The following is a 72,089-nucleotide window of genomic DNA, read 5'->3' on the forward strand; positions in this document are numbered from 1 at the left end:
GGAATGGTGACCCAGACACCGGTTGAGCTGATAGTTTTTCATCCGCCTCCTTTCGCTTCTGCAGAGGATAGGCGGCTGCACTGTCTCTGCCCAGTGAGGGCGTTGAAGCTCTACTGCCAGAGGACGGCGGTCGGCCGGTCGTCGTCGCAACTTTTTGTCTCCTTCGGCCCAGATGGTCGGAGGAAGGCAGTGACTAAGGCGACGCTTTCTAGATGGAGTTTGGATGCCATTAGGCTGGCCTACGTCAGTAGTGGCGCTCCAGTTCCAGAAGGACTGAAGGCTACTTCCTGGGCCCTCTCCAGGGAAATGTCGGTCCAGGAGGTGTGCGCGGCCGCAAACTGGTCGTCTCCATCGACTTTTGCGGCCTTCTACAGCCTGGATGTGGCAGCGGCGTCAGTGGCGCACGCTGTACTGGACATAGCGGCTGTCTCTAGTTAGGGTAGGGGAGGTTAGGCAGGTCTTTTGTGTAACCCGCCTTTTTTCCCTTCTCTACCTTCCTTCTCTTGAGTCCCCTCGGAACCACCGTTGGTAGGTTTCCAGGGGAGGAGGCCCTGTTTCCTTGTTTTCACTTATGGGTCAGACTTGTGTCTGTTCATTAGATGAATAGGCAGACTTGGTCTGTCAGGGTCCTTTTTCTTTCAATTATATACCGCACCCCGGCCCGGAGGGCTGGGGCGCCCGTGAGGCCGAAGGTCACGTCCATGGGGACGGGGCCTTATGGCTAGGGGGCGTGCGGACCTGAGAGGGTTTTCGGTATGGCTATAAGCCCCAGGGGGGTTTATGTATCCCATAGTGAGTATGTTACGGAGAATTAGACAAGAAACTCAGGGTTACGGATGTAACCCCGGTTTCTTTAGAATTCGGAGTAACATACTCACCTAACACCCCTGTTTGTGTGCATCTGCATGCAGAGAGCGTGTTAAAGAGGATGAGCCACGTCACGCAAGAGGTTTTATACCTCTTCCGGTCTACCGGACACGTGACATACCCTTCTCAGCCAATGAATGGCCCGGGAGTTTATGGTATGTAGCTCTGCATCAACGCCAGGGGGCGCTGATATCCCGTAGTGAGTATGTTACTCCGAATTCTAAAGAAACCGGGGTTACATCCGTAACCCTGAGATTTTTTGCAGGGTGATTAGCATATTATGGTTATTAGTGATGGACAATAATTGGCCTGCTAGATATTTCACTGGGATCTCATTAGCTCTCTGTGTCCAACATACAGCCGCTCTGTTCTGCTAGGGAATGATGTTCCACTGATCAGGGCTTACAGCTACGTTAACAAGGCATCATTATATTTATATATATTTATTTCACTGACGAAGGCTTACAGGACTTTAACTCATTGAAACAGGATTCAAATTCAAAGACAGCAAAAGTTGCATTGACAAGCCCAAGCTTGTGGATCTGCTACTTTTGAGTGACGCTGTAGTATGGTCAAGTACTGTAGGTGTTAATTTACGAAAAAAACACAAGAAGTACAAAATATGGAGATAAAAGGTTTCTGCCCGACAGCTGCGACATAAGTGTTTCAGAAAACTGTTAGGATTTAGAATCGGCCTTAGGTCTCATCGCCATGGACGACTTATGACGAGACATCGTCCAAACGCCCACACTGTCAAGGATGACTTAGGATGACTTTTAGTTTTTTAATCGTTTTTATAAAAGATCTGCCACCCGAGTGATCAGGTTCACTTTCCACTCACCCGGATCCGGAAATAAAGTCATCCGAAGATTTCCGCCTCCGTCCACTTCCTGTTTAACTTTTTCATTAAAACAGCTCTATCTTGAGTTGACTTTTTGTGTCCGCCAGGCCGAAAGGCATGGCGAGAGAGTATGTTTTACCCCCTGTCCGTCCGTCCGTGTGTGTGTCCGTGTGTCCGTGTGTCCGTGTGTCCGTGTGTCCTGTCCGTGTGTTAGCAGCTAATCTCCGGCACCGTTGGCCCGGTCGCTGCAAAACTGTGAACACACACTCCCTGGATACCTATTCAGAACCTCTGCCCCAAATTTTTCACATGGGCCTGTTATAGCGCCACCAGGAGGCTGATTTGTGCAAAACCCACATTTTTACATTACTCCTACAGATTTTACCCAAACGTCATGCAAATCAGTGCACAGTATCTCTATAGTCATGTGATCAACACGGATCTGTCAGATTTCCCATATTCCATCCTGATTGGCTAAGGTTGGCTTCCAAAGTTTGCAGGATTGGTCCGTTTTGAACAAAATGCCTCAAACTATGCACGCAGCTTGCGATTTCCGTGAAATTTCACACGCACATTCCCACTAGGCCGAGGAAGAAATGCCACCCTTTTCACATTGGCCTGTTATAGCGCCACCAGCAGGTCTAATTTAGCACAACACATTTTTGGAACAAAATGCATCAAATCATGAATGCAGTGTTCGATTGCCGTGAAAGGCCTAAGAATAAATGGCACCCTTTTCACATTGGCCTATTATAGCACCACCAGGAGGCCACAATAACGTACCTGACCTGGCGGAGACCTGTGCTCCGAGGAGCACTTTTTCTAATTTTCCCCTGTATTTTGCGAGACATCCTATTTTCAACATGCTGCTGTAAGAGAAGGGGCTTACCCGATTGGAATATTTTTCTCTGGGCGACGCACACACGTACCGTACAAACAGTCGGACAAGCGATCATAATGAATATAAATTGTATGTGACCAGTTGAAAGGAAAAAAAATAATCCAAAATGCTGGCAGTGGGTAAACGCAGCCAGAAATAAGTCTGGCAGTGAAATAGTTAATGGGTTAACAAGGAATAAGAGACATCTATTCCAACCCTGGCTGTATCCATATCAATACATAACAGAAACCGTGTTGGATGTGACGGTGACTCCATTCATAATTTAACTTGCATAATGTTGGGTTTGGTGCTGCGTTGGGTTTGCTTTTTCGGTAGCATCCATCATAAAGAAATATTTTTCTTGTATTATAATTGATAAAGTTGCTGACTAATAAAAATGCAATATGTATTTATTATGGTTGATAAAGTTGCCGACTAATGCAGTTTGTTCAGATCAATAGCTGCTTAACAAATAATGCTGGATAACACATTACCCACAATGCAGTACTGGAGGTGACTTTATCCAAGGACTTGCTGCTACACAAGTGTGCAGAGCCATTAACGTAACTAAGTATATTTACTCTTTACTTTATTCAAGGACTTGCATGAAGATATTTAGAGGACAAAAGGGATGGTCATTTTACACTGACCGTACCAGTGGTTACAAGGGCGGGGCCAGTAATCTTGAAAAGTAATCTTGCCACTAGTGGGGCCAGTAATCTTGAAAAGTAACATTGCAGGTATTTTCCACCCCTGCAAGTGGTTGAAGGTGACTAAAGATGAAGCCAGACTGTTGTCAGACTAAAGATGAAGCCAGACTATTGAAGCCAGCTACCGTAGCGAACATCATTTGTTTTTTTCCCCCCAGGGTATAGAGCCATTATGTGAATGAATAATAGAGGCGGCCTCCATCACCCCCCACCACAGCAGTGGTGGAAAAAGTACTCAGATATTTTACTTAAGTAAAAGTTTCAATACTGCAATATAGACATACTCCGTTAAGGCACGGCCCCACCGCACTTTTATTTTACCTCTGGGGCGGAATCTGCCAATGCTTTGTCAATGCAAATGCGTGGATTCTTGGCAAGACCAAGAATCCACGCATTTGCATTGACAAAGCATTGGCAGATTCCGCCCCAAAGGTAAAATAAAAGTGCGGTAGGAGCGCACCCTTACAAGTAAAAGTCCAGAATTCAAAATGTACTTGAGTAAAAGTACAAAAGTATTGTTATCAAAATGTACTTAAAGTACCAAAAGTAAAACTACTGAAATGTTTGAAAATAGCAGATCTACAAGCTCACAATGTGTCGCGATGCGACCCGTTGTGAGCTTGCAGAACGGCTATTTTCAAATAGCCCTAGGTATAAAATAGGGCTAAAGTGGTTAATGTATGTTTCTTAATATAATAATTGATAAAACTAGTAACTAAAGTTTTCAAATAATTGTAGTGGAGTAAAAGTACAATATTTGCCTCTTACTGTAGATGTAGTGGAGTAGAAGTAAAAGTAAAAGTACAACAAATTGGAAATACTCCAGTAAAGTAAAAAATACCTCAACATTGTACTAAAGTACAGTACTTGAGTACATGTACTTAGTTACTTTACACCACTGGCGCACAGCTATATATCAGCTCCAAGCCTTCACGCTCCCACAACATGCATATTTACCCTGGTAAATGGTACCCCTTCCTTCTCAGTAAAGACTCCTGTTTTTCATATAAACGTCTGCATACTGTATACAGAAACAGACAGTCGATCTGTCTAGCCGTGCGTTCCATGTAATTACTTGTTGGAGGATTTTTCCGGAAGCCACCCAGCGGTGTAAAACAACGAGCAGTAGTTCCTGAGGGAAGATGTTTAGGAGCCCATGCAGGGGACCCTTTTTTCTTCCCGCTTTTTGATTATACCGTAGTTCACCCTCATTAAGCGCCCAGCGTTTGAGTTGCAAGAATCCATCAAGTCAGTTGGAATTATCTCAAGGTCTTAATTAGGGGGAAAAAAGCAGGAAGGGCTTGTCATGATTGCACTGTTGGCAGATTTTGCCAGTGGTGGAAAAAGTTTTTTACTTAAGTGAAAGTATTGCAGTAATACTGCAATGTAGAAATACTCTGTTAGGGCGCGGTCCCACCGCACTTCCATGTACTGTTGTTCTCATGTCTTACTAAATAAAGTACATCAATTAAACTCTTATTTTACCTCTGGGGCGGAATCTGCCAATGCTTTGTCAATGCAAATGCGTGGATTCATGGTCTTGCGCATCTTTTCCAAGAATCCACGCATTTGCATTGACAAAGCATTGGCAGATGCCGCCCCAGAGATAAAATAAAAGTGCGTTGGGACCGTGCCCTTACTAGTAAAAGTCTGGAATTCAAAATGTACTTGAGTAAAAGTACAAAAGTAAATGTACTTAAAGTACCAAAAGTAGAAAGTACTCATATACGCAGAATGTCCCATTTCACATGTTTTCTAATGAATAAAATGTATAAATATCTTCTTGAAAATAGCAGATCTACAAGCTCACAATCCGTCGCATCGCGACACATTGTGAGCTTGTAGATCGGACAAATATATCAATTTGGGGGCGTCCTTGACATGAAAATGTTGGAGAACCACTGGTTTAAACAACATTAGGAAACAACCCAAAATAAGCAACTACACTTTAGAAGCCCCAAAAAACCACAACTACCAATATCTACAAGCAACTTGTAAACAAGCCCAAAGTCACTTATAACAAGCGGACATGGCAACACTGGCAGAGAGTGGACATAAAAAGCTAATGGGAAAGATGGCAGAGATAGAGACATGTGTTTACCCATTAATTAAACTAATGGTCTTATATCTCTATTCTCTGTGTAATGAGGGCCTGGTACACAGTCATTGTGTATAGCCTACTCTTACTGATGATGTGTATGGTCGCTGTCGAGCTAGAAACCTTGTATGTCCAAAACCATTACTTTTCAGGAATTGGATAAAACAATCGGTGTTCCAATCAGTGGTGGAAACAGTATTCGCATGTTTTACTTAAGTAAAAGTATCAATACTGCAATGTAGAAATACTCTGTTACAAGTAAAAGTCCAGAAATCTAAATTTACTTGAGTGAAAGTACAAGTATTAACATCAAAATTAAAGTACCAAAAATAAAAGTACTCATACCTCAGAATGTCCTATTTCACAAGTTCAAAATCGAGTAAAAAAATAGAAGATGGGCAAGCTCACAATGTGTCACATCGCGATGCATTGTGAGCTTGTAGATCTGCTATTTTCAAACGGTTAAAATATATGTATGGCTGAAGTGGTTAGTGTGTTTTGTAATAATAATCAAAATCTACAAAGTAACTAGTAACTAATGGATCTAACTGGATCTAGTTATTATTTAGTCACAAGGCAAATTTGTTCATAGTTTTCATTGGTTAATTGTTTATAAAACACTGTAACCACTGTTAACCTGACATCCCTATTTTGGACATGTCATTATAGTCATGAAAATATTTCAAATTTTTTAATTTTAATTTCTATTTTCGGTAGCGCTGTCGCCTCACAGCTAGAAGGTCCTGGGTTCGATTCCCGCAGGGGACGCTGTGGGTGCTGCGGGCGTGTTCTCTCCTCCGCGTCATCAGTGCCCATACCCTAGGTGGGGTTGGCGAAAGGGCCTTTCTGTGTGGAGTTTGCATGTTCTCCCCGTGTTCCCTAGGGTAGGTACCCTCACAAAAAACATGCAGTAATCCTGGTCACTATACTGCCTCCCCCTGGCCAGCCGGGGCGCCTGATGGAGGGGAAAGGAACTGGTTGGAATAACGTGTTCCTTCCACGCGCTACGTCCAACCAGGGAAACTCTCCCCTGTCAGGTGACAAGAAGGTCAGTTGGCTCTCATGCATTGAAGGAGGCATGAGCTCGGCCCTGGCCTCCCTAGGTTGGCAGAGGGAAGGTAGTGCCCAGGATTACATAGACAATTGGCACTGGGTGTAAAAAATAGGGTTACAAAATCGTGGGATACAAATTTATGGGGTACAAAAAATATATATATTTATATATATATATATATATATATATAAATAGCAACACATAAAACACATTAAAACATTATTATCTTTTGTTATTTAACCTTCATTTAACCAGTATAAAACCACATTGAGACTAAATAAAGTGTAAAATAGGGTATTTATTAATATATATATATTTAAAAAAACGTAATAAGATGAAAAATATTATATCCAAGATTTCTTCCCAACAGTGACAATAGTATTCTTGAATATTAATGTGTGTGACTGTGTGTGTGTGTGTGTGTGTGCGCGCGCGCGTGTGTGTGTGTGTGTGTGTGCGTGCGTGCGTGCGTGCGTGTGTGCGTGCGTGCGTGCGTGCTTGAGTGCGCGTGGGCTTTAGTTTTTTGCGTTATTCAAAAATAGCAGATCTGCAAGCTTGTACATCTGCTATTTCTTTTTACTTAAAAAAAAAATCTTGGAAGTGTGAGAACTACTGATTTAGGAGCCTGGGTAGAATGGGTCTCAGGTCTTAATGGGTTAAATCGCAGTGAGGGAATGATACCTGGATTGGATTGGAGAATGGGATTGATCTCACAGTCCACTGGTGCAGTTACAGTTTGGGAAACAGGCTGGATGTTATTGAATTTTAATTCAGTAGATCTGTGATGCGTGCCATACAGAACTAATGGAAACGGGAAGAAAGGCCTTCTGGGCATCAAAAGACACTTTTCCCATTCTGAAAAAAGATGTCAAATGATATTACCAATCACACACACTCACTCACACACACACACACATGCGCGCACTCACGCATGCATGCGCGCTCGCGCGCACACACACACACACACACACACACACACACACACACACACACACACACACACACACACACACACACACACACACACACACACACACACACACACACACACACACACACACACACAGCAAACACCTGGGATATGAATCACGATTACAAATAATTGTCACACAAATAATTGCGATTAACAATTTAATTGGGTTTTTGGCCATTGAACATTGGAACATACGAAGACAACTTTTATTTTATTGTTTTAGGCTTCATAATCACAAATTGCACAGGGCAGATATGGCAAATAACTTACATACAAATAAATTACTGACGCATTTAATTATATATTTTCAAGAAAATACGTGAGTGACATATTGTAAGCTTGTAGATCAGCTATTTCATCTATTTTTTGGAAAACATTTGATAGTGTATACTATTAAAGATGGAGTGCCATGATATTTTTCAACCCTAAAACCTGATCATAAGGTATTATTATTATGTAAGGATTTTTTTCAACAAAAAAAAAGTGTACAGTAAGTGTTAAAATGTTGTTTTTATGTAGACACACCCACCAGTGCATTAAGTATACCTGGTTCTCACCTTAGCACCTCCTCCACCACCTTAGCACCACCCACCTGTCCTAGTCCCTCCTCCTCCTCATGCCCACACCTGTTGTGTTATGATAATGAGGGGGAGGGTGTGGGCTTTGTGATGTCACTAAAGCACTGTTTCTCTATTGGCACGTTTGACCCTCAAGGTTTCAGCCTCCAGGAAGAAACTCCAAATAGTCAGAGAAGACATAAAACACCATAAAAACACCACCGGGGGGCTTAATGAAGTTATATCAACCTCATAGACACATGAAAAACAGAAAAAGTGCAAAAACATGGCACCACCTCTTTAACATTTTTCAACATAGAAACGGTTATGACGATTATGTAAAATAATTGTGATTATCTCAAATAATTGTGATTAGGCGATTATGTAATAAGTGTGTAATATATATATTTTTTAATACATTCTCTCATTGGATAACCATCTAGCTGGTGACATTATAGTGAACCTTGGCGTCCAGAATTTACGCATCAAGGCACATTGTGAGCTTGTAGATCGGCTATTTTTGAAATAGGGCTTAAGTGGCTAAACTGTTCCTCATTTTGCCGTCCGTCAAGGACCCCTGGGCGTCTTTAAGAACCACTGGTGTAGATGGTGGTGGATGGTGTGTATCCAGTGTGAAATGTGCTCGGGGCCATGCAGGGTGTGATGGAAGATATTGGTCTGATGCCAGAGCCAGCTCGTCAGCACAGGGTCTGACGCAGTGGTGGAAAAAAAGTATTCAAATGTTTTACTTAAGTAAAAGTATCAATACTGCAATGTAAAACATACTCTGTTACAAGTGAAAGTCCGGAATTCAACATTTACTTGAGTAAAAGTACAAAAGCGTTAGTATCAAAATGTACCTAAAGTACCAAAATTAGAAAGTAGTCATTATGCAGAATGTCCCATTTCAAGTTTTCAAATGTATAGAAATCTTTTGAAAATAGCAGATCTACAAGCTCACAATGTGTCGCATCGCGACACATTGTGAGCTTGTAGATCTGCTATATTCAAATGGCTGAATTGTATAGGGCTGAAGTGGTTAATGTAGGCTTTGTAATAATAATCAAAATCTACGAAGTAACTAGTAACTAAAGTTTTCAAATGATTGTATTGGAGTAAAAGTACAATCTCTGAGATGTAGTGGAATAGAAGTAAAAGTACTGAACATTGGAAATACTACAGTTAAGTAAAAAACACCTCAAAATTGTACTTAAGTACATGCTTTATCTGGCATATAGGATAAGTCTCCACAAATCCAAAAACTGCCTGCAATGTAAAACCCATATCTTTCTTTTCTGTCAGTCAAGAGTTGAAAATATACTGTATCTGACAGAGAGTCAATCTATGCTGTCAGTCAACAAGTTGCCCAATGTTTGGTGTCAGTCACAACTGGAAATCGTTGCTACTTAATTACCTTAGCCAGGAGACAATCTGGGTTTCGGTGAGATTTGTGGTGATGTCATCTGAAGACGGTGACGTTTCTGTGGGAGGACCATTGTCTGTTGTTTTTACTCTGTTCTTTGATTTGATTCATCTGTGTGTATGTATGGTATACGTATGCATGTATGTATGCACGTACATGTATGTATTTGTGTTTGTATGTATGTATGTATATATGTTGTATGCATGATGTATATGTATATAGTAAGCGTATGTGTAGGAATGTAATATATGTTTAAATATCACATATAACAGAAGTATTTACAGTGGAACTTGTTGTGATTTATTCATTATTGATGGTGAAGGGGTGGGAGCAATAAGTTATGCTTCTTCTCACTCCTTTTCGAATATGCATTTTTTTATTTAACTGTTTTACTGGTGTTTACCCATTAACAACTCTTTAACTGCCAGAGTATTATACTACTAAATAAGGCCCAGACTGCCAATCTTCGGATCGCGTTATCTCCTGGTTCTGTGATTTTTTTTTTTTTTTAAGGACCCCCAAAATGATATGTATTTGGCAGCGGACCCCCATCTGAAAATGTCCCAGAAGTGAAGATTTGTGTTAAAACAAATGGACAAGTGGACAAATACTATTCATTTGGGGGTCCTTGCCATGAAAATGTTTGAGAACGACTGGTTTAAACAACATTTAGGAAACAAGCCAAAATAAGCAACTACACTTTATAGAAACAAGCCCAAAAACCCCCCCGCAAAACCGCTTACCTAGAGAGAGAGAGAGGCTGAGTGAGATCTAATGAATAGCAAATCAGCTCCTTTACAAAACTCCTGCCCTCACGGTTCCATCACACTTCCACCAGATTGGCAATTTTCCTCTCAAGACACAATTGAGCACAGAGACCCATGATAACCCTGGCCTGAGTTCTCATGGAGAGAGAGAGAGAGAGAGAGAGAGAGAGAGAGAGAGAGAGAGAGAGAGAGAGAGAGAGAGAGAGAGAGAGAGAGACTTGGCAGTAGCAGCAGTAACAGTTCATACAACAGGAGGTACACAGCTGTGTGTTGCTCTTTGACATGTTTTTGTTTCATTTATGTTCCCTATTTTCTGTGATTTGTCATGTAATGAGCCTACGCACGCACGCACGCACGCACGCACGCACGCACGCACGCACGCACGCACGCACACACACACACACACACACACACACACACACACACACACACAAACTGTGATATGTGAACCTGCATGTTCAAAGACTTCCTGTCTCCATTGGGAGTTGCAAATGTCGGACATGAACCCCCAAACTAATTGTAACCATTTAATGACTCTAAAACGGCTATCTGTTGAACATTCAAATTGCGTTCATATGGCTAAAAACAAACAAAACTAGAAAAAGTGCTCCTCGGAGCACAGGTCTCCGCCAGGTCTGGCACGTTATTGTGGCCTCCTGGTGGCGCTATAATAGGCCAATGTGAAAAGGGTGCCATTTCTTCTTAGGCCTTTCACGGCAATCGGACACTGCATTCATGATTTGTTCCAAAAATGTGTTTTGATAAATTAGACCTGCTGGTGGCGCTATAACAGGCCGATGTGAAAAGGGTGTCATTTCTTCCTCAGCCTAGTGGGAATGTGCGTGTGAAATTTCAGGGAAATCGCAAGCTGCTTTCATAATTTTAGGCATTTTGTTCAAAACGGACCAATCCTGCAAACTTTGGAAGCCAAACTTAGCCAATGAGGATGAAATCTGGAAAATTGGACAGATCCGGATTGATCACATGAGTATAGAGATACTGTGTACCGATTTGCATGACGGTTGGATAAAATCTGTAGGAGTAATATAAAAAAAATGGGTTTTGCACAAATCGGCCTCCTGGTGGCGCTATAACAGGCCCATGTGAAAACTTTGGGGCAAAGGTTCTGAATTGGCATCCAGGGAGTGTGTGTGCACAGTTTCGCAGTGATCGGGCCAACGGTGCCGGAGATTAGCTGGTCGCACACGGACAGGACACACCGACAGACACATGGACGGACACACCGACGGACGGACAGGGGGTAAAACATACTCTCGCCATGCCTTTTGGCCTGGCGGAGACAACAAACTGTACCAAACCACAGTACTGGGACACATTTGCATCACCGAAACAAACATAAATAGTGTCTGCACACTGGAATAAAGTCCTTGTTCAATTGTTTATTGGAGCATTCTGCACAATGATTACTTTTACTTTTAGTACTTTAAGTACATTGTGATGCCAACACTTTTGCTCTTTTACTCAAGTACATTTGTATTGTACTTGAGTAAAAACAAAAAAAACGTACATTGCGGTATTAATACTTTTAGTAAAACATGTGAGTACTTCTTCCATCACTGGTGAGACTAAGGAAGTGTCAGTAATGTATGTGACCTTCATCAAAGTAAGGACACTGACATCCCCTGTGTTAAGAGTTATTACCACAAATAATAATGTAATCTCTTACATGAATGTAATCCCTCATAATCCATAGGCTGACCAATCCATGGGGACATGGGGGATTGTTTTTGTATGAAAAGGTTGATCGTTCAGCATGTCAACTGAAATTGAAATAGAAAATTGCTCATTAAAACGTGATTGTGAGAGGAACACTAATTTGGTCCGGCACTTGGTCACGGCTGCTCGAGCGTTTACCTTATTAATTTACACTCCTTCAAAGTGTGGGGTTACATCAAAGAGCAGGAGAATCTTAATTGGCTCAATAAATTGTGATGAAGTGGGGCACGTGAACACGCACGCACGTGCACGGACACGCACACGTGCACGCGTGTGCGCACACACACACACACACACACACACACACACACACACACACACACACACACACACACACACACACACACACACACACACACATACACATAACATACACATACACATACACATACACATATACATACTGTACACACACACACACACACCAGCTTTCATTAATACATTAGGTCTGGGCAATATGGACATAATAAAAAATCACAATATTTTTGACCAATTACAGTACATCAATATCGATATTGGTTCGATAATAATTGTGCTATCCTTTTTTCTTTTTATGACAGCCAAAATAACCAATCTATAAGCTCACAATGTGTTGCAATGTGACCGGTTTTGGTTATTTTTGAAGATTTCTGACTATTTTTTAAGTACAAAGAAGGACAAGACAACACTTACAGTATACCATATCACAATATTGCGATGTCCAAGTCCAGACAATATCCAGTATAATAATTATTGATACATTGCCCAGCCCTAGCTAACAGGTACTGTAACTGTACCTCCCTTCTTGCCACCTTTTTATTTGTATTTATTTATCTATTTTCCCGATTGATGCCTAGTTTGAGTCTAGTATGCAGATATATTGTATCTTGGCCATTTGTTCTTATGTTTTTAGCTTTGTAGATGTGTTTTTCTCAACCAACACATGCTAAGAATGTTATTTAGATATTGTTCAGACGGATGCTAGGATCAATGTTTATCTGGTGTCCTAGTTTCTTTGAGGCTCTGCATTGATCTTTCTGCACTATTTACAGTGTGTGACTATTTACCTTGTTGTTTATTGACTACAGAGTTCTTGCTTGCTCTGCTTATTCCGATCTGGCTCTTATAAGTCTCTCTGGATAAGAGCATCTGCTAGATGCATAAATATTCAATTGTAATCCACACACTGTACACAGTCTCACCTACTTTTATTTTGGTATTGATTGAATACTTAATTAGTCAGAAGTGTAAACAGCACAAGGTACAGTCAGACATTAAAGGACGATTGGTTGAAAATGGGTGAAGTCGTCCTTTAACCCATTCAAACCGGGAACACATCTGTGTCATTTTAGATATCTTTGGCTATTCAAAAATAGCAGATCTACAAGCTCATAGTGCGGCACGATTTTAAATCGTGAACACTTTGGCAAATCTTTATATATATATATTTTTTTTTAAAGCAAACATTTGTAACTCAAATATTTGCTGGAACAACATATTTTACAAAGCTTCACAAATGTATATTTAAAGATTTGCGCACATTTTCAAGATACATTAGGGATATACAAGCTCATAGCACGGCACAGAGTGCACTCTGTGGCACGCTATGAGCTTGTATATCTGCTATTTTTTGAATAGCCAAAGAAATCTAAAATGACACAGATGTGTTACCGGATTGGATGGCTTGAGTAGCGCGTGGAAGGAACACGTTATTCCAAACAGTTCCCTTCCCCTCCATCAGGCGCCCCGGCTGTCATGGGGGAGGCGGTATAGCGACCAGGATTACTACATGTTTTTGTCAGGGTATTAACTACCCTAGGAGACACGGGGAGAACATGCAAACTCCACACATGAACCTCCTTTCTGTGGGAAATTGCATTTACCTCCCCATTATGTGGTCTCCTGATAGATGAAAGAAACCGGTGATTCACATATTTTAAGCAGTGGTGGAAAAAGTACTGCATTTTTTTACTTAAATAAAAGTATTAATACCACAATGTAGAAGTACTCTGTTACATGTAAAAGGCCTGTGTTCGAAATGTTACTTGAGTACCAAAAGCAAAAGTACTAAATGCGACGCGATGCGACTTGTTGTGAGCTTGTAGATCGGCTATTATCAAATAGTAAAAGTACTAAATTGTTTGAAAATAGCCGATCTACAAGCTCACAACGTGTTGCGATGTGACACATTGTGAGCTTGTAGATCTGCTATTTTCAAATAGCCTAGGTATACAATAGGGCTACAATAGGGTATACAATAGGGCTAAAGTATTTTCAAAAAGTAAAAGTACTAAATTGTTTGAAAATAGCCTAGGTATACAATGGGGATAAAGTGGTTAATGTGTGTTTTATAATATAATAATTTATATCTGCAAAGTAACTAGTAACTAAAGTTTTCAAATAATTGTAGTGGAGTAAAAATACTATATTTGCCTCCGAGATGTAGTGGAGTAGAAGTAAAAGTAGGCCTATTGACAATTGGAAATACTCCAGTAAAGTAAAAGTACCTCAAAAAATGCAGGGTGCCAAGCGTTGGGAACAGCTCTCAGAAGAGGGAGAGGTCATTACTGTGCCCAGTGGTGGAGTTTGGTCCAGATGGTGTGTTGGCAGAGAGATGCACACAAACCTGCTGTGAGGGTTAGACAGCTCATAACCTCACTGCTGGCTCTCACAACATCAAAGCAACCCCAGTGATGGAAGAAATATACTTCAAACTACATTGTTTACTTGAGTAAAAGTATCAACACCCTATTGTAGACACACTCTTGTTACAGTTTAAGTACAAGTCCGGTGTTAAAAATGTAAACGTAAACGTACAAAAGTATTGGCACCAATACGTACTTAAAGTACCAAAAGTAAAAGTACTCAAAAATAATTTCCCATGTCACAAGATCAAAATGTATAAACATCTTTTGAAAATAGCAGAGCTGCTAGCTCACAATGTGTCGCTCTGTGACACATTGTGAGCTTGTAGATCTTGTAGATCGGCTTTGAAAATAACTGACCTACAAGCTCACAACGTTGTGAGCTTGTAGATCTGCTATTTTCAAACATTTTAGTACTTTTACTTTTGGTGTTTTAACTACATTTTGTTACTTTTGTAATTTTACAAAAGTATTTTTTTTTATTCCAGACTTTTACTTGTAACAGAGTACTTATAAATTGCAGTATTGATACTTTTACTTAAGTGTAGTACTTTTTCCACCACTGCATTACATTATGAATCATTAAAGAGGTGGCGCCATGGTTTTGCACTTTTTCTGTTTTTCATGTGTCTATGAGGTTGATAGAACTTCATTAAGCCCCTTGGTGGTGTTTTTATGGTGTTTTATGTCTTCTCTGACTATTTTGAGTTTCTTCCTGGAGGCTGAAACCTTGAGGGTCAAACGTGCCAATAGAAAAACAGCACATGAATGACACAGTAAAATTATACCCTCCCCCTCATTATTATAACACAACAGGTGTGGGCATGAGGAGGAGGAGGGACTAGGACAGGTGGGTGGTGCTAAGGTGGTGGAGGAGGTGCTAAGGTGAGAACCAGGTATACTTAATGAACTGGAGGCGTGTCCACATAAAACATAATTTTAACACTTTCTGTACACTTTTTTTGAAAAAGATCTTCCTCCTAGTATAACCATAATACCTGATCATTATGTTTTAGGGGGGGGGTCACTGAAAATCACGGCACCCTGTCTTTAACATTACAATACATTATATATTATCTGAGGTTGAGTCACCTCCCCGCTTCTTACAATAGCCTACTGTATGTGTTTTACCCTGATCTCATATCATATCATATCATATCATATCATATCATATCATATCATATCATATCATATCATATCATAAGAGAGTGTACGGTACACTCTCATCTATTGCACACATGCAAGCTGATGCTAAGCTTTCTTCCAGCCTTAAAAAGGATCCCTGGCTAATAATTATAAAAATATATGCCTTAATCATTATAATTGCCCTATATAGCTAAACTAAAAAAATTAAAACACCTTCAATATTGTATTTATTTTAGAAATAGTTTTCTTTCACTCAATAGGTACAAAATCAACTTGCGATTCCCGTCGCAAGTTGATGATGTCATTTGTCCATGTGTGGTCCAGCCCTATGGAATGCATGTGCGGAATAAAAACCAACGTAATACTTCCGAAGGTTAATATGAGCATCAAAGCAATATTTTAAATACTTTTATACTAGCACATGCATTCCATGCATTCCATAGGGCTGGACCACACATGGACAAATGACATCATCAACTTGTGACGGGAGCAGTCCCTATTGAGTCAAAGACAAACTATTTCTAAAATAAATAAAATATGTAAGGTGTTTTTCATTTCTAATTGTAGTTATATAGGGTAATTATAATGTATTAAGGCATAAAAGGCTTATTAGCCAGGGATCCTTTTAAGGTTTAAACTTAACATGCAATGCTGTGATCAGTTTATATAGCCAGAGGCTCAGCTTGAATTTTCTTTTGATTTGTTTTTCATCTTGGATTTGTTTGGGCCCTAAAAAACATGATATTAATAAATAGCAAGTTAAGTGTGTTGGAACAAATTAATTTTCAAATAAGTTTTCTAATTACTTTGCATTTGTAATATATCTGGAACCAAAAATCTATTATTGAATACTTCATCACATGGGTATTCAACCATGAACTGCCTAATTTAAACTGTACCAGGGATATTACTTAGATGTAAAGCCATTTGCAATACAATCAAATATTAGTTCTCTAGTTCTCAACCTGTGGGTTGGGACCCCCAGAGGGGTCCCCACATGATTTTGAGGGGGTCCCCAGATGACAGTGAAGTGACAATTTAGGGGCTTTTAAGACCTTTTTAATACCTAAAAAAGATAAATGAAGAAATAAAGTAATCGACAAACTATACTATAAAAACTGGTCAAACATTGGCCAAATTGTCAAATTATATAAGAAAGAGGCAAACATTGTGAAAATAGTAGATCTACAAGCAGATCCGTTCGAGTTATGCCATAATCGTAACTCATATTCCCCAAAAGTCAACATGTGACTTATTTGCCTTCAAGTCACGGTTTGCTGTTTGGTCACATTTGTCCCAAGAAGTCATAATATGACTTTTGGGAGTGAGTCAGCGTTGTCAGAGTGCACCACTGCTATTGTGTGCCTTCGTCTGATAATGCACATGGGTGTGATTCATTGGTATAATCTGATCAGTTAGTGTGAAACCTCAGAATAAGCTTTCCTTCACATTACAATCACAAGGAAGAAATGAATAAAACAGCGAGAAAGAGAGGAGACGGAAACTGTGGCAGTTCTCTCCTGTGAGCGTACAATGACAGCAAGGCAGCATCTGGCTGTCCTGTTGGCTCGGCGGTTCGTAAGTATTGTACGTTTGTTTATAATTTAGTTAATTTGTGGCAACAGGCTGCATGGGGTCCATGGTGATGTGTATGTGGTTATAGCTTAGTATTGTAAATATTGTACATCTTTATATAATTCAGTTCATTTGTAGCAACGGGCTGCATGCGACCCATGATGTTGTGTATGTAGTTGGAATACTGGTGATAGCTTTGGCATTCTGCTGGACTGTGAGAGTGTACTATTGGAACCATATGGACCCTTTATGGGTTTGTAACTCTGAGAGCATACAAATGTAATCAGATAGACCTCTCTGGTTCTCTGTGTATGCTCTCAGAGTTAAATAAACACTGAGGATTTGACAGTGTGATTGGCGTCCGAGAGATAAAACAGCCTATCAGACGGGGGTCTGTGGCCTAATGCATCAAATCGGTGGTCCATGAAATGAAGAGAGGTTGAGAATCACATTTCTGTTCCTTGCCTCTCGTGGAACTAGGGCTTTGCGCTCTCTCTCTCTCTCTCTCTCTCTCTCTCTCTCTCTCTCTCTCTCTCTCTCTCTCTCTCTCTCTCTCTCTCTCTCTCTCTCTCTCTCTCTCTCTCTCTCTCTCTCTCTCTCTCTCTCTCTCTCTCTCTCTCATTGATGTATTGACCACATGTTTTGGACACATGCAGTCGGCCTCTTTTCTTCTATCAGTGGACTCCATATGGAGACAGATGGACCCGGTGGGAGTTCCGTTCTATCCCATCAGCCTTGCTGTCACACAGTGGCAGCACATCACACGGTCCCATCCTGACACTGTTCTCTTCATCCATTAGCAATGACATGATTATATGTTCATTCGCCATAGCCTCACATTTGCATCGGACATACATTTTCATAATGATCATCCGGGGGTTCATATTATATGCAGCAACCCATTAAAACCGGGAAAGCATCCATGTCATTTTAGATTTTGGCAATGTTTTAACCACTTTAACCATTATTTTATACTTTGGATTTTACAAAATAGCAGATATACCAGCTCATAGCATGTCACTTTGTGCCACGCAATGAGCTTGTAGATCTGCAATTTTTAGTGAAAATTGGCGCACATCGTTGAATCCAATCCAATCCATTTTATTTATAGAGCACATTTAAAACAACAGTGTTGAACTTAAAGTGCTGTACGACACAATGCCTAGTGGAAACAGCAACTCTCAATCAGAATTTTTGAACGCCAAGTAGTACAAGTGAGTTTTCAATCGTGATTTAATCACAGGCAGGGTTTGAGACGCTCTAACATGGGGTGAAAGCTCGCTCCACAGTTTGGGCGCTACGGCGGAAAATGATGAATATGTATATATTTTCAAAGCGGAATTTTTTTACAAAAATATTTGTTCTTGGGGTCCCTGGAACAAAATGTTTTGAGATGGGGTCCGCAGCTAAATACATATACTTTTGGGGGTCCTTGACATGAATAAGTTTGAGAACCACTGATTTATCAAAAGAAACATGTTAGGATGTAGAAGACATTAGTAGAATCGGCCTCAGGTCTTAATTGATCAAATTAAACCTCAATAAATTGATTGCACCTAATGCTGGCCTTCATATCATATCAATATATTCTATGAGTTTCAGAGATAAACACTCAAACTTGCACCGTGCCTGTTATTTGTCAGCGAGGTTGCATTATTAGGTTGCAGCGCGGCACGAGTACCACGCTGTGAGCTTGTAGATCTACTATTTTTGAAAAATCATGAAAATGTGTGCAAATCTTTTAATATATACATATTTTTAATGCAAACATTTGTAACTAAAATCTTTGCTTCTGGCGGTCCCTGGAACAATATATTTTGAGACGGTGGTCCGCGGCCAAATACGTATAATTTTGGGTGGTCCTTGACATGAAAAAGTTTGAGCACCACTGATATAGAAACATACGTTTTTTTCAAAAAACTGTTGGGATTTAGAGGACATTTGTAGAATTCCCCAGAAGCAAAGATCTCAGTTAAAAATGTTCGCTTTAAAAAAATATATATATAGCGAAGATTTGCTCAAATTTTCACTATTTAAAAATAGCACTCCGTGCCACGCTATGAGCTTGTACATCTGCTATTTTTGAATAGCCCAAATAAATAAATAAAATGACGGAGATGCGTTCCCGGCTGTAATCTTTTTTTCTATATCTTACTCCTTTATATCCAACTGGTTTTCAGTCCCATGCCTTAACTGTTGTTATTGGCTATGTTTATGTACCTGCTTGTCATTCATGCATTACAAACGATAATGTCTGTTATTTTTATTAGATGTCTGATACATTTTAATCATTCCTGACACTGTGACCGGCAGTTTAAAATCCTAGCGTGACCTCTTACGCATATAGAGATACTGGCAGTGTGCTGATCGGTCCAGCGGTTTGTGAGATTAGCTCCAGACGCACAGACACACACACACACACACACACACACACACACACACACACACACACACACACACACACACACACACACACACACACACACACACACACACACACACACACAGATGGACCCTCTCAAAGACGTTTGCCTCCTGCAAAGCCACAAGGTAAAAGACAGGATTGATGTTAGGATCATTAACATCAATGTCCTTGTAGAGATTTTGTATTTCACTAATTTGCTAAAAGTCATCGCTAAAGTCACTCAGGAAAATATGAAAACAGCCACCTTGGCATTACACTCTTTACGAAGGTTATATTTCATTAACATACGTAATTATGCATGTATAATTCTAAGAACAGGGAAAACTGTTGCGCCCTTCTTTGTCCTTTGGTAACGGTTGACTGCAGGTGTGGTGGTCTAAAAAATATAGAGGAAAACTGGCAAAACAAGACTCGCTCACTGCAAAAAACATTTAAGGAAAACTCCTTAGAGAGACTTAAGAAAATATATTTTCCTTATTTTAAATGCTCATTATAACGAAAAAACATCACATGGATGCACCTGGGACGTATCATCAGTGTTGTAGCCTGGGGTCATAGGATGTTTCGGGTCTCGCAACATACACCCTCACCCAGGTGACCCAGCCAGGGTTGATCAAGCCCCGACTTACGTCCCAGTAGCTACCCACGGTCAGTCCTATAGGGCAAGACAGGGCCACTCAGTCCGCTTCTCCGGAAATACTCTGCCGGGACTCGGGGAGGCTCTGGCACGTGGAGGGACTAGGCTCTGTGGGTTGTCTCCTGGCCGGGCTCCTCCTTCGTCTCACCAGGTCCAGGACCTGAGCGTTGCACCAGACTCCCCCGCTCCAAACATTTCATTCTGGTGTGATGGTGTCTTGGCCCGTGGTGGTACTGCAGGTTCCCTTGCGTCTTGCCTGAATGGTCCTCCCAAAGGCCTCACCGTGGATTTGTTGGGCGTTAAAAAGCACTTTTTAATTCACTTTTTAATTCACTATGAGCACAGAGCACTTAACACATTGAATGTCAAAAACGGTCCGGACCGTTTTTGAGGATCCAAACGAGAAGTGCCGAAAACGGTCCGGACCGTTTTTGACCCAATTCTATTTTTATACATGTGGGCCACGTGGGGCGCTAAAACGAAACTTTGACATCACCCAAGGAGTTTCTGAGAAGAAGAGGCTGGATCTGGCTCCATGTCAAAAATCCTTCCGGTCGGCGTTTTCAATGTTATCTCCTTGACTAAAAGCTTAATATCTCCATTTCTTTTTAACGTGGTGAAAACGAGCCGTTTTCGATCGGCGATCACGCTGCAATGGAGGATCGCGTTAGAAATATTATTGTTCCAGGCGTTAGTCGGGACCCTCCGCCGTCTCGCACGCACGCTTTGTTTACATGCACTTCCGCGTCGGGGCTTCTACAGCACGAAACGTATAACGCAAGTGGATGGAAGAAATGCAGGCACTCAACGTATAATATTTTAATAAACCTCTGGCACCCAATGTGTTAATGAGCATTTAAAATAAAAAATATATATTTTCTTAAGTCTCTCTAAGGTGTATAATTCTAAGGAAAGATTCATTTTAGCTAAATACAACTTGCACTTGCGAAAACATGGATTACTAAACCAAAAACCAGTGGTGTAAAGTAACTAAGTACTATGTACTCAAGTACTGTACTTTTTTTTATTTTTTTTTGGTATTTTTACTTTACTGGAGTATTTCCAATTTTCAGTACTTTTACTTTTACTTACTAGTTACTTTGCAATTATCGATTATTATTATTAAACATTAACCACTTTAGCCCTATTGTATACATAGACTATTTGAAAAATCTACAAGCTCACAACGCGTTGCGATGCGACGCATTGTGAGCTTGTATCTGCTATTTTCAAACATGTTAGTACTTTTACTTTTGGCACTTTAAGTACATTTTGATACCAATACTTTTGTACTTTTACTCAAGTAAATTCTGAATTCCAGACTTTTACTTGTAACAGAGCACTTCTGCATTGCAGTATTGATACTTTTACTTAAGTAAAACATTTGAGTACTTTTTCCACCACTGCCAAAAACTAACCCAAAACAGAAGTTTGACACATTCAGATGAACGGAATAATTTGAAGGTTTGGGAGTTATCGCACATGGAGCCTCAAAGCTGCCTCTTAGAATACCATTACAGTCCTTGAACCATGAACTGAAGCCAAACACCGCGTCCAGGTGAGTTTTAGGGCTTTTTCCAGATATCAATCTATTATCCAAGCCTCCAGTGCCCTCTCGCTATTTGCAGATGCATGATGAGTCACTTCACCCATAACTATGGTGAGGTTCGCTGAGCACAAATGCACTTTTTCAGCAATGCTCTGCTTCACAATCACACATTAATCCATTTAAACCGGGAAAGCATCACTTTAACCTTTATTTTATACTTTTCAAAAATAGCAGATCTACAAGCTCATAGTGCGTCACTTTGTGCCGCGCTATGAGCTTGTAGATCTGCCATTTTTTTAAAATATAGATTTTTTTGCAAATCTTTGAATATATATATTTTTCAAAGTTAACTAAATTAATTGCTTCTGGGGGTCCTTGCAACAAATTTTTTTTTCAGATGGGGTCCACGGACAAATATATATTAAATGGGGGTCCTTAACATGAAAACGTTTGAGAACCACTGTCATAGCAACATACGTTTTTCAGAAAACTGTTAGGATTTAGAAGACATTTTTAGAATATCGGAGCCACACAGTAAATGTGAGTTTGTTGGAGTTTGGTCATTGTTCGCTGTCTTTAGATGGAATGTCATCAGTATGAAGGACAGGAAATTACCTTTGACCTGTAGATGGCTTCATATTCAGGCATAATTGTAATGTCAAAAATGAATGTTTACTGTTGCAATACAGCAATACATTATCTACACAGTAAAATCCTCAGTGTTGCTATGATTTATCAATTTTGTAACTTTGGTTGGATTTGTGCTCTCTCAGAGTTAAATTAACACTCAGGATGTTACAGTGTCATCATAGAGACACGTCCTATAGACTCTTCTCTCTCCCATACTGTGGAATACATTGCAGTCAGATATGCAGACTCACTCCCAATTGTCTGCCGTAGTCTGAAGACTCATCTCTTCAGACTCCACCTCACCCCCTAGCACTCACCTATTCAGACTCCACCTTACCCCCTAGCACTCATCTCTTCAGACTCCACCTCACCCCCTAGCACTCACCTCTTCAGAGTCTACCTCACTCACTAGCACTCACCTCTTCAGACTCCACCTAACCCCCTAGCATTCCTCGTTCCTTCTATCCCTTCTTTCTCACCTTTTTTGATAGATGCTGGTTATACTATGAATATCTAAGTTGGTTAATTGCTGACATGTTTTTGCTATTTTGATGAGTTTTAGCTTGAACACAAAGAACGTTATTTAGATAGCACTAGACCATACCCTTCGGGGGATATGAGCACCCAAAGTATGTACATCAGGGAAAAACGTGACTTAGTACTTGGTACCTGCAGCAGTTCCAACACACACACACGTGCGCGTCATGGTCCGCTTGTTTCACCGATGTGGCAACACTGGCGCTTGTTTCTCGCACATGATTTGGCAACCCGGTCCTCGGAGCCGCCGTGCATGCTACGTGGCCGCGCATGCACGTATCAGACAGTGAGTAGACAACAGGCTAACGCTTAGCACCAAAAGCTAACAACATACTGTGGGGACCCCGTGGCTGTGGTTTTTACATAAAAACGCTCATAAACAGCTGACATTGGGGATAGTGAAAAACGGGCACCGCTAGTCCGTGCACATGGTAATGGTCAATGGCTGTGTGCAAATACAGATCAATTGCTCCAGCCAATGAGGAGAACTGGGCAGAAGAGATGTTGGGACAAACACACAGACACATTCTTGGGGACAGACAGACAGAGCTTTGTTTAATTATTGGAGGATGTTGCTTAGACTGATGCTATAGGCCCGATGTTTACCTGGTATCTCTCTGCACTCTATACTCATGTATGTCTACAGTATTTACCTTGTCGTTTGACTAGAGTTCATGTTTACTCTGCTTACTCCGATTTCTCACTAAGTCACTCTCGATAAAGAGTGTCTACTAAATGTGTAAATTCTAAATTGAATAGCAAATTCTAACCGAGAACACAGCCGCAGTTTGGTAGAAGATATAAGACAATTTAAACTGAAGCACAAGCTTGCTGCGTGCCACCCTTCTTTGATCTTTGACGAGAAGAGACATCGTTGGACCTGTAATTATTGATTATCACCTAGACCTCTTCTCATTAGAAGTGCTTTGATAACATCCCTTTTATGAGAGTTGTGGAAAATGCTTTGTCGAAGGAAAAGTGTTAACAATCTCCAATACGTCACGGGATAAAGAGTGACGATCACATTTAAAGCCTGTAAGCAGGGGGACCTGAGGGACGGGGGATAAGGACTGCCGCTGCATTATAACGGCACTGATCTTTCTGCAGCTGACTGTAGCAAAATATTTCCTGCAAGCCTCAGGGGTCCTACACAGTTAACACTGTACTGTACACTTCTACTATTAACACTACACTACTTACAGTACCTACATGTCCAAAACCGCAGAGTCTAGGGCAGGGGTGGAACTTCTGGGTGGCTGAGGGGACGGCTGCCCCCCCGGGGCCTGGGACCCCCAGAGGGCCTGTCACATCATCCTTATTTTATGTTCAGACTACACAGGCCCCTGGTATGTGTCCAAAGCAGTGGTTCAAAGTGTAACAAAGTACATTTACTCAAGTACTGTACTTAAGTAATATTTTGAGGTACTTTTACTTTACTGGAGTATTTCCAATTGTCTATACTTCTACTTCTACTCCACTACATCTCAGAGGCAAATATTGCACTTTTACTCCACTACAATTATTTGAAAACTTGAGTTACTAGTTACTTTGCAGGTATAAATTATGATATTATAAAACATACATTAACCACTTTAGCCTTATTTTATACCTAGGCTATTTGAAAATAGCCGATCTACAAGCTCACAACACGTCGCATCGCAACGCGTTGTTAGCTTGTAGACATGCTATTTCAAACATTTTAGTACTTTTACTTTTGGTACTTTAAGTATATTTTGATGCCAATACTTTTGTACTTTTGCTCGAGTAACATTTTGAACACAGGCCCCTTTTACTTGTAACAAAGTGTTTTTATATTATGGTATTGCTACTTTTACTTAAAATATAGTACTTCTTCCACCAATGCAGTCTACACAGGCCCCTGGTATGTGTCCAAAGTAATCAGTTGAAGCAACTTCCAAAATGACATGATCGCTCTCCATGGTCCTGAACTCTAAGGTTGTGCATGTGCGTGCGCTGTCCGTGGTGCTGAACTGCAAGGTTGTGTATGTGGGTGCACTGTCCTTCGGTGCTGAACTCTTAGGTTCAGGCAGGCATACATTGCAGGCAGGCAATTATTGCAGGCATTATTTTGTTTCCCTTTGTTTGTCCGTTTTAACCAATCATACTACATTAAATCAAGGTAAGGGACATACACAGCAGTGTTTCACAACCTGGGGTTCGAGCCCAACTTGGGGCATGCCAAGGATCACAGGGAGGGGGGGGGGAAGCATCAGCCCCCATGTTTCAAAACAACACAGCTAACCCCCACATTTAACATCACTGTGGAGCACTCTAACATTGCAAAAAAAAATCACACGTTTCAAAAAGTGTGGAAAAAATGCAGATGTACAAGCTCACAAGGTCTTGAACGGGAGGGGTAGGACGGTGGCACTACGTCCTTCCGGTGGGGGCTCCTCACTGGCAGGTGACAGCAGTGACTGTAGAAATGTGTGGAGAGGAATGTAATTGTCATAATGATTAAATTGGCAGAAAAAAGGAGTAACATAATTGGGCACTCTAAAATAAATAATAAATATATAAATTCAAAGTACAACTTCCCAGAGCCAAAGAGAATGCAGGTATAAACGTCTCTCATCTCATTCAATTCCAGCATTCTATTCAGAAGGCTGTTGACGTCAGACATTGTTCACTGGCCACTGCTCTGATCATGTGGGACAATCGGCACATTAAAAACCATTCTCACACATACTCACCGGCATTCAGAACAACCGCCATAATTGCGGCCGGTAGATGGACCGTGCATTGATGGCATCGATTTGGACTGAATGTGAGGTGGAACGCGGTAGACGGTCTGCCCAGACAGAAGGCCCTATGGTACTCATTACACTCATTACACTCCAATAGAAACGGCCAGATGAGTTTTATACGACTGATATGGACAAGCTGGCACATAATGAGGCGCTGCACTTTGTCAGAGGAGAACAACATGTCTGGCGATAAAAGGCAGACATTAGAATTAGAACTGAAAGTGTTTACTGTCATTCTGAATGTCCAAGCAGAATCTCCACTAAAATAAACATTGATATAAAATGACAACAAAATACCTGTATGTTGTCACTGGTGGGTGGAAACCTTGTATGTCCAAAACCATTTTCAGGAAATGCAAAACAAAAACAAAAAAAGATCAGTGTTCCAATGAATCCTATGTACTTTTCATTTGTAATGGAATATTTATACAGCTCTTTTTGATCTACCATTATTGCTTGTGCATAAATCGTTTCTGCAAAAATAATCATAATCTGATTATTCATATACAACTATTGTCTCATTCTTTGTTTGGTTGTAATTCTTAATGTTTTGTCTTACTCTATGCTGTATTCTTATTAGCAGTCTATAATAAGACGTAAAAGCAATGGTGGTTTTCACTGTAATGGGTGATCATCACACTAGCCTTGGAAAAGCTTTTTGAAGAAACATGATTTCCTTTGGTGTTAAAAGCCTTTCGGCAGACAGTTTTAAAACGTCATTGATAATTGTACATTTAGCTTTGTTTCCCACACTTTAGCTTTTAGCAGATCATTGATGTCAAAACATGTTTTTAAAGTGTAGTTAAATCTGCCCACCAGAGTGTGAGGACACCGGGGTTAATGTTAACCCATTTAGACCGAGAAATAATCTGTGTCATTTTTAGATTTCTTTGGCTATTCAAAAAAATCAGATATACAAGCTCATATACAAGCTAAGAGCTTGTATATCTGCTATAAATTGTGCAAATCTTTTAATATATATATATTTTTTTTAAGCTAACATTTTTAACTCATGTTACAACTTCTGGGGGTCCCTGACTCTCTTGAACAAAATATTTTGAGATAGGGGTCCACGGTAGGGTTGTAGTACTCGAGACCGGTCTCGAGACCGCTTTTTGATTTACTCGGTCTTGTCTCGGTCTCGCCCATAATTTGACTCGGTCTTGTCTCGGTCTCGCCCATAATTTGACTCGGTCTTGACTCGGACTCGGACTAAGGGACTCGGGACTCTGCCCCGACCGAGTCCACTCGAGTCCAAGACCAAGTCACTACAATGCAATGAAATAATTTTATTATACCCATATTATGAGGAGCCTATTCACATTAACATTCTAAGAGAGCTGTCTGGCGCTTATGGACAGCTGTCTTGGAGCGCATCATCTCGTGGTTGACAGCGCAGCAGCAGCAGAACACACTCTGCCATGTCCCTCTAGTTTATATATATTTTTAATTATTTCCACTAACAGCGCAAGCTTTCCAGGTGTTTATTTATTTATTTATTTATTGTGTGTTCACTGTGTAGCCTGTGGTTGTTTTAAATAAACGAGATTCTCTAAAGATGATTAGAGACGGCTTTCAGTAAGGTTTCCTTGTGCACATTATTGATTGCCAGTGGCTGACAGCGCGTGTGCGCATCTTATCACAAAACCCGACGCTTGATCAACAGAAAAATATAGATTAATACATTTGACAAAATAAATAAATTAGAGTCTTAATATCCAGTAAGCAATAGAAATTAACTGCAAACAAATTCAAAGTTATAGGCTATCAATATCACACAAAAGTAGAGAGAAGCTGTGATCTCACCTCACAAACAAATGGACAAGAAATAAATAATCCTTTTGCAAACAACATCCATGTTCTGTTTGTTTGTCAACAATGATCTAAATGGAAAGTTTATTTCAGCTATGTGACAGTTTGACATAGTTTGAGACATTTTTGCTGCGCAGCACAGTCCTCTTAAGTTCATTGCCTTCACCTGTTGTTCTGCTGTGCGCAACAGGGCATATCTCCGCCAGGCCAGATTTACCTACCCAGGCCATGAAATTCATAGGCAGTCATCGTAGCCAATTAGAACGAAATATGCTAAAACTGACTCATGTACTGATACAGAACCGTCGCTGTTGGGTGGAAACCTTGTATGTTCCTTTTTTTATTATTATTTAGAAACTGGTGAAAATAGCCAATCTACAAGCTTCAATTATTAATAATTAAGAAATATTATATTTTAAATAGTGCAAAATCAACTAAAGTCATTGTTAGTGCAAGTTCAATCACATTTAATTTGAATGAAAATAATTTGTGGGGAAAATACATAAAATGGTGTGATTCATATGACCCCTACTTCAGTCAGTGAAGTCCAGGGCTGAATGTGACAAATATTGAGACCAATATAACTTAGTACAAATATTGGTCATTTGCCAATATGGGTTATATTACACAGATAGTTATACTATTCTTGTACTATATTAAAATAAAATCATCCTTAACCTTCAAATTAAATTCATTATGTCCGTGGAAAAAATGCCCTGGCATTTGGCCTTTGTGCCCTAAAACATTACAAAAGGCCAAGTGGCCTTGCCCCTGGCCTAAAATGATGACATTCCAGGCCTGGTCACAATCCGCCATGGGACGCATTGTGAGCTTGTAGATCTGCTTTTTTTTAAATATATATATAACTACTGTAGCCTGTTATTATGACGTTTACATATTTTAAAACTGAAGATGCAAACGCATATTGAATGACAGTGCGTTTAAATCGAATGTCTCACCAGTGTTTGAAACACTGATTCATTGCTGGGGTGTGAGACTTAGTCATTGATTGGTCAATAACTTTACCATTCACATGTAATTCAGTCATTAAAGTAGCACATATCGATGTGCTATGTAATGATGGCTCCTTGTCATTAAAGGGGAGTAGTTTTCATTGTTCTGTCTGTAAGGAACATTAATGTGTAATGATGATAATGGCTCATTGGCAGGGGTGCACATAACTGGTGTGCAGGTGCGCATGCGCACCCAAAATAAATAATCCGCAGCACATCAGACGACGCGAGGCGCTTTTGCGTACCAACAGCTGGGACAGGAATTTCCAAGCTTTTATTTTTTTGCAAAACTAAAAAATTAAAGCCTGGAGATCAAGACTAGGAATTTACTTCCTGAAACCACACTCACACAATCACGCTAAAGCACGCGTCGGCCCCATGTACAGCCATTACAGGGGGAGAGGACGCATGCTGCACGTGATTGTGTGAGTGTCTCGCATCGCCTCGCATTGCCTCGCTGCGTGCACGCAGCCAGCAGCGGCTGTTAGAGGCACTCGTCACCGATGATAAACGCGCCGTAATGGTGCAAAATATGCCGTGAACGTCCCAATCTGGCGGATAAAAGCAGCGCAGCACAGGGCACCAACCTTGGGGGCTTCACCAAACGGCGTGAGAGAAAAAAAAAACAGCGAAAAACGGCGGAATTTGGTCATTGTTGTTTGGTCTAAGTTTACCATTGAGATGTAATTAATTAAGTAAAAATAACTAAATAGCTAATTGCTCTGCCATTCATTAAAAGATGCAAATAATTTTTAAAATGTCAAAATAAAAACAAAACAAAACTAGAAAAAGTGCTCCTCGGAGCACAGGTCTCCGCCAGGTCAGGTAGGTTATTGTATCTTCCTCGTGGCACTATAACAGGCCAATGTGAAAAGGGCGGCATTTCTTCCTCTCTAGTGGGAATGTGTGTGGAAAATTTCACGGAAATCGCACGCTGCATTCATGATTTGAGGCATTTTGTTCCAAACTGACCTATCCTGCAAACTTTGGAAGCTAATGTTAGCAAATTAGGATGCAATATGAAATATCGGACACATCCGTCTTGATAACATGACTATAGAGATACTGTGTACTGATTTGCGTAATTTTTGGACAGAATCTGAAGGAGTAATAGCAACACATTTATTTTACAAAAGTCAGCCTCCTGGTGGCGCTCTAACAGGCAGATGTGAAAAATGCAGGGCAAGTGCTTGGCCTCTAGGGAGTGTGCAAAGTTTCCTGTGGCCTGTCATAGCGCCACCATGAGGCTGATTTGAACATTTTCTATCAAAAAAAAAAAAAATCTGGTCTCGGTCTCGACTCGGTCTCGCCTCCGGTCGGTCTCGGCCTCGACTCGGTCTCGCCTCCCGTCGGTCTCGGTCTTGACTCGGACTCGACCCCCTCCCTGGCCTCTCGGACTCGGTCTTGACTCGGACTCGCCCCCCCTCGGACTTGGTCTTGACTTGGACTCGCTTTAGGTGGTCTCGACTACAACCCTAGTCCACGGCCAAATACATGACATGAAAAAGTTTGAGAACCACTTACAGCAACATACGTTTTTAAAACAAAAACTGTTAGGATTTAGAAGACATTTGTAGAATCCCCAGAAGCAAAGATTTGAGTTACAAATGTTCGCTTTGAAAATATATGCAAAGATTTGCACAAAATTTAGCACAAAATAGCAGATCTACAAGCTCATAGCGTGCTCGGTGCCGCGCTATGAGCTTGTATATCTGCTATTTTTTGATAGCCAAAGAAATCTTAAAATGACACAGATGTGTTCCCAGTCTTAATGGGTTAACTTGAGTAAAGTACATTTGCATTTCATGAACGTTCTTTCTCTATATTAACCAGCGTTTGTTCTGAGATCAGTGCAAACTTGATCAGAGTTCTGATCATAAATGATCAGAATCTGCAACATCAAGGATGGACGTGACTTTGATGTTTGAAGGTTTTTGAAGATAAGCTAGTTTAAAGTATCAGTCAGGGCCGTATCATTTTCTGTAAGATTAAAGCGTGCCCAACAACTGTGCTGGGAACCTTCCAACTTCCAGATGGATATACAGTATATCTCTATCTGCTGTCGGGCAGAAACCAGCTAAAATGTTCATTTTTCAGGAAATGAAAAAACAAAAACTCAACAAAACGTGGAGTTAGGAGGTTTTGTTCAACATTGATAAGAACAGCTGAATGGACCTCCAAGCTCACAATGAGGTTGGAGGTCAAAAGGGGTGGAGCCTGGAGTCAGCAAAACCAGCTAACTCCACCCCCTTTTGGTGGAGTTAGCTGGTTTAGCAGAAAGTTTGAGGATCCAATGGAGTTAGCTGGTTTTGTCAGAAGCGCTTTTTAATACTTTTCATTGGTTCAATATTTTTTTTACCAACACACAGATGGTGTTCAATAGCACAGATTTATGGGGAAAAATGCAAAAGCGTAAAAATGGAGATGGTTTCTACCAGACAGCAGCGTGAAGCGACGTGTTTTGAGCTTGTAGATCTGCTTTTGCTATTTTTTTTATTGGAATCCTGAAAATAATAGATTTGGACATTTGAGGTTTCTCCCGACAGAGAAGATGTAGCAACATAATTCTAAGTTTTTCAGAAAACTTTAAAAGGTTTGGAAGATTTAGACGGCGTTTTTTAGAATCGGCCTCAGGTCTAAATGTGTTAAACCGTAAAAACATAAGCAGTTAAATCACACCAGTGGGTGTAAACCGGGCCCACACCAACGCCTGTCCATTACTGAGATACAGTATGGCCGATTATGACATTTTGACCCAGAAGTTGATTGTGATCTTGACCTGTTTGACCCAAAGTTCTGAATCTGCTTGACACACACACACACACACACACACACACACACACACACACACACACACACACACACACACACACACACACACACACACACACACACACACACACACACACACACACACACACACACGCGCACACACACACACACACACACACACACACACACACACACAGTCTGGTCCTACTGTACAAAATGCGGGCAGGTTAATACTTTTTTTAAGGTTTAAGACAGTTTTCTGGCAGATTATTTTCCCTGTTTGGTGCCAATTCTGAAAGATCTTTACATTTTTCAACCTGTGTTTATCACATTTCAACAATAGAGCACCGAAGTCCTGACGTGACTCGTTCATCCCCAGGTTTGCGGAAGTAATTTCTCTATGGAGAATAACATTGGGTCATCTTAGAATCGTCTCATATAAGAATTGTGGTCCAAAAATAAACACCGCGTGTCGGCGTTATTGTCAGGGAGGAGGTTCTGTATCGTTTATCATAGTCAGTCACTTATATTTGATACAGTCTGTTTCTGGCGAAAATGTAACTAATTCGGCGGAAGTAACATTAGCGTTTTCTCACCGTCAGTTGATGTTTCATATCCATAAGAGTCAACACGCCGGGGTCATTTGTTTATTTTTGGAACACAGTTCTTATTTGACGCGATATTAAATACGTCTATGGGATTCAGAACGGGGGTGGAAAACTGCGAACCAGGTAGACAAACAAAGGATGTGTAAATGACGTCAGACTTCGGCGGTCTATAGCTGGTGTATTCTTTACCCCTCCTTGGTGCCTCATTAATAATGGAATTTATTAGTTCATTCCAGGTGAGAGAACACTCTCAGGATAAATGTAGTGTCGGGAAACAATAATCACTTGTTTATCTTCCATGCCGGGGGGCATAGAATATTCATTAGTGTTTTGTATAGGTGTATTCATTAACTTCTATCGTCATTGTTCGGAGGCTAGACGTTTATGAATATCTGTGTGCAATTAACTCTGTTGATGAAAGATTTCACCATGATTCCAGGGGATAGATGACGTTTTAATTATCTCTTAATTTATCCCGATAAAGCTAAGATAAACAGGCTCTTTTCGGTACATAACTTACAGGGCTCATCTTTCAGGAAACTTTTCCAATGTACAGGAGGACACCAACACACTGGATTGGGTTTGCTGGGGGGGGGTTACTGCAGATCGGCTATTTTCACTCTTTCTTATGTAACATTGGACAATTTTGTATTAAAAAGGTCTTAAAAGTCATTAAATTGTAACTTTAGAAATGTGCAAATACCCTGTTTACTGTTGAGTGATAAAACAATGTTGCACATTAAGCTAATCATCTAGGGACCCCCAAAACTATTTGGGGGTCCCGACCCCAGTTTAGGAACCACTGACACTGTATGCCTCCGCTTTTGATATCCCCCCTCTGGTCATTCCTTTTGAATGGGCTCATTTCTGGTGTCAAGCTTATAGAAGACTTGTCTAGGACCAGTTGCAAATTGCAGACATATCTGCATTGGGAACTACTTGGGAAGTAGCCAATTGTAATATAGGATTTGTCGTACAAAAAAGTGGATTCTTCTGCCTACACATACGTCATGTCCTAGTATGAGCGAATAGAGGATCAACGTCACGTGACTCCCTTGTTTGACCCGGCAAAAACCTGGATGTGTGTCTCAAAGTATATGATTATTGGCAGAATCGCGGAAAGTTTAGAATATTTTGAGGTCCTGTTTTCATTTTTCACAAGATCGGTGATAGTTGACCTGCACTACAATACTTCACCATATGTTGCGCTATGACGAAATAAACCAACTAAATGTGTCAATGCGTCCATTCCGTAATGCATTTCCAATAGTGAAAGCTGTGTTTTTTCACCCGATGAAAGAATGGCGGATTCGACAACCCCCAGAAATACCCGTATGTGTGTCTCAAAGAATAGGGCTTAAATGGTTCAGAATTATTTTGCAAAATGATTTACAAATTGAACACTGGCCCCACTACTGACCCCCTGATGTTTATTCAGGAGGGAATGCAGGACCCATGCTCTGCATTAGATGGAGCATCTATAGATGGTTACACTGTGTCCCTGAGTGTCTCCCTGGTGGCTCCTGTGACATGGACAGTGTGTAGCTTTGGGATGGAGAACCTCCCCAGTGGGAAGGACAGAGAGGGCACATTATCTACATGTCAGGATCATTGGCAACATAATGCTGTGGGAAAAGACAGAAAGACATTTATTGTCACCTTGCTAAAATAATGACCTACGTCATTTGTTGAGGAAAATAATATTTCTACCTAAATCAGCTCTTCATGACACTGGCCACCTCTGGTCAAATTGTCTATTGTCCTTATTGAACAGGATCATGCTGTTCCCACCCCAGTAGTATAATGGCCTACCTAAAAATAAGTGACCTATAGGCCATAAATGGCCTAAGTCACAAAGACAATGTGACTTAGGCAAAAAATAAATGGCTTAAGTCTGGAGTAAGTCACTTACTCCATTAATAATTTGGCCTAAGTCAGGTTTACAATTGCCAAAGTCAAAACACAAATTGGCCAAAGTCATTTAATCCTCTTCTGTTATATAACTGTCAGACAGCGTTATGTATATGTCAATAGTCATATACTGCTATAAACCTTTTGGGTGAAATGATTAAGAAATATCATAAAGTTTGTTTTGGTTCAGTTTCTTCTGTTTTCTGAAAGCAAACGTCACTTTGCAAAGCAAAGTGACGTTAATGTGCCTAACAGGGTTTTTCTCTCTCCCACTTAAACCCTCTATATTTGATAAAACTGACCTGTAAAGAGCGCATTTGGTACGCCCTTATTTTGCTCTACACGCACTGATCTACAAGCAACACAACACGTTGTGAGCTTATAGATCAGCTAGGTGTACGTTCCCCCTAGGGATGCAGGGGGTTCAAGTGGTTAACAAAAGTGGCATTTTAAGTTTTAAGCATATTTTGATTATCGTGACAATATCGTTAATCGCAATTAGTTCTGCCACAATAATCATATATAATAATATATGATTAATAATGTCATTTTCATATTGTTTTTCATATCCCTAATACACATGGAACCAATAGATCCTTATACAGTCCATTGTGTTATACTTGCACACTCTCAGAGTTACAGTAACACTGAGAATGGTACAGTGATAGCTTGCATACATACATATTATACTGTATGCATCACTATAAAAGGCTCTCTGCAGTGGAACTCTGTCCTTACAGAGCCAATAGCATTACATTAATATTCATATAGTAGCGATTCATATTAGAGCCTGCAGCTCTTTCTGTTTGTGAAACAGCAGCTATTTTAATTAATCATTATCTTCTCTTGCATGTGTGCCGCTGTGGTTCCACCCCTGCCGTTCTCATTGGTCAGGTAAGAACACATCAATTCCCCTTGTGTGTGCGTGTGCGTGTGCGTGTGCGTGTGCGTGTGCGTGTGTGTGTGTGTGTGTGTGCGTGTGCATGTGCGTGTGCGTGTGTCCAGGGCTACTCTCGCAAACCAAAGTTCCTTGTGCACACAGTTGGCCAAGAAAGTACCTCCACACATGTTGTACAGTTTTTTTTAACTACCGGTATTGAACTTTAATTTTATAATGGCAGATTAATTGGTTAAAGACGATCAGTTCGAGCTGAAACTTTGGCCCATATATGGAGTCATGCGTCATAGCTATAGATGACTGATGTCAACACATGAAGTCTGAGATCCACGTTGACTGAGCAGACAGTACAGTACGCTCATTGCTCCGTCTCTTACATTATCTCCTTTAGCTTTGGTCTCACACGTCTTTGTTTTCCCTGCTGCTGTACGGGAAGCACAGATGAAGGCTGAATTATCTCGCTATGTGTAGGTTCTGAATGTGACAGAGACAGACAGCCCTGCATAAAGACATATGGACCTCGTAGGCCAAATTGCGTTGCTAGGGAACCGTTTGGATCCAATCTATTTCCTTGTCAGCCACTGAAATGCACAAACAGTGCAACAGCAAATAAACTTTTAGAGACATTTAGAATATTTATGTTGTGGAGCATTTACAATGTTTATGTTGTGGAGCATTTAGAATTACTATGGTGTCGGGTGTGAAAAGGTCTGTTGAGATTATTTCATTCAGACCAGGCTACATTGATTCCATAATTGTTATTTGGAGGCTGATCTGACTGATTTTCCCATAGCCTATATGGAGATCTCTGTATCTGTCAGTCCCTGTCCCTTTCTGCCCAAATATGGAGATCACTGATGTCATCAGTATATGCCCATATATGGGCATGCCCCTTCTCTGCCCATATATGGAGCTGACTGATTTGTTTGCGCCTGATGCCATGACGACACATGTTAGACAGGTTAGAGTCTAACCTGTCTAACATGTGATTATATGATTATATAATTACATGTCTAACCGTTAGACAATACACTCCATATTTGGGCGGAGCTCCATTGGGAACTCCTTGGTTATGGCATGGTTATGGCGTCAGAGTTCCGCCCGCCGGCCGGCCGGCCATCTCTCCCTTAAGCCAATTTTGACATAGGATACAACAAATATGGATGTCTGAAAAACGTGAAAGATTTTATGTCATGAAACATTTTGTAAATGTTCACAAAATAGTTAGTAATCAAATGTGTTAAATTGTGATAACATGCATATCAAACATTTCAGACAGAATACTTTTAATTCAGTCTGACCAGAAGCAGAGACAAAACATCCTCACCCAACATAAAAATGAATGACCAGAGGAGGAAATGCATAGGTATTGATTCCCCCATCCTATGTAGTATATTCCAATTATTTAATTCAATAAATATCTACGTGGTAATTGACAGAGCCCATAAAGCACATCATCAGCTATGTTTATGAGCAATTTGCTAATATAGCAATTTGCTCTGACATTTACATGCAATCAAAGAGTTAGCTGTTGGTCTGTCTCCTCAACAACCTATAATGGCAGAGAGAACAGTGGCACCATCCAGCATTTACCTCGTGCAGTAACAAGAACATGTGCATGTATTTGCATAAATGTTTACTTAAGAACCCTTTTGTTTGCACTTTCCCTCCAGTAAGCGTTGGCCTATATATTCCCCTACTGATTGCAATCTCTGCAATCTGGTGCGTTGGAACAGCGGGATAGGCTTCCAAAGATAGCAGAAGATGACGTGATGATTTCAATGTACACAAGGAAATTGAAATTTGTCTTTTCGCATATCTCTCCTTAGTTACACATACGCATAAATATTTATTCAGAGAGGTTAGGGTGCTGAGTCGCCCTTGGAGCTCTTTCGGGGCTGCGTGTGTTGCTCAAGGGCACTTAGATGGTGGCCATGTAATACCATCGACTTTTCAGTCCCCGGCTCACAACTGGAATATACCCTCCTGTTTTAAGTGGTTAATCCATTAAAACCGGAAAAAAATGTGTCATTTTAGATTTTTGCTATATTATATATTTGTTGCTGTCGGGCAGGAACCAGCTAACTCCATTTTGACGCTTTTTATTTCTTTTTCCATAGATCAGTGCTATTGAACACCCTTTATGTCTGTGTAATGAAAAGTATTAAAAAGTGCTTCTGACTAAACCAGCTAACTCCATTGGATCCTCAAACATTCTGCTAAACCAGCTAACTCCACCAAAGGGGGTGGAGTTAGCTGGTTTAGCCGACTCCAGGCTCCACCCCTTTTGACCGCCAACCTCATTGTGAGCTTGGAGGTCCAGCTGTTCAGCTGTTCCTATCAATGATGGACAAAACCTCTTAACTCCACTTTTTGTTCAGTTTTTTTTTTTGGGGATACATTATGGAGTTAGCTGGTTTCTGCCCGACGTATAAAGCAACGTAAGTTTTTCAGAAAACTCTTAGGATTTAGAAGAGTGGTTCTCAACCTGTTCAGGCCACAACACCCCAAAATAATCATATTTGAACTGGGGACCCCCAAAACCAAAATAATCATATTTGAACTGGGGACCCTGACAAGCACTTGGAATCATAGGAGTTGAGGCATTACTTTTAGTTTGACTCGGTTACACAGATAAATATTTTGAAAATAGCCGATCAGATCAGCTATTTTCAAAATGTTTTCCTCTTTCTTATATATTTTTTGGTCAATTTGGCCAATGTTTGACCATTTTTTATAGTATAGTTTGTTGTTATGTTTTTATGCACACATTTCCCCCCTACCTTTTTAGGTATTAACTCTTTCACTGCCAGGAATTAATTAATTAATTCATCCATCTCCGGTCCCCTTGCCAGCGAAAAAGGCGATTTCACTATAACTTTTGAAAAATCATGGAATATTCTCTGTGACCGCCGTCCTCACGGAGATCGGCTCATTACACGCACAAAGGTCCGGTGGAATCGGAAAAAAAAAAGAAGTGGCCCTCCGCTATCCTCCATTCAGAGATATGATTTCTGGGTGTACTCTTCTTCGGTGATGCTTGGATCATTCACAGGCTGCGGAGCAGAGCAGACATGTGGTCAGCAGCATGTCCGCCCACTAGGTATTGCAGGTTTTACCAGATGCAGTCCAATGCTGCAGCTAGCTTGCCCTGGAAGGGCAGATTTCCCATCCAGGTGATGAAAGCGTTCCCTCAGAGCTCAGCAGCTTATAGACGGAGACGGGGAGAGAGAGAGGGAGGAGCTGAAGTGGTGGTAGACATCCTCTGAAGGCTTGGCATTGTCAGGGAGAAATGGTGTACTCTGAAAACCAGGACTTTCGCCTTCAAGCCCTGCACAATCACAGACACATTAAAAGTCAGTGAACTGCCCAGTACCGCCACAGTCCTATACTGTTGGCCACTGAGCAGCTCCCACTCTGGGAGCAATTGGGGGTTCAGTGCCTTTCTCATGGGCACGTTGACAGTGTGGAGGAGGGGGAGTGGTCAATCACTTCCCCACCCATGCCGGTCTGGTGGGGATCGAACCGGGAAACCTTTCAGCCACCAGCGCGCTCCTCTAACCTCTAGGCCACCGCTGCCTCCCCAAGCTCTACTTTGACCTCTGCCTCATCTTTCTCCTCTTACGCTTCAGCCTGCGCATGCGCTTCTTCTTCCACTTGGCTCTCATGATCCTTGAGCTGAAGAACCTTATAGCTAAGCACTAATGAAGATCTGTGGCGTTCGTAGTGAGAGTCTGACAGACCACAGGGACCGCGATGGCTTATAAACATGTGATGCGCTTGTCACCATGAGGTCACGCTGAGTCAGCCGTGCCCAAATATGGAATCATGGGTCATACGTGCCCAAATATGGGGTCTGTGATGTCAGAATGGCCTCTAAGGATTCTGATCAGCAAGAATGGTAACCATAGCAACCTGGTATTATACGGACTGGGTAACCATGACGACTTAAAGGAGTAGTTCACCTGAAGAAAATACTTATTTTCTATCAATTGCACACGCCATGAAGCCTTGAATTTATGGAGATTTATTTGTTTTTGTTGCATTCCTAAGCCAATAATTTGATGACCAGGTGGCTGCTAAGTAGGAGATTCTTTGAGTCTATGTGTGTATTGTTTGAGTTCAGAACCATGGACAGCACTGTTTGCAGGTGCGTCCGCAAGCAAAACAACAAAACAGCAACAAAGAAAACAGTGAACGCAGTGAGCTTGGCGAACAGACAGACAGACAGACAGACCTGTAAGGGTTCATTTGGCTCCATTTGTACACTGCCAGAGTTACAGACACATAAGGGTCCAAATGTTTACCGACTATCAATCATTTGGCTGGGTACTCCCTGGAACCCCCTCAAGGACCCCTGGGGATCCCCGGACCCCACTTTGAGAACCACTGGCCTATGCGTCTGAAAGCTGCAACATATTCCAAACCAAACAATAACTTTGTTTCTGTATCGGAAGGGCTTGCCGGAAAGTTCAAGACGTGTTCAATAAGTGTTTTATACTGCCTCAGTTTAAACGGCCACTCAATGAATCTGCCTAGCATTGCCGCATGTGGCTCGCTCTGTTGCTCGAGCCACTGAGGCAGTGTACAGCTAGTGCTTTAGCACCTGGATCTCCCTCTGAGGTGCTGTGGGAAAATTGTTACGGATGTTTGGAGGTTTTGCCATTTCTTGTGACAGGTTGTGTTTATGCCTGGTCACTCAGAGAAGGACTTCAGAGGTGGTTGTACCTCCTATGAGTTTGGCTCATGAGACCTTTTGCATCTTCTGTATTTCCACTTAACACTCTCTGTAACAGTTTTTGTCCAGCGTAGCTTTGATGTTGATCAGTCCAGTTTTAGGATGTTGGAAACCACAGTTTTTGGGATTACTTTTTTAGATCACTTTAAAACAAGGTAGTAATGTGTCTACTTGCTCTGGTCAATTCTGATACCTGTATACCAATGACATCATCGGTTGGGATTCAAAGCTAATGGAAACTATCAGCCTCTCTTCCTGGAAAGTCAGCATGATTGAACTAGAAACCACTGTCCTTGCATCAATCAATTATTATTATATTCTTTTTTTAAAACATGTATTTCAAAAATAACCACTGTCATTTAAACCACCAGAACCATCCACAGTCCACCTCTCAGACACAGTGTGTAGACATAAATGGTTATCATCCTACATTATAAGGAGCATTAGTGAGGCCCCATCTCTGAGGTGTGTTCTACTCCCGGAAACCACAGACCACATCCATGCAGCTCACAGTTACACAGAAAAAGAAAAGAAAAAAAATATGTTAAATATAGACTGAGGTACTCTCACATGGTTTGGCTCAGTTTAATTTCCAATATTTCATATTGCAGTGAATTATCTGTGTGTAGTTACTATCTTTATAAGTGAATCAGTTGAATTACTTATAGGCTTCAAGGACTTTTATTAATCTGTGGCAGGTCCTTAGAAACAATAATATTTCTCTAAGTATAATTCATATTTAATAACCATATACGTTGTTTCAACAAACTGTTGAAAAGGTACATTTTCCATCTGACACATTTACTCAAGTACAATTAAAGTATGTTATAATATATCGGGAAGTAAACAGAAGCGCGTGAAAGAATCTAGTCGGCAGATCGCTGCATATGATTTAATGGTAACTACATTCTGCCTGTGTGTGTGTGTGTGTGTGTGTGTGTGTGTGTGTGTGTGTGTGTGTGTGTGTGTGTGTGTGTGTGTGTGTGTGTGTGTGTGTTCGCGCACGAGCTCAACGGGAAAGTGAATGTGTGGGAGAATTTTAAGCATGACAAATCCTGTGCATCCTGTATCGTAGACTCGTAGCTCTATGGTTATTGACAACTGTTAACTGCTGTCCATTCAGCAGAGACAGATACAGAAAGCCAGTATGCAATGGGTTGAGGACATTCTTACTGGATAAGAGGTACTTGGAGATATTCATACATAATTCATATCAGTAAGGAAGTGTAGACAAAGCAATGCTTCTATTTGTGTCCCTTTCTATGAATACAGTAACGCTATATTTATTATCTGGCCGAGATCATTTTAATCTCAATGTGAGTCCCTCAGAAATGTCACCTACCATCTTGAACATGAGTGTTATTGTGTAGAATTCAGATGGATTTTGATTTAAATGGAGCAGGTGCCATAAAAATGCACATCTTCCTTCTGTAGCCTAATATCTCCTCTATGTCGAAGAGACATCTATGGTAAAGGAGTAGTTCACCCAAAAAAAATATCGTATTTTAAATCACCCCATGAACCCTTGAATCCATGGCGATTTTTTGTTTGTATCGCATTCCTGAGCCAATAATTGATGACCGGGTCATTGGTCAATAGGACTCAGTAGGAGACTTTGAGTCGAGTCATCAAACTAGCTTAGAATTGGCTCAGGAATGCGACAAAAACAAAAAGTCCTCCATGAATTCAAGGTTTCATGGGGTGTGTAATTGATAGAAAATAAGTCAGTTGTTGGTTGAACTACTCCTTTAACTGCTCCCTTTCCGTTATACAGATCCAATGAATATAAGTCGCATCTGCTTCAGTTATGCTCACTTATTAAAGCATAATGGAGCGTTAGGAGCCCTGCATTTGATGGTGAGTGGTTAATGCATTGAACTGACCAACATTGCCATTCTTTCTGCCTTGCTAATCCTGTTAATTATACAGTGAATACATTGTTTATTCACTTTAAAGTGAAACAAACTAAAGGACCATCATTATTAAAAAAAATAAGAAAGACAAAGAAAACCGTCTTAACCTAAGGGTGGCGCTAGAGGAAAGGCCATGGGATCACCATAATCAGAAGGGGTCTGGGGAGCATGAAGGTGCACAGGGAAGTTCAGATGGACCGCTTCAACTAGTGCAGAATACGGCGGCCAGAATCCTCACTAACACCAACCGCAGAGCACACATAACTCCGGTGTTAGCCGCACTGCACTGGCTACCAATTAAGTCCAGAATAGATTTAAAATTTATTTTAACTACTTATAAAGCATTACATGGGCTGGCCCCACCTTATATTTCGGATCTACTGCCCCCTAAGGACAATGTGAGATCCCTCAGGTCCTCTGACAAAGGCCTTCTTAAAATACCTGCGTCCAATCTCAAAACAAAGGGTGACCGGGCTTTTGCAGTGGTTGCTCCCACACTGTACGCCCTACCATTGGCCTTAAAAAATGCAGAGTCTGTTGAAGGTTTTAAGAGGATGTTAAAAACACATTTGTTCCGTAAGCATTTTTCCCCATGAAGTTCTACCTGACTTTCATGGACAAATTGCTTTGTTTTAATCCTTGTTGTATTGTTTTATTACTCTATTTATATACCTTTATAGCCTACTCTGTTTTTAACTTGTTAATTTTGTTTAATCGTGTTCCATTGTACAGCACTTTGTAACCTTGTTTTGAAATGTGCTTTATAAATACAATTTACTTACTTACTTACTTACTAAACCGATAACTGTTTTCCCACTTTGAAACCAAGAAATCACCTTGACAACGATTCACAACTTAGTCAAACTCACCCTGTCTTCCTGCTATGTTCCCTGTTATGTCCTCCTGTGGTCCAGGGACGCTTTCATAGCTCCTGACGTTGTCCATGCTCTCATCGCTCCGGACAATGTCCACGCTCTCGTAGCTGTGCGCCTCTCTCACCTCGTCCTCAGTGTCAGCCCTCCGGACTCTTCTTTTTGTATATATCACCACCTGTGTCGGGTCTGGTGCGGCATAAATACTTGTCGACATCTCACAGGGATGAGAATCTTGAAAAGTATATTATTTACAACTAGACTCGAGTATCTGTATCACAGTAGATTACATAATAGACAGCTTGTTTAGCCAAATGTGATCATATGCCAGCCTGTCGCTGGTTGGGCGCAAATGTAGCAATAATAAGGAAGTGTCAGACAGAAACACACGTACACACACGTACACACACACGTACACACACACACACACACACACACACACACACACACACACACACACACACACACACACACACACACACACACACACACACACACACACACACACACACACACACACACACACACACACACAATTGCCCACATTTAGCAGCCCCACCTCTCTCACTCACTTTTTGCTTGTGGCTGGGTTGCAACCGAGTTAGGTACTGCTAATATTATGTTATGATTGATAGACAGACAGACAGACAGACAGACAGACAGACAGACAGACAGACAGACAGACAGACAGACAGACAGACAGACAGACAGACAGACAGACAGACAGACAGACATACAGACAGACACTTATTCATTCATTCATGCAATCTCGTTTAAGGAATTTTACATGTGTACCAGAGAAGGTTGAATTAAATTACTTGCATTTTCCACAAGACTCACACAGACAACCTTCTCTTTAGGCAACAATCAGTGGTTCTCAAACCTTTTCATGTCAAGGATCCCCAAAATTGAGACATGTTGGACCCCCATTTGAAAAGATGTGCCAGGGACAACCCATTAGAGATTTTTTTTTTTACAGTCTTAGCAGTGATTCTAAATTGTTTTAATTTCAAGGACCCCCCGTTTGATTTGCACAAGGCCATGGATTTGATACCATTTTGATCTCTGGGACCCCAATCTACACTGTATCATCATTTAACTTTAAGAGTGTACAAATGGAGCCAAATGGACCCGTCAGGGTTCATTTGGTTCCATTTGTATTCTCTCAGAGTTACAGACCTGTAAGGGTTCATTTGGTTCCATGTGTACACTCAGAGTTACAGACACACAAGGAGTCCATTTGGTTCCCAACTATCAATCATTTGGCTGGGTACTCCTTGGAACCCCATCAAGGGCCCCTGGGGGTCCCCAGACCCCACTTTGAGAACCACTGGGCTACATGACAAGATGGCATTCAGCAGCACAATGCACACAACACTCCCTTCAATGAGAATGCATGGGACACACATATTGACAGGTGCGATTACAATCACCCTGCACCAACCACAATGCACCTAGTGTGCGCTCTTTCTGAGGTGCTGTCTATATTCTGATCATAGCCATTCGGAATGGAACATGACAAATTGATGTGACACACATCTATTGCATGACTCAAGAGATAATGTGATATGTGTGAGTTTTGTACAAAATCGTAGTAGTAGTAGCAAAAGTATGAACATGCTAAATGGCGGAAAATCTAGTTACGGTAGTCATTGTCCGAGGAATCTGGGGATTTTAGTTTTTGTAGCCAGTGCGTGCCGAGGCATCAGATGCCTACATTTCCCATGTGTTCTTGCGACGTGTGGGCAGTGCTGGTTTTCTGGTGTGTAGTTTGTTTGACTTACATTGGAGTGGTAGGCACATCCAAAGAAAACTACAAACAAAATGGCTGCCAAGTAGAGTCAACCATAGCGCTTCCAGGTTGATGCCTCGTCAAAATTCACCAATGTCAAATTCCAAACTTCAGACGTGTTGAAAGCCACAACGCGTCACAACCAGTGATGAGCCGTGGATTTTTGAGCTAGGGGGGCTCTATTTTCTGACATCGCGCACGTGCACGCATGTGCAAATAGCCGATCATCTCAGTGCTAGTTGAAATACTGTACTCAACATGTGATTTTTTATGTAATTATATTTCTTATTATTTAGTTGCATTGTTAATTTGTTGTTTCATAATTAATTAATTATTTTATTTCCCTTTTAGTTTTATATAAAAGCAGTTTACATTGACTCACCCACACATAAGTACTTAAAATAATCAGAGAACTTGTCTTTACTTGAATTACTTTTTTACTTTTTTTGTTTAAGACTTAGGCTACATTGCTTTCAAAACAGTGGTTTTAAAACAATCATATGAATAGTCATAAGAACGTCCAACAACGGACAGGGATAACTTCGTGAGTGTCTGGTAGGCTACAGCTCTTGTTCTTGGGTCCTCTGCTAAGCGGATTAACCCTTTCACACTCTGCAGTGCAGAGACTGTTGTCTCTCATTGTGAGAGGAATGTAACGCATTCAATTCAAGTCCATGGCTTTTCTCGAGTAGCCTAATGTTATGCAAAGCAGGCTATTGTTTTAGGTGTTGAGGACGGCTCACCGCTGACGGCGCGAACCTGTGGGGCGCGCGTGCGTGCAGCTCCAGAGCTACGCGGGCGCCGCCCCTGTTAGCCCCCCCTGCAGTTCATCCCTGGTCACAACGAGTAACTCCACCACCCCTTTGCCCATAGAATAGAAGTGAAATAGGAAGCCTATGCATCTGAAAGCTGCATGCAACATATCCCAAATAGGGTTGCCATGCACCTTTCAGAAATTGAAATAAGGGACACCTATTCCGGCCACGCGGCTTCAAATATGTTTTAGGGGAGCAAGCCCCTCAAAACCCTGAAATGCAGATAAATCTATGCATTTCACAAACACATGTCTTGCACCTGCATTACAAGTCCTATTCATAATCCCAAGGAAATGCAATGCTACAGCCATACATCACACATGTATTGTTTATGTTTTGCAGTTTGAAATTGTCAATTGTTTCCAAAATATGAAAAAAAGTTAATGAAATAATGCTTTGGAAAATTGTATGAAATAATGTAAAGTGTGCATGATTTGAACCTGCTACATTTATCCTTGCCATTTGACATCCGCAAGTTTTATAGTAATAGTTGAAATTAGGCCTCATTTAAAATGTTCAAGCATGTTCAAATCATATACTTTATGGCAGAGACCGTATCTGCCGTGCCGTATCTGACCGTATCTTAGCAACACTGAAAGCGCTAACTTGGTCATGTGATGAGTAAATGAGCCAATGAGCTGCCCGCAGTGAGCTGAGGGCATTTCCAGACACCAGAGTCCAGACCCAGACTCACATACAGTAGCTCACTGACAGTCACACAGCAACGAGAGGGGGAAAGCAGAGTGGGAGCAGGACAGGACGTCATTTCTCAAATAAATCGCCCTGTCATTCATATTGATTCCCCGACCTCAAAATATGGAACAAAGTGCGTCCCGTATCAGTTCAATACGGGACACATCTTTTAGTTTCCAAATACGAGACAATTCAATTTTTACGGGACGGGTGGCAACCCCTTTTTCCAAACCAAACAATAACTTTGGGATGACTTTTTACATCACTTTAAAACAAGGTAGTAATGTGTCTACTTGCTCTGGTCAGTTCTGATGCCTGTATACCAATGACATCATCGGTTGGGATTCAAAGCTAATGGAAACTATCAGCCTTTCTCTTCCTGGAAAGTGAGCATGATTGAACTAGAAATCACTGTCCTTGCATCAATCAATTGCAACATTATCAAACATTTGTTTTTACATTTATTTCAAAATAACCACTGTCATTTAAACCACCAGAACCATCCACTACCTCTCAGACACAGTGTGTAGACAGAAATGCTTATCATCCTACATTATAATGAGCATTAGTGAGGCCCCATCTCTGAGGTGTGTTCTACTCCCAGAAAACACAGACCACATCCATGCAGCTCACAGTTACACAGAAAATAAAATTAAAAAAAATATGTTAAATATAGACTGAGGTACTCTCAAATGGTTTGGCTCAGTTTAATTTCCAATATTTCATGTAAGTTCAAAGAACAAAACTGCAGTGAATTTTGTGTGTGTAGTTATCTTTATAAGTGAATCAGTTAAAAATAAAATTATTCATATTTAACTAGAAAAAGTGCTCCTCGGAAAAGTCTCCGCCAGTTCAGGTAGGTTATTGTGGCCTCCTGGTGGCGCTATAATAGGGAAATATGTGAAAATGTTTTCATTTCTTCTTAGACCTTTCAATCGGACACTGCATTCATGATTTGAGGCATTTTGTTCCAAAAATGTGTTTTGCTAAATGAGACCTGCTGGTGGCGCTATAACAGGCCAATGTGAAAGGGGTGGCATTTCTTCCTCGGCCTAGTGGGAATGTGCATGTGAAATTTCACGGAAATAGCAAGCTGCATTCATGATTTGAGGTATTTTGTTCAAAACGGACCAATCCTGCAAACTTTGGAAGCCAACCTTAGCCAATGAGGATGAAATATCGGAAAACAGATTCGTGTTGATCACATGACTATAGAGATAATGTGTACCGATTTGCATGACGTTTGGATAAAATCTGTAGGAGTAAATGGGTTTTGCACAAATCAGTCTCCTGGTGGCGCTATAACAGGCCCATGTGAAAATTTTGAGGCAGAGGTTCTGAATTGGCATCAAGGGAGTGTGTGTGCGCAGTTTCGCAGTGACCGGGCCAACGGTGCCGGAGATTAGCTGCTCGCAGACGGACAGGACACACGGACGGACGGACGGACAGACGGGGGGTAAAACATACTCCCGCCATGCCTTTCGGCCTGGCGGAGACAATAACCTATACATTAGAGGACACAGCAGAAAGTCTATATATGTATGACCGTGGCAAGTGAGCTTTGAGATCTGCTATTTTTGATTTGATGTATTATTATTGTTATTATTACATTGTAATTAGAAGGACTCCTCCTCTTAGATGATGACTCCTGTGTCACTCTGTAATCAGCAGCTACAAGTGGCCCCTCCCCCTCTTGCTGCTCTACACAGCCCCCCACCAGCTGGGGGACAATAGTCCCAGCTTGTATTTAAAGGGATTCTAGGCAACATTAAGCCTACATTTTAAAAATATTTATATATATATATTTGCTTTTTTCCCCCTCTATCAGCCACTATATAATGATGCTGGGGTGTTTTCCTGCATTGAAACACAGTCCTCTTTCTGAAATCCGTATTTTCCTACAGTTTATGTTTGTCCGGGACGTAAATGAACGCACGCATGTGTCGCTAATCATTCGTACCAAAACACAGAGGACAGTTGACTGGCAGTCAATGACTGGCTGGTGGCTGCTATTTATATGTTATATCATTGCCCTAAATGGCGATATAGTAACAAGGGAAGGATGATTAAAAAAATCGTTAAGTCTGTATTAGTGTTTTATTAGTGCAAGCGTGAAAAAAATAGAAATATAGCATGTAGTAACGCTGCTGGTAAACACTCGTTGAAAGGCTAGGATCATAATACCAAGGATTCGACAGTGATGTCACTGCTATGCACCACGAAAGTAGAACCGCATAAAGATACCAAGGATTCGTCAGTGATGTCACATCACTGACGAATCCTTGGTATCTTTATTATCCTTGGAGATGTGACCGACTCAGCTTTTCTCCGTTGTTTGTAAAACCATGGTGACGCAAGGTTATAGACTCAACGTTGCCTGCGCATATGGTACAATCCATAAACTTGGAATTCCCGGCCGCCTTGTCGGACCGGTGGTTGGGAACCCCTGCTTTAGGATATAGGCTTGAAATTATTTTATTACTTGATTTGCCTAACGAAGGATTAGGATATTGACTGGTTGAAATGACTGCTGAGGTGCACTAGAAGGCTTGCAGCAGGCAGAGGCCTTTTGTGGTTTTGCGTTTCCTGTATGTGAGCTGCACCCGCTGCGTACGTGACATACAGCCTGCATTTATGACTGATGAGATAAAGTAAGTTTTTTTTTGTGTGTGTGGGTGGCTGTTGAAAAAGCCACAAAAAGCAACAGACATACACACTGACTTCTCGACCTTTTGAAGAATCACCTGTGTGTGCATGCCTACGTGCACACACATACAGTACACACACTCATGTAATGTCCTTACAGTATGTAAGGGCTCTCACGAGAGCACCGTGGAGGCTTTTGGGGTTTTGGACACAGAGGGCTTTTTGGGCTCTGGGGCTTTTGGGTCTTCTTCTCCTGCACCTTGCTCAGAGCAGTCATGGCTCCACATGGAGAAAGGTAAAAAATCACTTAAAATAAAAATGGAAATGTCTCTATTTTGGTGTTAGATCTACTCATAGGACTCTACTCACTAAAACTCTCCTTCAACAGTAAATCTTCAACCTGGGTAGGTTTAGTATTTCTACATTTTTGGAACTACCAAATTTAGACTGGCCTGTATTTAAGGCTGAATGAGATCTAAATGGAAACTCCTATTTTGTATCTAAATTCTAAATGATTTTAGAACAAGCCTAAATTAAGGAATTTGTACATCTGACCAGACAGACATAAAACCTTCCTAGATTGTATTTCAATTTTCATTTTGTATTTTCATTTGTATTGTTAAATATACAAATGGCTTCTACATTTGTAGAATCGGCCTTGGGTCTTGTAATGGCCTGACGAAAATAGAAGAAACTAAAATACTCCTAATTTCTACTGCCCTCGATAGTTTCATCAAAACCTATAAACCCTATGAATTTAAACCCTAATAAGTGTAACTGTGCCGTTGCACCCCAGATAGCGCATGCCCTAGGCCGAGAAGTTTTCAGACCAAATGTAGCTGTGAAACTATTAACCTCTCTGCACTAGGAAACACACTCTAAAATGCCTATTTCTAATTATAGTAACCTCTGTTGCATAATTATTCTCTCACTCACCAAAGTGTCCGTTGATAAGATCGAGAAGCTCGTATGAAGAAATCCTCTTAAGACTTCTCTCGTAGAAAAGGGTTTTTATTTAACACTCAAGCTAATACAGGCTTTTAGCAATAATACAAATATATGTATGAAAAGGCAGATATTCTGATAAGACAGACAACAGACCCCTAAGCTCTATCTCTTCATTTCCTAAATCTAAGGTGCCTGCTGGCACAGGCAGAAAAATATCCCCAAATTCAACTTAATTCAACCAAGATACGGGCAATGCCAAGAATTCTTGTTTGAATGTCAAATCTGGATAATATTCCTCAATTCCTGCGAACTACACGGTCATTGACAAACACATCCCCAGACCAGATCTGGAAACAATCTATCATTTCCCATGCAAGAAGGCTACCCAAGATTAGGCGACCAAGCAATCGGTAATGCTAGGAGCTGACAAAATTCTCTGTTTATTCAACCAGATTATGGGCAATGCCAAGGTCCCAGTCGAATACAGCAGAATCCACTATCGCTCCCCGCAACCTCGTTGCAGTGTGGCCACCAAAAGGAACTAATCAGAGAGAGCTAAAATAGGAGATGCTCCGCACAAGGCTATGTCCGTCGCCAGGTAAAAGCAACAAACAAGTGACACCTCGCACAAGCTTCTCTACCAAACCCCCCCAGAACAGAGATATACAGCAGTATTTATACAATTTTTGCTCCATCCAACACACCAAATATGGGATCGCCTCCCTCCGGGTGAGATCATTTCAGTAGCTAAACCTTATATGGTGCTGGTTAGATTATTTCAATAGCCAAACCTAATATGGTTTTTCCTTCTACCAGTTAAAACATTTCAGCTGTTGCCAGGGCAAGTTGGTCATGTGAGCAAAAAGTACAGTTTTTAGCAGGTCATTGCAAAAGAGGAAGTTGTGGCTGTGTTGTGACTGGTAGCATCAAGGAGCAGAGCTGGTGTCAACAGCAGCCGTGACCTGATTGGCCTCCCAACGCCTACGTTGTCGCCCCCCGCGCTTGTTCCTCTTCTTGAGCAGAGCGTGTTGCTGGGCAAGGTCACCCAGCTGCTGCGGGGTCAACAAAGGCCGCGGAATGACAAGGCCATATCTTAGCCCCACCATGTCAGTCTTAATGGGTTAATTGAGTTGTGACTTGATATATGAATGCTTGATATGCTCTAACCCTATTAGCGCATTGATTGGCATCATTAAAATCACTAAACCACTTAAGGTCACATTGTTATCATCATACAGTATGTAGAAATAGCTTGGTGGATTAGACAGGGACTAGAATTGATTTGTTAGTGTCATACAGAGTTATTGATCAACATTCCAGTTGCTTTACGTGGATCAAACATCTCTCTCATAAGACACATAGAAGGTCTTTGTCTTTGTGTTAAGTATTGATTTGAGATCTAAGACACATTATGTCTTTGTGTGTGTATTGATTTAGAAGTAACATCATTGATCATTGGGGAGGCACTGTAAGGCTCAATTCTCCTCCTGTAGCGCTGCCAGTCTGTTCATCAGCTCCTTTATGAGGACCCGTGGTTATCAATATCTAATGCACACAAGTATTTGATGAGCTAATGGTGTGTGTGTGTGTGTGTGTGTGTGTGTGTGTGTGTGTGTGTGTGTGTGTGTGTGTGTGTGTGTGTGTGTGTGTGTGTGTGTGTGTGTGTGTGTGTGTGTGTGTGTGTGTTATTTTATGGGTAAACTATCCCTTTAAAGTAACACTTTAACCCATTTTCAACCTTCTCTTCATATAACTGGTCCTTACTAATGCTCATTTGTAAGATGGCCAATCTGGGAACCCATTCGGTAAAATGTTTTTGCCATGTATGACATACTTCATTCTGAAAATAGCCGATCTACAATCTCAAAACCTTTCAGATAGCAACGTGTTTCTGAGCTTGTAGATCGGCTGCTTTCACTGGTTCACTTTTATCTTCAACAGACAACCTCAGCCTGGACAAAGCTATAGCACTATAGGTAGTGTTGCAGCCTGTCAATCCGAAGGTTGAGGGTTCGATTCCTGTTAGTGGCAATAGGTTGAGATGTCCAATCAATCCATTCTTCAATCCATTCTGCTTCCATCTCTCTCTCTCTTCAATCTATTATGTTTCCATGTCTCTCTCTCTCAATTAATGCATGTGCAACTGTTAAAGGTAACATGAAATGCTTCTTGGAGAGAGTATGTTTTTGCAATGTATGACAAACTCATTGTGAAAATAGCCGATCTACAATCTCACAACTTTTCAGATAGCAACGTTTTGTGAGCTTGTAGATCGGCTACTTTCACTAGTTTTCGTTCTGAGGAGACACAAAAATGCCTTTATTGGTAAATGGTTTGTGAACCAGTGATCTAGAGTAGTTCGAGACACAGAGGCCTGGTTCAAAATGGACGGAAATACTTATAAATATCAACAGACACTATCAGGGAGGCCATATATCTAGCTCAATGAGAAGAAAGGCAGTCTTGGAGTCCGTAGGTCGCTGGTTCGATCCCTGTCCACGACAATGTATTGAGGTGATCATGATTTGGCATTATTCGGATAACACATAGTGTTTCTTGAGGATAGGCTTAGGTGTTGTTTTACTGAGGTTAGGGTTAGTGAAGGTTTAAAATGCTCATGTTAATTGCATGGTCTTCTTTCTCTCAAGTTCAGTCTTCTATGTTTCAATGGCTTCTGTGTTTATTCCTACTAACAACAACATAACATGTTTAGGGCAGTGGAGCTGACATATTCTGCTGTTAGCAGAATCTGCGAGCGACAGGTCGTATATGACAAAGTATAAATGAGGTTTAGGCCAATGTATCTGCCCAGAATGTCTGTCTGCTTCATACAGGTAGCTGTATATGTGAAGTAGTAGGGAGACTTTTCCTGTATTTTTTACCTTGAGACAGGCTTTTAATAGACGTGGCTCCAGACATGTAGGGAGGACGAGCGCACACGTCAAATGTCACCATTTACCTGTAAATTTAGTGGTGTAAATTAACTATAAGTACATGTACTCTAAGTAAAATAAAGTACTGTACGTAAGTAAAATGTTGAGGTATTTTTTACTTTACTGGAGTATTTAAAATTGTATAGATAGATAGATAGATAGATAGATAGATAGATAGATAGATAGATAGATAGATAGATAGATAGATAGATAGATAGATAGATAGATAGATAGATGAATGTCAGTACTTCATCCACCATTAACCTGCAGGGTGAGTGAACGACAGAGCTCTGAACTCCGTCACATGGAGGTTTGAAGCAGAGTAGAGACAAAAGGTCAGATGAGTCACCTTCTTCCAGAGTGTGTCCTCTATCTACTGCTGGGCTATTCTTATATCTTTGTTCTTTTATACAAACTCTGTGTCCTATAGTCTCTCTTTGTAGAGTAGTAGTAGACCCACCCACCCACCCCATGGACACATGATGGACCAGGCCAATGGGGCCAATAGTACCCAGGGGTCCATGACTACAATGGGGTCTGCAATCTGCATGGCCTGCGAGGCAGTGTTGATTTTGACAGCATATTTTGATTTAGTTTTAGTCATAGTCTTTTGAAAGAAAATAAAAATGCAAAGATTATAGTTGACTAAATCTACAGTTGATTTAGTCAACTAAAATGTGTTTTGGCGATGGCTGATTTTACACTTGGTTGCATGCTGAAAATAGCCGATCTACAACCATCACAAGCTGAGCTTGTAGATCTGCTATTTTCAGAGCGCAACACCCGAGCGCAACCAAACATAAAATGACTCTTTTATTTCTATTGGATCTCTTCCCCACTCGTCCCTCGCTAACCGTTTAGTCTAGTTTATATTTGTTGACAAAATTGTCAATATATTTAGTCTAGTTTTAGTCATTGTAGCTTAGTTTTTATTTAGTTTTTTTCCTCGTTTTTAAGTTAAAGGTGTAGTTCACCCAAAAAAATACTGTTCTATCAATTACAAACCCCATGAAGCCTTGAATTCATGTTGTTTTGTTTTTGTCGCATTCCTAAGCCAATAACTTGTTGAGTCTCCTACCGGAGTTCTATAATAGATTTAGATTTAGATGTTTAGCTGTATATATATATTATAGATAGCTAAAATCTGACACAGATGCTTTCCCGGTTTTAATGGGTTAAAATGTGACCGTGATGTTGTGAAACATTGCTAAATATGTCCGGTAACGTTATGGACTAGTTTCTTGCATTGTTTGATTGATTGGTCTCCTTGTGACATCTGCTACGGTGTGTGATAAACAACTAAACGTAGCAAATTAATTATATTATTACAGCCAGCCTCTGTTGCATCACTTTCACGTTACAGCGAAAGCGCGCGAGTGTGGTATTGTGTGTGTGTGTGTGTGTGTGTGTGTGTGTGTGTGTGTGTGTGTGTGTGTGTGTGTGTGTGTGTGTGTGCATGTGTGCATGTGTGTGTGTGTGTCGGCTATTTTCAAATAGCCTAGGTATAAAATAGGGCTAAAGTGGTTAATGTATGCTTTATAATGTAAAAATGTATATCTGCAAAGTAACTAGTAACTAAAGTTTTCAAATTGTAGTGGAGTAAAAGTACAATATTTGGATCCGAGAAGTAAAAGTATTGGCAATTGGAAATACTCATGTAAAGTACATATACCTCAAAATTGTACTTACGTACAGTACTTAAGTAAATGTACTTAGTTACTTTACACCACTGTGTGGGTGTGTGTCCGATTCAGTTCCTTTTAAAAACACAATTTATCAGCGTCGTAAAACGTCTCATGACTGATAGTTTGCATTAACAGGAGCCATCGATTAAAGGTGTCCTTACACTGAATAGTGCTGAGTTACATTTCTGCTTGGACAGCGGGCGGTGTCCTGAAGTGACCATGTCACATCACAAAGATGTCAACAAATCTCTCCTGTCGCCTGTCGGGCAGAAACCTTGTATCTCCATATTGATTTATTTCAAAGGTTTCCACCTGACAGGGACGATATACAGTATATTGTCTCTATCAGGTGGATACCTCACAGGTCCAAAACTTTAACTTTTCAGGATTCAAATGAAAAAGATCAAGCTCGAAAAGCCTCGATTCGCGACGCGTTTCGCGACGCTTTTCGCGACACGTTTCGAGCTTGTAGATCTGCTACTTTTGATACTTTTGTGTTACGCTGTAGAAAGATCGAGTCCTAAAGGTCCTTGACGGATTTCCCAGCTAAATGATGGATAGTTAGGAACCAAATAGACCCTTATGGGTCTGTAACTCTGAGAGTGTACAAATCCATTTTCTCAGAGTCAGTTTAACATTGATTTTATAATATCAAGTGGGGTCCCAGAGATAGAAATGCCATTACATGGGGATCCGTAGCCTAATGCATGTCAAACTGGGGGTCTTTGAAATTAAAATGGTTGAGAATCACAGCTAGAGCCGTAAAAATCTTCTCTTATGGGGGTCCCTGGCATATATTTTCAAATGTTGGTCTGCGGGCTAATAAGTGTCAATTTGAGGGTCCTTGACATGAAAAAGTTTGAGAACCACTGACTTACGGTATATATCAGGTAACAGCACATTCAACGTCTTAGAATTTGTCCTCTACACCTTGACTTTCCGGCGTTCAGATAAATCACTTCCTTCATGTTTGGATGTGTTAAAGTGAAGGAAGAAGACACAAATGACTCACACACACACGCAGTGTGAAATATTGGGGGGAGGCATTTTATCTTTCACATAAAGTTCCACAATATATTGTAGAAAAAAGTTTTTTGACATTTTGCCAAAAGAGTATTTTGATATTCATACTAAAAAGAGACACTTTGAGGACGACACTGACACGAGCGTGGTGACAGAATGCACCATTAGAGAGAACGAGAACGAGAGAGAGAGAGAGAGAGAGAGAGAGAGAGAGAGAGAGAGAGAGAGAGAGAGAGAGAGAGAGTCACGGTGTGGTTCTGGAGGTGTAGGACCCAAGTGCAAGATGAGAGGCAGAGGCAGCGTAGCTCAAATTAAAGTGTTTATTAACACCAAACAAAGGGAGTAGGCAGTAATCAAAGTCCAGGTACAGGCAGAGTCGATACACAAGTAAGCAGTCAGAATAAAGAGGACGTACAGGGTAAACTAAACTGGGAAAGCTAGGTGAACTAAGTACAAAGCATCAACTAGGCAAGGACTAACAAATAACTCACACGACTGTAAGCAACGAACCAACAGGGAACTGAATCAAACACAGGACTTAAATAGACAGGGGATTAACAGGACGCAGGTGAACACAACAGGCAATCAACACAGGATAGGCTAACAGGTAAGGAGCACAGGTGACTAGGTTTACAATAATCACAGGGAGGTGAGACAAGACAGGAAACAGTAAACAAGGCAGACAGGAAACACTACTACAAAACAAGAGTACGGAAAACCAAGGCCAGGGCAACAGAGTTACAATACAATTGCAGAATATAAAGAACGGCCTAACCAGGCCTAAAGAACAGCCCATAGGAGTCCAACACCATATAAGGGCATTCAAGGTCCGAATAATAAAGTCATCGTCCACAGCCCGAGGAGCGGACTGTGACAGAGAGAGAGAGAGATTTCATGAGAGAGGTTATGGTTATGGCTAATTTATGTTCTATCATACAAGAGAGAGAGAGAGAGAGAGAGAGAGAGAGAGAGAGAGAGAGAGAGAGAGAGAGAGAGAGAGAGAGAGGGGGCGAGAGAGCAGTGGTTTGAATGGTGACAGTGTTCAGGAGGTATAGACAAGGAGGATAGAAGAGATGTCAACATCAAGGATGTCTCAATGAGATGCCATAAAACACAGTGTGTCTCTCTCTCACACACACACACACACACACACACACACACACACACACACACACACACACACACACACACACACACACACACACACACACACACACACACACACACACACACATACACACATACACACATTTCTAAATCTAGTGTAACAAAACAAAACTAAAAAGTTAAACTCCATTGCAGACTTCCCACAACTGCAGCTCAAACTGCATCAAACCTTCAATATGTCTGTCCTAATATGTTTTTCTCCTTCTTGAACGATTTATCAATTTTATTCCTTATCCGTCCTTAACCACTTAAACCCTATACTTTGTTAACCGGGGTCACCCAGGGCTCTTTATTAGGCCCCCTCCTGTTTACGCTCTACATTAAATACCTAGCAAAAATAGACGATCTACAAGAATATAAGGAATGCGAGGGTTCATGTGTTTAAAATTAATACTTCAGCCCAATATGATTTATTTCACCTATAATTAGTTTTTTCTCACATGCATGAGAAAATACTACAAAGTTAATTGAGGAAAACTATATTTAAATCGGTTTATAAACTCTCACACAAGTCGTACAGTATGATCTAAGTGTCACGCATCGAGGCGTGTGAGTTTCAACAGGAGGTGAGTTCAAACTCGCCCACGCTCGCTCCTCGCGCACGTGTGAAACTGTTTATCTGTAAATGTTTGAACCCATTCTAAAAATGTCTTCTAAATCCTGACAGTTTTCTGAAAGACGTATGTTGCTTATATCAGTGTTGCGCTGACATTCTTATGTCAAGGACCACCAAAATTATATGTATTTGGACACCCATCTCAAAATATTTTGATCCAGGGACCCCCAGAAGCAAAGATTTGAGTAAAAAATGTTCGCTTTAAAAATATAAAGATTTGCACACATTGTCAAGATATTTAAAAAAATAGCAGATCTACAAGTTCTTAGCGTGGCACGAAGTGGCGAGTTGTGTGTGTGCACATGCGTGCGTGTGAGCATGTGTGCACAGCTGGAACCCTCTACTTGAGGTTTATTTCATTATGACTAACAGTACTTAGAACTCTATTGTAAAGAGTGTTTTTACAGGTTTAAAAACAGCACAGTGAAATAGTCAGTCCACAGGCTCAGCACTCTGTCTTTGCTGATGTTACAGCTTGCGTACAACACACGCACGCACGCACGCACGCACGCACGCACGCACGCACGCACGCACGCACGCACGCACGCACGCACGCACGCACGCACGCACGCACGCACGCACGCACGCACGCACGCACGCACGCACGCACACACACACACACACACACACACACACACACACACACACACACACACACACACACACACACACACCCACACACACACCAGCTGTTACATTGATTCCCATTAGAGAGAAATAGACAACAGCAAACAAAAAAAAACATTCCTCTCTCATTTAGCCATGCACTGCTGGCATTCTGCTACGGCAGTGAATGTGTCGTGTCACTTGTCATATAGCTGCTTAATAAGTAGGGTCTCACATGCCACTGTGTTGTGTGTATGGCTGTTTTTAACAGTACTAGAGGTTCGGGCTTTTGTGCCCATATATGGAGATCTCTGTATCTGCCTGTTTACCTGTGTCCCTTTTATGCCCACACTGGAGATCTCTGATGTCAATAGTATATGCCCATACCCTGTATATTGCCATGCCCATATATGGGCATATTGGATGGATCGGTGGTTCTGGACAACTGCATATCCATATATGCCCATATATGGACATATCGGCCAGATTGGCAGTTCTGAACAACTGCATATCTAAACGACTCGACGGCGGGCACCACACTTCCTCGAGTCCTTTCTGATGCACGCGCCAAGTTTGAAGTCGGTTCGTCCAATGCACAACATACGCACAACTGGATATCCATGTATGCCTATATATGGGCATATCGGGTTTGTTTATGGTTATGTCTGAGTCATAGTGACATGCCTATATATGGGTGTATCGGGATTGTTTATGGTTATGTCTGAGTCATAATGACATGCCTATATATGGGTGTATCGGGTTTGTTTATGGTTATGTCTGAGTTATAATGACATGCCTATATATGGGTGTATCGGTTTTGTTTATGGTTATGTCTGAGTGGCATGCCTATATACTGTATGGGTCGTGTCGGGTTTGTTTACGGTTATGTCTGAGTCAGAGTGACTTGGTCGTGGTCCTGCCTATATATGGGTGTATTGGGTTTGTTTATGGTTATGTCTGAGTCATACTGACGTGGGAGTGGTACGCTGGCCTGTCCGCCAGCCCGTCCCAGTAGCCAATTTTAATATAAGATGCTGATAAACAAATAATACATCTGAATGCTTTTTTTATGGGAATACAGGATGCTGACAAAAGAATACTTGAAACAAAGTTCAATTAGGTGTGATTGGTCAGTGCTCGTGTTTTATTTTGTTTTATTTCTGCAATGATGGTGATGACTCTTCTTCTCTCCCTACCTTGTCCGTGACCTGTGGGAGGCCTTCCGTAGAGGTCCACATTTCTGATGCGGTTCCGCCCATGTGACATCAAGTGCCATTCGTAGCATTCTTGTGTAGAGGCCTTTTCCTGCTGTGCTGTGAGTGTCCATGTCTCACCTCACAGCGCCCGTACAGCAGTACTGACTCCCAGTGGTGGAAAGTAACTAAGTACTGTACTTAAGTACAATTTTGAGGATTATTTTTTTTACTTTACTGGAGTATTTCAAATGTTCAATCATTTTACACTTACTCCACTACATCTCAAAGGCAAATATTGTACATTTACTCCCCTATAATTATTTGAAAACTTTACTTTACTTGACTTGGCAATTTGAAAAGGATTTTGATACATGTTATACATTTGAAACTTGTGAAATGGGACCTTCTGCAATGAGTACTTTTACTTTTGGTACTTTAAAGGGTAAGACCACTTTGGTAGAGGTTTGGGTTGTGTAGTTACCTTGCCATGATGTAACTCCAAAGGTGGGTAAGAAATAAAAAATAATTGCTCCATTGATTATAAATTGATAATTCAAAATATGCTCCTCATTGACTTACATTGTACGGTAAAACAGCTCTCAAAGTCACTCTTTTAGCACATAAATGAACCCAAACATAGCTGATTCAGGCAATATAGAACATCACCAAACCCAGTACTGTTTTTTTTTTTTATACAAATGTCAACTTCCTGTTGATTTTACTATTTGAAGATCTGGATCCGGATCCGCGGATCCAGTCCAGGTTTTCTACTTATTAAAAATGGCAAAATCAACAGGAAGTTGACATTTTTATTTAAAAAAAAAACAGTACTGGGTTTGGTGATGTTCTATATTGTCTGAATCAACTTTGTTTGCGTTCGTTTATGTGCTAAAAGAGTGACTTTGAGAGCTGTTTTACCGTACAATGTAAGTCAATGAGGAGCATATTTTGAATTATCAATTTCTAATCAATGGAGCAATTATTTTTTATTTCTTGCCCACCTTTGGGGTTACATCATGGCAAGGTAACACAACCCAAACCTCTACCAAAGTGCCACTTTTGTACTTTTTACTCAAGTGAATTTTGAATGCCAGACTTGTACTTGTAACAGACTATTTCTACAGTAGGGTATTGATACTTTTACTTAAGTAAAACATGTGAGTACTTCTTCCATCACTGCTCACTCCATTTGTAGCTACAAACGGCTGTCTCTTGAGGTCATCTCCCGTCTGAGATTTCCACAATCTCCTCATCCCATGCAAGGCATTCCAAGTCAAGGACAAAGTGCCCTCCAGACCTTCAGATCCTGTTCTATCGAAGCAGAAACAAGATAGAAATAGTCCTCGATTACCTCGAACACCATCCCACTGGCAGTAGCAATTATTTCCGCAATCTGTCTGCGACGCACCATGGACACTTTTGAAGAAAATATTGTTTTGATGAGGTTAGGAGATATAAACTGCTATAATGCCTCTCTGAGGAACTACAAACACAACCAAATGGTAATTCATTTATGGAGAGAGATGGCACACACAGACACTGTCCACCGTGTCTGTTGCCATAAATGGGGATATCTCTGAGGAAAACATGTGAAAGTGCGTTGGAGGTTGATGAAAACAAAGAGTGGGGAGAGAATCATCATCACAAACGCACCACTATTGCGTTGTGAGCTTGTAGATTGGCTATCTTTGTTATTTGACATAATGAAGTTTATAGCGTATAACACATTGACTGCCTGATATTAAAACATTGTTTGTTTTAACCCCTTGCCAGCGTTTATTACCTTAAATAGACGATCCACTGGAACAATAACATTTCTACAACAATAACATTTCTATAACATTCTACAATAACATTTCTATAACATTCTACAATAACATTTCTACCGCAATCGGCCATTTTTAACGTTGGGGCGGATGGACGTGATGTTTTTTGGGATGACGCCACATCCGTCTATTCCTTCTCTGAGTGTCGAGTGATCATTCCTGAGCTGTATTAGAGCGCCCGCTTGTGGAATATTCCCCAAAAAAAGATTACGCATATATGCGTTCTTGGCGAGCAAGTGATGGATTTGAAAGAACACAAATGCATTCTTGGCAGGGAATGTGTTAAGTGATTAAGAAAATACCCTTGAAGGAACCCTGTCTCTACCCACTCGTTTACAGCTGCTCCTAAAAAACAAGGAAGGAATTAGGAATTTGTTTGTGCGTGTGTGTGCGTGTGCGTGTGTGTGTGTGTGTGTGTGTGTGTGTGTGTGTGTGTGTGTGTGTGTGTGTGTGTGTGTGTGTGTGTGTGTGTGTGCGCGTGTGCGTGTGCGTGTGCGTGTGCATGTGCATGTGCATGTGCGTGTGTGTGTGTTGTCCACTCTCAGACGCTGGACAGCATGACAGCAGGGAGCAGGTAGAATTTGTGGGTTGAATCGCCGCTGAACCCAAAAGCCCATTTGTCTGATTGATGTTTTTGGGGGGGGTAGTGGGACCCAGCGGAGGAGAAACTGTAAAGGAGTTTTTTTTCTTCCCCGCGGTACATTGTGTCTGTCGCCCCGTTTCACCTTCAATCTGTCTTCCTCTTTGCCCGCTTTGCCCGCCAAACGTTTAGTAAACTAATTAGTTGGAACGCGGCCATTCTGAACCCTATGATGGCTGAGTGAGTGTGGGGCGAACTGGAGGAAGCAGCTGGGCGTGGTGGAGAAATGGAAAAAAAAACTAGAAATAAGAGCTTATAACCCATTTAGACCGGGAAAGGATCTGTGTATTTTTTTTATTTCTTTGGCTATTAAAAAAATAACAGATCTACAAGCTCGTAGCTCGTACTCTAATCTTTGCTTCTGGTGGTCCCTGGAGTAAAATATTTTACAAATGTAAAAATATATATATTTATTCATAGATTTGCACAAAAAAATAGCAGATCTACGAGCTCATAGCGCGGCACTCGGTGCCACGCTATGAGCTTGTATATCTGCTATTTTTGAATAGCCCAAAGAAATCTAAAATGACAGAGATGCGTTCCCGGTCTTAATGGGTTAAACAAGGGGGAGGTGCTCGTTCTGTTAGGGCGGTGAGTGATGGTCGATGTTGGCGAAGGAAACGGATTGGAAGAGAATATGCTTCGTCGACCAGTCAACTGGCCCCAGACGTCCGTTCTGTGCCGTCTCCTGATCTGACCCACGTCTATGAGAATCTCACTTTAAACCTCTGTAAACATTTAAACCACTTAGACATATATCTATGAATTCCAAAAATGTGTGTGTGTGTGTGTGTGTGTGTGTGTGTGTGTGTGTGTGTGTGTGTGTGTGTGTGTGTGTGTGTGTGTGTGTGTGTGTGTGTGTGTGTGTGTGTGTGTGTGTGTGTGCGTGCGTGCGTGCGTGTGTAGCTGACCTTTGCATATCTGAGAATCAATGGGAAGTGCAGTTTATGGATTGCGAAGTCAGTCGGATCAGCGGCTCTCTAAAACCGCTGTTTGGCAACGTTGTTGTCAATGTTGGCAGCAGAGGTAGCTTGAGGTGTCTGTCTGTGCCTGAATATGCCCAAATAGGGAGATGACGAATGTCATGATGATGACAAAGGGTCAACTGTCCCCAGGGCCGGACGATAGTTTGTGACAAACTACCTACTACTAACTTGGAGCTGCACTTTAACAATTATTAATGGTATTTTTATTTATTCCTAGATCAGTGGCTCTCAAAACTTTTAATTTCAAAGACCTCCATAACTCTGAGAGTGTACGAATGGAACAGGTCCAATTGGTTCTATTCATACACTATCAGAGTTACAGACCTGTAAGGGTCCATTTGTGCACTCTCAGAGTTACAGACCTGTAAGGGTCCATTTGTACACTCTCAGAGTTACAGACCTGTAAGGGTCGATTTGGAACCTCCTCAAGGAACCCTGAGGGTCCCTGCACCTCACTTTGAGAACCACTGTCCTAGATGTAATTTTTTTTACACAGCGTTATCGGATTTGTAAGTTATGGATATCGGTATCGGGAAGGAACATCGGTATACATCTGTATTCCGAGGACAGTCGCGCCCAAACCTGCGTGCGCAATGACGCGTGTGTGCTTTTTTTTGGTGGGTCCAAGGGCCCAGCTTCCGGCTTTGAAATTGAGTCTATATAGGAAGTAAAAGTTCACATGAATGGCCTGGCCTGTAGGTTCGCTGTTTTACTCCTGCTGGTGTCAGACTTTTTTGGGGTGGGTTTTTGACGAACTTTAGACTTGATTATCTTACCTTAATAAACATTGTCATAATTTTGCTTCAAACCTTGCTTCCAGTCGCTATAGTTTAATGTCTTCTTTCAATCACCATGATAGTGTTTTGGTAAATTATGGTCCCATTTATTTTAAAATTGATGAGAAAGTAGGGTATGCTCTAGGAGGGGCAGGATGATTTGATTGACAAGCTACCCAACCAATAGACCATATTCACACGGCGGCCATGTTTCTATGAAGTCAATGAAAGTAGCCACCCCGGGTGGCGGCACTTTCAATGTTAAATTCCAATATGGCCGCCGTGTGAATATGGTCTATAGCATGCATTTCCGGTGTCATAGGACATGACGCGATATAGAAGATGGCGGATTTGAATTTGCTGATCAATAGGCTTCATTTACGGTCTGTAGAAACCAATGGCGTGACTTTGTCCATTCTTTTTACTGTCTATGGGTGGGTCCCGTGTTGACTTGCTAAGTGGCGGAGGACTGAGTTATGTCTGCTGAACTCACTATAAGCTTCATAATGAAGCCGCAAATAGGCTGAAATGCTGTCAGAAACAAACATGGCTGCTAAATCACAATAAATAAAGGAAGAAGGCTACTTCCAAAGCTCCTGAATCCACAAGCAGGGAGTCAGCCATCGATCTGTAGTAAACCTCTCTCACCGCTGGCTGTTTTCTGTGGTCTTATATCCATGCACATCACTCTGAGCTCAAACGCCATTGATTGGGATGAAGATCCTCATCTAATTAACATTCGTATTACTATCAAATCGTTGCTGTCGGGGAGAAACCATGTATCTCTACGTTTGTATCAGAAATTAATTCTCCACTTCATCATACAAGAGTGTCCCACAAAAGTAGCTAAAATAGCACATGATTTACAAGCTCACAACTTGTCTCAAAGTGGTTTAGTGTGTCCGTGGGATACTGAGCCGATGAAAAGTATTAAGAAGAGCTTGTGACTAAATAACTACTGTACATTGGATCCATTTCCTGAAAAGTAACGGTTTGGACATACAAGGTCTCCAACCCGACAGCCATGATTTGTGTTGCCAGACTTTGCGAGAGAAATAAGCAACCAGGTCTATGAGGCCAAACAAGCCCAAAAGAAGCGACTAGGCCACATGAGCACTTATATACATCGGCTATTTGAAAATAGCTGATCTACAAGCTCACAACGCGTCGCTATATTAATATAAAGTATTTTGAAGATTTCTGAAACATTTTAACAACACAAAACTGGTTGGCTACAGGGCTCCCTGGCACAAAATATTTTCAGATGGGGGTTAGGGACAAATACATATTAATAAGGGGGTCCATGACATGAAAATATGTTAGAACCACTGGTTTAAATAATTATGATAAAAAAAAGAAAATTGGAAAACCGCAACCCGCAACAGCTATTACAAGCAACTTTACAGAAAAACAAGCCCAAAGTCGCTTATAATAAGCAGACATGGCAATAGTGGCCATGATTTGCAAACAGGGGCGTTTTTACAGCGTGAGGAGTTAGTATTTGATTAGATTTAACCCATTAGGACCGGGCAGGCATCTGTGTGTAATTTTTTTATTTCTTTGGGCTATTCAAAAATAGCAGATATACAAGCTCGTAGCACAGCACAGAGTGCCGCTCTAAAAGCTTGCAGATCTCCTATTTTTTTTCAGAAAAAAACAATTTTTAACTCAAATCTTTGCTTCTGGGGGTCCCTGGAAAAAAACACTTTAGGGGTCGGCGGCCAAATACATATAATTTGGGGGTCCTTGAGAACCACTGATATAGAAACAAACGTTTTTTTTTTTAAACTGTAGGATTTAGAAGACATTCATAGAATCCCCAGAAGCAAAGATTTGAGTTACAAATGTTTGCTTTAAAATTATAATATATATATTCAAAGATTTGCACACATTTTCATGATTAAAAAAAAAGATTTTTTGAATAGCCAAAGGAATCTAAAAATGACACACAGACGCATTCCCGGTCTTAATGAGTTAATGTGTGCGTGCAGACGAAGCCGTGCTCTTATGTTTATGTATGGAGGAATTTAAATTGAGGTCAAACCTAAGGTCGTTCTTGTGGTTACGTTTCATGTGTTAAACTTGCCGTCTTCACTGTCTGCCCATTTTTCAACGTACAATAATGTATATAAAATACAGCTGAAAATGCCACAGAATAATCTTTAATTAAAACATTATGTCTTCACCATCCTTTAATGAGAAAACCAGACAGGCGTGCGTTTTAATTTGATTCAAATTAGTTTTCTTTTCTCTCCCGGTTGTAGATTGAGCCCTTCTGTTGGGTCGATGTCTGGGATTAGCTGTAATCCTTGGTATTTGGGGGATGCATTCATTAATCTACACTCATGTACAGACACACACACATTCACACGTTTGCTGACGAACACTGTTTGTGATCCCCTACCGCACACACGCACGCACGCACGCACACACAAATGCACGCACATACACGCGCACGCACACACACACACACACACACACGTGCACACACATACACAGAAATAGATGCATTTAAACAAAGTCAAAATCAAATATATTTGACAAACATAGACTCAATGTGCTTCAAAATAAATACAGAATATGCAACAATCAGCTATATGACAAAACATACAAGGTCACATGACCACAATGGAAAAAGTAAGGCCTCAGGGCTGTTTGTGTTCATCTTTTAGCATCATTATACCTGTACCTCTGTACCTTTTGCAAACTGTTAGTAAGTATTCAATCACTCAATCAAAAATTACGAATAATATAACTAAAATGTACGAATTACTTCCCATAAAGTTGCATTATAATAAAAAGGTAATACGTCACACTTTAAACCTAACTAAAAGCAAACACACGCGCACACCCACACCCACAGAAAAATACATGCATTTAAATGAGACATAATTTAGTCTGTCCCTCTCTCTGGCAGTCTAACACATTTGCACACGTGCACGCACGCACACACACTCACACACACACACACACACACACACACACACACACACACACACACACACACACACACACACACACACACACACACACACACACACACACACACACACACACACACACACACACACACACACACACACACACACACACACATACATACATACATACATACATACATACATACAGCACATGCATATGCACAGAGTCACAGTTGACATGCTGCATAAACAGGAAGCGTTGAGGTCAGTTCGTCACCATGGAGACCTGTAGCCTATCTCATGTTTTTTAAGATGAGACAGCGGCCTGACCTTGACCTCTTTTGACCTCTGGAACGTTTGTGCTCTCTTCTAAGACACAATGTCCATGTTTAATTAAACTCATATTCGTTAACTGTTATCTTTTGACCATTATGTAGTAATCTCAAATAGATTACTACATAATCAGTGGTGGAAGAAGTAGGCCACTCAGATATTTTACTTAAGTAAAAGTAGCAATACCACAATATAAAAATACTCTGTTTCAAGTGAAAGGCCTGTGTTAAAAATGTTACTTGAGTACAAATACAAAAGTATTGGCATCAAAATAGACTTAAAGTACCAAAAGTGAAAGTACTACAATGTTTGAAAATAGCAGATCTACAAGCTCACAACACGTTGCATCGCGACGCGTTGTGAGCTTGTAGATCGGCTATTTTCAAATATCCTATGTATAAAATAGGGCTAAAGTGGTTAATGTATGTTTTATAATGTAATAATTTATATCTTCAAAGTAACTAGTAACTAAAGTTTTCAAATAATTGTAGTGGAGTAAAAGTACAATATTTGCCTCTGAGATGTAGTGGAGTAGAAGTAAAAGTATAGACAATTGGAAATACTCCAATAAAGTAAAAGTACCTCAAAATTGTACTTAAGTACAGTACTTGAGTAAATGTACTTAGTAACTTTACATCACTGTTTATAATACTCTTTCTCACTAGCCACACAAAACCTAGTGTCCCTATTCTGGGCATAATAGGCGAACATGCTGTAAAAAATTGAAAAACATGTTGTGAAAATCTACAATATCTACAAGCTTATCTGCTGATCGGCCGAAGAGTGAAAAAACAGGAGGCGGCCAAGTATAGATCCCTGGGGGACCCCGGTCAACGAAGGTCTAAGGTGTTCAAGTAATAATGAACTGTTATCTTGTGACCATTAGAGTTTTAATATCTCATATATTAGATTGCCACATTTACAGAAATCATACCGTAGTTATCATCGTCTATATATACTTGCTCAGCAATCTTTTCAGTCATTTCTCATTAAATCCGCTGTGAATACAATGCAGTAATGTGTACGCATCACTGCACAATGATCTTATACCTGAGTATCAAATTATTCTTTCTGCACATAGAGGGCAATATGTAGCAGAGTTTCAATTTTAAATTACAGGAATTAGGTGACTGGCAATAATTCAATAATAAGTCAGAATTGTCCTTTCCTTGGTACAATAAACTTACATTACTGTTGAATTAGAAAGAGAACTACAAAAAGTTAATTTTAATCTGATTCTCCCCTAGCCCTGTTTACTCCCAGTAAAGAGTATCAAACTCTTTAGTTAGAACCTTGGTTAAAGTCTGATTATAGCCTGCCACTATCATCTTATCAAACTATACACACTATAGGATGCCAGGTCTACAAATGACCTGGCATCTGTCTACATACCATGTTATCTAAGTTACATTATAGCCTTTGCATAAGCCTGCAAGGTCGTCAAGTTTAGGGCAAGTGCTACGGGCTGAGGTGAGTCTAATGTCTAAAGAGGTGAGTCTTCAGATTACGGCGGAAGATTGGGAGTGAGTCTGCAGTTCCAACTGCAATAGGGAGTTTATTTCACAGTTTGGGAGCCAGAAGGTAGAAGGCCAACATCAGTGCAGGCAGTAACTGGGAGCCAATGGAGGGAGCGGAGAAGACACGTGAACATTTTGGCTGGTTGAAGACGAAGCGTGCTGCGGCATTCTGGATCACATGCTGGGAGCGAGTTACAGTAGTCATGTTTTGATATGACTGATAAGGAGCTGGGCTGTCTCCTGGATGAGGAAGGGTCTGATCCTTCGATCAAACCCCCTGAGTATGACATGAAACCAAAATGTCTCACTGTGTGAATGTGGTCAAATAGAGCAAGAAACAGATCAAGCTACAGTCTATGTGTGTGTGTGTGTGTGTGTGTGTGTGTGTGTGTGTGTGTGTGTGTGTGTGTGTGTGTGTGTGTGTGTGTGTGTGTGTGTGTGTGTGTGTGTGTGTGTGTGTGTGTGTGTGTGTGTGTGTGTGTGTGTGTGTGTGTTTGTGTGTGGGTGGGGGGGGGGTAGTGAAGCGATGTCAGACAGATGCTAGGTAGCGCAGCGACAGTCAGTCAAGGCCACGTACTGTAATTGAGTCTTTATTGGCTGTGATGGTGATGGTGGTGGGGATGGGGGGGAGTTCTGCAGCGTTTATAGGTCCTAACCTTTTAATGAAATGTTATAGTGGTCCAACAGGATCTCTAATGAGGAGAGAGAAGGATTTCTATCAGGGACCATCTGACAGCCATTACTCACACAATCCACACACACACAAACACACACACACACACACACACACACACACACACACTCACACGCACACGCACACGCACACGCACACGCACACGCACACGCACACGCACACACACACACACACACTGTTTCACAATGTCGGCCCCTGCACTTTGCGCCATCGGCGACACAAAACAGGAAACAGGATCCCCAGATGACAGTGAAGTGACAATTTAATGACTTTTAAGACCTTTTTAAATACCTAAAGAAAATAAGGAAATAAAAGAAAAAAAGATCATTACTGCACCAAAAGCAATCACCAAACTATACTATAAAAAATTGTGAAACATTAGCCAAATTGTCAAAAGCGTTGTGAGCTTGTAGATCTGCTATTTCCACACTACCTCTGTGGAACCGAGTCTGTGGACATCTGTTCCAGACATCTGTTCCACACATCTCTTCCACATCTGTCAAACTAAATGTAATGCCTCAACTCCTACATTTCTTATCATGGTGGGTGTCCCCAGTTCACATATGATTATTTTGGGGGGTCGTGGCCTGAAAAGGTTGAGAACGTGTCGTGTCCACAGAAAGAGTTTTAGGTGCAGTGGAGCGCTTTAGATATGTCCAGAGCCAGAGCCGTGCGGGAGAAATGCGGGGCCCTGTGCGAACTCGCGTGTGCGCGCGCAGCGCGCGTGCTCGCCCCCGTCCCCCGCGCCCCCCGCGCGCGCTTCGCGATTTTTTGGCGGTTTTGGGCGGATATTTCCGAGTTTTTGGTGGTTATTTGCGGTTATTTCTATTTATAACTCTTAATAAATGTGATTATGTTCACTTTTTGCGGGGCCCTGTGCGGCCGCACCGTTCGCACTACCCTTGGCGCGGCCCTGTCCAGAGCACTCGCACGCAGCGCTTATTGATGCCCCTCAACGTGCCAAACCAGCAACCGCTGTGCACCGACGTCCTGTTTGCTGAAACAACGTGAACATGGACTTCTTGTGGCTTTTCTAATGATTCAACATTGGGACATAAATGACTGCGTTGTCAGAACCAGAGAGGAGATTCTCTGTCTGACAAAAGTTAAACTATTGTCTGCTTGAGGCGTCCAGGGCACTGGTAAGAGGATATTTGTGGGGCTTTCTGCCTTTATTAGCACCATGTCTTTACCATAGAGATGCATGGCAGAAAGGCGCTGCCAGCTAAAAAAGAAAGAAAATAAAAACAGGCTTTCTGTGTACATGGCTCCTAAGTCTAACTCAGTGGTAGTTATGGAATTGCAGAGACACTTAGCAATTGAAGTGCGACCATCAGGTTATGCTAGGTGACATTCTGGGACACGTGAGCAGAAGATTTGTGACCAAGCAATGCTCCTATAACATATAGCCTTCCAACATGCTCATAAACCTCACTGTGTTATGTGTTATGAATTAATGTTCACTCATTAATGTGTTATTTGAAGGTAGAACACATGAACACTGCAGAGCTTCCCCCCCCCCCCTTTTTTTTTAACAGTTGTTCCGATACCGATACTAGAATACTACTATCGGATACTATCGGAAAAGCTGTTAATACTGCCTAAAATGCTGGTATCGGTATCGGCGAGTATGCAAGTCTGTGCCATTCCCATACCACATAATTTATCTCATGATAATATGTCATTTACAGTCTTCAATTATTTTTGTCTTTCAGTTGATGTTGCACTGCTGTGTGTGATATATATGATATATATATATATATATATATATATATATATATATATATATATATATATATATATATATATATATATATATATATAAATGACATATAAATGACATATTATCATGAGATAAATTATGTGGTATGGGAACGGCACAGACTTGCATACTCGCCGATACCGATACCAGCATTTTAGGCAGTATTGACAGCTTTTCCGATTTTCACATTATTTTATTTCTAGATCAGTGGTTCTCAAACTTTTACATTTCAAGGACCCCCATAAAGCTGAGAGCCTACAAATGGAACCAAATGGACCCGTATGGATCCATTTGTACACTCTCAGATTTACAGACCTGCAAGGGTCCATTTGGAACACCCTCAACCCTAAGGGTCCTGAACCCCACTTTGAGAACCACTGTCCGAGATTTTTTTATTTTTTTATTTATCGGATCGGTACTCGGTATCGACCGATGCGCAAGTTATGGGTATCGGAATTGGTATCGGGAAGGAAAACACTTTTGGCGGTACGTCTCTAATTTTGTTGACACGCTGTGTCCACCTGAGCTTGACAAATGAGGGCATCCACCCTTGAAAGATCACCATCCTCCGTTGTTTTGTTACATTTCCCCCTTATTCTTTAAAGATTCATCAGGCATGCTTACTGTACCACAAGCACATATCCTGAGTTATTAAGAAGTGAGCTCTCAGGTAAATGGTGTGTCAGTAATGTGCTGCACAGTGAAGTGAAAGTGTGGAATTTCACCCGCTTCTTTCTGCTCGATACAAACAACATGGATCCTTCAGCCTCTTCTGGGTTTGCAGAAGCTCAACGTACGTGTGTGAATACATATTTAATGAGCAATTTTGACATACAGCAGGCTACATAAATAAATACAAACTAATATATGTTCAAAATATTAACTTTTAAGGAAATGAACACTTTTAGAACAACACAATACTGCCCCATCAAAGTTTGTATGGGGACTTAATGATTTTATGAATTGGTTTAGTGCAGATTGGAGCGACTCTGCCACACGTGGCCCCTGAAAATGGCATAATGATGACATCAGCGATCTCCATATATGGGCATTAAAGCAGGGGTGAGCTCTAGGGGGTGCTCAGGGGGTCGGCGACCCGCTTAGCTCTGACACTATGGGGGCTGGGGGCTCACGCATGCTCCACATGCACGTGCGAGCACGCACCGTCAGCGGCGGTCTTTAACACCTTAAAGTTTAAACAATAGCCTCTCAAGGTTCGTGCCGTCAGCGGCGAGCCGTTCTCAATATTCTCTACCTGGCTGCTTTGCATAACATTAGGCTAATCGAGAAAAGCTCGACTTGAATTGAATGCGTACATTCCTCTCACAATGAGAGACAACAGTCTCTGCACTGCAGAGTGTGAAGGGGATCGCTTAGCAGAGGACCCAGTTCTCTGAGACAAGACAAAGACAAGTTGTCTGATTATTTTAACTACTTATGTGTGGGTGAGTCTATGTAAAGGGCTTTTATATAAAACCAAAAGGAAAATAAAATAATTAATTAATTGAAACAAAAATAAAAACAACTAATTAACAATGGAACAAAATAATAAGAAATATAATTAATTAATAATCACATGTTGAATACAGTATTTCAACTAGCACTGAGCTGAGTGGCTATGTGCACATGCCCGCGGGCGTGCATGTGCGCGCGCCGTGACGTCATAAAATAGAGCCCCCATAGCTCAAAAATCCACAGCTCACCACTGCATAAAAGGGACAAGGACTGACAGATACAGATATCGCCATATATGGGCACAAAAGGAACACAGACAGACGGGTACAACGGGTACTCTGACAAAGGTGTAGGTGTGAGGGCCGCGTAGCGTCGCAAACTCTAGATGTGAGGGCCCTGTATAGCTGCCCAAACCTCTAGTGTATAAATAAATCTTCAGGTGTTAAGAAATGTGGTGATGAAGCAGAATTAACTAATCTGTAATTAAGTCCTTATCAGCTTTCTGTGTATCGTTGCTGTTGAAGGGGAAAACATTCACTTTTTTAGCGGAGCCAGCCGCTCTACATGTGACCTTGTGTGTCCGTCCGTCCGTCCAAGCACGGCATAACAGCTGCAGCTGATTGCAAAACAAAGATTCAACCAATTACACTAAATAAACACAAACAGGAGACAGTGCAACACATGCACCACTTAAAGACATACACACACAGGCCGGCAGTGCCAT

This window comes from Gymnoscopelus braueri (assembly GCF_963280865.1).
Source record: "Gymnoscopelus braueri genome assembly, chromosome: 15".
Taxonomy (NCBI): domain Eukaryota; kingdom Metazoa; phylum Chordata; class Actinopteri; order Myctophiformes; family Myctophidae; genus Gymnoscopelus; species Gymnoscopelus braueri.